General features: G+C 42.1%; 2 protein-coding genes across 5 annotated transcripts; one reads left to right on the top strand and one right to left on the bottom strand.

Moving 5' to 3' along the window:
• Window positions 1-7,301: 7,301 nt before the first annotated feature.
• ppp3cb (protein phosphatase 3, catalytic subunit, beta isozyme) lies at window positions 7,302-50,890 on the bottom strand. Of its 4 annotated transcripts, none has more exons than XM_028009216.1 (14): window positions 50,784-50,890; window positions 38,982-39,182; window positions 36,340-36,464; window positions 32,775-32,886; window positions 29,608-29,753; window positions 27,661-27,800; window positions 25,586-25,663; window positions 24,500-24,594; window positions 23,100-23,225; window positions 22,182-22,259; window positions 22,004-22,088; window positions 19,065-19,162; window positions 15,496-15,543; window positions 7,302-9,901 (listed from the first exon to the last, which is right to left on the bottom strand). In XM_028009216.1, the coding sequence occupies exons 1-14, from the start codon at window positions 50,824-50,826 to the stop codon at window positions 9,723-9,725; spliced, it is 1,554 nt and encodes a 517-aa protein (XP_027865017.1). In that variant the 5' UTR covers window positions 50,827-50,890; the 3' UTR covers window positions 7,302-9,722. The 4 variants fall into 4 exon arrangements, with proteins under 4 accessions (XP_027865017.1, XP_027865018.1, XP_027865015.1 ...); XM_028009217.1 differs by lacking the exon at window positions 50,784-50,890 and adding an exon at window positions 50,142-50,361; XM_028009214.1 differs by lacking the exon at window positions 50,784-50,890 and adding an exon at window positions 49,754-49,857.
• Window positions 50,891-58,403: 7,513 nt separating this feature from the next.
• On the top strand, window positions 58,404-71,718 carry ube2d2 (ubiquitin-conjugating enzyme E2D 2 (UBC4/5 homolog, yeast)). Its single transcript, XM_028009260.1, has 7 exons — window positions 58,404-58,698; window positions 60,343-60,406; window positions 67,772-67,803; window positions 67,935-68,012; window positions 68,182-68,287; window positions 68,886-68,979; window positions 70,258-71,718. The coding sequence occupies exons 1-7, from the start codon at window positions 58,675-58,677 to the stop codon at window positions 70,301-70,303; spliced, it is 444 nt and encodes a 147-aa protein (XP_027865061.1). The 5' UTR covers window positions 58,404-58,674; the 3' UTR covers window positions 70,304-71,718.
• Window positions 71,719-72,089: the final 371 nt, after the last annotated feature.

Here is a 72,089-nt window from a genome sequence, read left to right on the forward strand (position 1 = left end):
CAGGCTGGTTTATGACCAGCTCGTCCTGATCCCTCTGGTGCCACTCTGGCTGGCGTTTGCGGTGGCGCGGCGGTTTGTCTCAGGACGGACTCCTAACTTGGACTGCTATTGCTTGATTTGTGAGGACTGAACTGTATAACCAAGAAATGTACGTAATTTGAATGTCTCTTCTTTTTTGATAGGAACGGCCAGCTCGGGGTGTTGGTGGTGGACTTTCCGTGTGGTATTTTCTTTGGTTTGGTGCACGATTTTCTTTTGTTTGGTTTGCTGTGTTTTCTTTGTAGGTCCCTGCCAGCTTCGAGTTGAGCCGTAAATGTCATTTTAATGTGTGAGTGATTTTAGATTAATATATTTCTGACTAGAAAATTGAAATAAATGAACTGATTGGATTGAGTGGAATTGTCTCGTGCCTCATATGTAGCGGGCCTGTGTGCCTTAAAGGTAACTTTACAGTATTATTAAATTAGTTATCTTAAAATTCAAGTTGCCAATCGGGAAAGCATAGGTACCGTCACACATTCATGGAAAAACCTCACATAACCTTATATTAAAACAGAAAGTACGGCGCCCACCGTAAGAAAGGCTTACAGTATTCAATTAGCTGCATAACTGACCAGTACAGTATTGCGAGGGAACGCAAAAGAAAAAAAATCCCCATGTCCTCTAGGGGGCTCCGTACTACGGGACACAGAAGTAGACTGCGCATTTTTTGGTTTGCTTGGTTCGTTCAGTGCCGGTGGATAATATTTGGATAAGTTTAGATTTTTATCTCCTGAATAAGAGGACAGGTGACTGCATTCTGTTTCTATGTTTCCTTCAGTGCGGGTTGGGTAAGTTTCGATTTTTATTTCTTAAATACAAAGACCCAAATAGACAGAGGGTGTTTTGTTTGAAATTGAGCATCAACAAAGTGTAAAATGCATTTTGTTACATGCAGAAATAAAATTTTGTGTTCTCTGCAGCAGTTCATTGATTTCATAAACGCAACATCGATTTTTGTACATAGCATATAGGTTTTATATATATGACGTCAAAATGGGTTGTGGCTCCAAATGCTTTCTTTTTATTGGGAGGCGGTCCCAAATGGCTCTTTGAATAGAAAAGGTTGCCGACCCCTGACCTACACCAACATCAAAGAAGCATTCAGAGCAGCCCCCCACGCCCCCTTCACCTTGGCTCTTCAGACCACCTATCTGTTATGCTAATTCCTGCTTACAAGCCCCTGCTGATCAGAACAAAACCTACAGTGAAGCAGGTGAGAATGTGGACTGAGGGGGCCATGGAGGCACTTCAGGACTGTTTTGAGTGCTCTGACTGGGAGATGTTCAAGACAGCAGCCACTTACAATGACCAGATCAACATCGATGAGTACGCCATGACTGTGTCAGCCTACATCAACAAGTGCACAGAGGACGTCAGCACCACTAAGAACATTATCACCCGGGCCAACCAAAAACCCTGGATGACTAAGGAGGTACTGGAAATGCTAAAAGCACGGAACTCAGCCTTCAAGTCTGGCGACAAGGAGGCACTGAGGACAGCGAGAGCCAACTTGAACCGTGCTATCAGGTTAGCAAAGCGAACCCACAGTCGGAAAATACAGGAGTTCTTCCACGACACCAGCAACACCAGGAGTATGTGGCAAGGCATAAAGGCGATTTGCTGAAAGTAACCCTCAGAAGAAGAATGCACATATGATCAGAAACAACAACCAAGTTGCTGTGGAGTTTAAATAAAACTTACTTTATCTAAAAGATCCAAAGGATGTCAAGAAAATGCACCTGATTTGGTTTTCTGCTACTGTAGCTCATCTGCTTTTAGGTTCAACATCTTATTCATTCAGAGATGGGATTTCTCAGTTATAAGGTGTTGTGAAAATGGTCATTTCAGCTATTATTGCCTTTGTTACCTCTGACATTAATCAGAGGTATCTTCATCCACTGAACCTCAGCTCGCCAGATATTTTGTCCTTTAACCAGAGAGATCTCACTAGATCAAAACAATCCATCTGGTAACTAAATGTCTGGTTTTTGTCTGGTCTGATATTCAGTTTGTACTTCAGCAGGTTGTATTCTCCACAGATAGAGACCTAAATGAACTGGGTTGCTGCCATGTGGTTGGCCAATTGAACAGGTGTATCCAGTTAGTTGAGTGGGGAAGTTGTGTGGACATATGACTTTGTTTAGTTCATAGCTGCTGTCTGAATGCAGCCAAAATAACTACAGTGACAGTCAGTTTTGGCTAGCTTGTTTAATTTGCTCAAAATGAACAAAGCCAACAACTTTTATCCAGATTCAGACACCAGTAAACATCTTTTCACCTTTTACTGTTCGTCACGTTACACATTATTTAGACAGAAGGAAATGATTTTGTTTTCATGGAGCATTGGAGATTTGGAAGTCATCAGAAGGTGTTACTAATTTATAGATGATATCAGAGCCATTAAGTGTATAAATTGTTTTAATCAAAAAGATTTGTTTATTGATCCTGAAACTTGAAAAAAATATTTCCAATTGACTTAGATCAGCAGATTTTTCTGACACAGCAGCAGAAATATTCATCTTGTCAAAATGTGCAGATATTTACTGATGTGCTAATAAACAAACTCAACAGAGACATCATGACATGACAAACAACCTCAATGATCTTTAAGAAAACATCCTTTAGAGAACATTTTTTAATTTGTATCATTTTTTAATTTGTATCATATCCATCACTGTAAAACAGTGATGGATATGAGATCATCTGTCTGAGCAGACAACCAATGAAACAAGCACAGCAACAGTGCTAGCCAATGCAAACGCACCAAAATGGTGGATAAACCCTATAAAAGGTTGGTGCAAAAGAGGAACCTTTGGTTGGATCCTCCAGGCAGCTTCGAGCCAAGATCGAGACGGACAAAGAACTCTGCAGCTGAAGAAGAGGCGGGGCCACAGGGCCGAAGACTGTCCTGTGCATGGGGACCAACCCGTTAGCCCCGCAACATCTGGCTTCAAATGGCACTTCTCTCATCAGCTGGGTTCAGACCCCAAAGACAAAGATGAAGACAAAGGCAAAGACAAGCACCCAAGTCCTGTGTGACCTCACCATCCATGCGGAGAAGAAGCTCATCAGACCTACAGAGATCCCGGCCTTCATCGATCAACATCTTCCTCCTGCTGCAACACCTTCTTCATCATCAGGCCAGGTCTGGGGTTTGAAAAGCCATGCTCCGTCCGTCTTTCTCAAAGGTTCCCTTTTTTAGTTCTCAGTGTCAGCATTAGGGAAAGATAAACTAGATGATTGATTTTACTTATTTGATTATTTCTGCTACTGAATTAAGCTGCACTGACCCTTGCAAAACTGCCTTACTAATAAAATACTTAGCATAAAGAAAATCTAAAAGATGTTGTGGACATTCAGTTAATGAGTCACCTTAAGGTTCTTTGATGGTTGTAAAATAGCTGTGATGTTTGATTCTGGAGAGGAAAAAGTGGAAAATGTTTTATAGGTTGCTGGTAGCCCATATGTAAAACAACATCCTTGGGACTCGCCAAGTCAATAAAACCAACCTGGTTCTGTACCAAGTGCAAGTTGTCATAAAGAGAAGAGCGACCGTTAACAGGTGAGCTCTGTGAAACTAGTTGGCTGCAGGCTGCTCAGTCTGGCTAATTCACAGGGGGAAGAAGGTTGGGACACCTGGATGTAGTTCGTCAGGAACCAGGCGAATCTTTTCTCGATGCCAGCTTAAACAGAGTTTACGTCAGTTCTGGACAGGATAAAACCCAGCAGATTTAGGAAACTCAATTAACCCGACAGACGGAGAGCTGGTAGCACATCTCCCCTCTCAGAAGAGGAAGTAGAGAGTGAGAGAGGAGAGAGAGACTGAAGAGGGGGGAGATGTTGCGCAACAACAATATATAAAATTTGATCATTATCAGAGAGTTAACAAAGATTAGAGAAAATTTTGTTTTGCAAATGTTTATAAAATCTGAACAATTTCCTCCCAGAACCAAATTAATAATGGATAAAGACAATTCATATGGCAGCAGGTACAGAAAACCAGGGTAGAAATCTATTGTTAATCAATTCATGTTAAATAAATGGGAAAAAAATTACTTATTAAATATTTGGTCATAATTTCAGTTTGAGTCAGGCAGAACTTATCTGTTCGTTCCCATAGCAACGATCAGAAGCAGGACCCTCCCCAGAACCACAGTGACCTCACTGATGAGGTCACAGACGACATCATGAACATCACAACAGATCAAAGAAGTTCTGAGGCTTTAACTGCTTGAATCTCAACACATCAGTTAGAATCCAAACGTTTCAGTGAGATTCAGGTTTTGTGTCTAGAGAGGATTTTTGTGTTTCTAAAATGCCATACCCTTTAATGTTCCCACTTGGTTTTGGACTAGGATATCTGGTGACGACAGGAATGAGGAAAGTATTCGACCATTTCTTTCCTGGAAATGATTCAGATGAAAGTGCCTCCCAGGAGGTTGAGAGTGATTTGTTTTGGGACGGGATTCCATCAGTTCCCAGAGATAAAACTGATCCGGCTGGGGAAGTTTGTTCTGCGGCGAATCTGAATCGATTCTCAAGCTCCCAGGATGTTGAGGGAGACTTGTTTTGGGACGGGCTTCCATCAGTTCCCAGAGATCAAGCTGACCCGGCTGGGGAAGTTTCTTCTGCGGCGAATCTCAAAGCTGAGCCTTCGATTTCAACAATTTTATGTCCGGAGTGTTCAGCGAAGACATCGACAAATGGCACATCCTCCGGGGTCTCTGACCTTAAATGTTCCCCAGACGGCGCGTCAGGTTCAACACGCAGGAGCAGCAGTGGAGCTCCAGGAGGTAAGACAGTCCACAAACAGAAAACTGCCCTGAACGAGGGCACAAGATACCCCTCAAAGTCAAAAGATGAAGAAAGACTGTTGGAACCACAAGTACCTAGTTCCCAAATGAAAAGCTACCCCAGACGGTGCACTTTGACCCCAGAAGAGCATGAAATTTATAACAGGATGTTACTGATTCCCCCAAAGAAAACCTACTACTTTTGGGATAGCTCGACCTCAGAAGAAGAGGAAACCAGTTGGGACCGGGGGCGTGCCGTGGTGGCTTAGGGGTTAGTGCGACCCGTATTTGGAGGCCTCGAGTCCTCGACGCGGTCGTCGCGGGTTCGACTCCCGGACCCGACGACATTTGCCGCATGTCTTCCCCCCCTCTCCTTCCTGTCAGCCTACTGTCATATAAGGGACACTAGGAGGAAGAAACATTGAATTTTGCGAATAAACTATCAAAAGTTAACATCCTGTTTGCAGGTTTCTCTCCGGGCGCTCCGGCTTCCTGCCACAATCTAAAGTCATCACTGTTTGGTTAATTAGTTTCTAAATTCTCCTTTGGTGTGAATAAAACATCAGGGCTGCACAGTAGCTCAGTGGGTAACACTGCTGCCTTGCAGTAAGAAAGTCCTGGGTTTGAATCCCAGCCTGGTTCTGTCTGCATGGGGTTTTCTGGTTCTCCATGTCCATATGTGGGTTCTCTCCGGGCGCTCCGGCTTCCTCCCACAGTCCAAAAAGATTTAGTGTGATTTATAATGGATGGATGTTAATAATAATAATTATTATTAATATTACCATTACTATATATAAATAGATATATCTATCCGTCTTTGCTGGGGGATTTTAACCAGGCCAACATGAAGACTGTTCTCCCTCCCTTCAACCAGTATGTGGATTTTCCAACCAGGGGAGTGAATACTCTAGACTTGCCCTACATAGAGGGTTAAATAAGTAATATTTTTTATTTATTTAACAAAGAGATTAACGATCGATTTTAATCTAATCTGTACCGCTCAAAAATGCACAATACGTCTATAAACAATTTTGGAGAATTATCCACCTTATTCCTGGAAGGTTTTTGGGGGGTAACTGTTGTGCTGCTCCTGGTTGTACTCTAATCAGACCAAGTTTAGTTTGTGGCTGCAGCAAGTTTTCATCGCCTACTGACAGATAAGGAAACAAAAAGAATTTGGCTAAAAATTCTAAACTTGAACAGAGAAACCAAAATGCTTCATATGTGATCATTTCACTGTGTGGACAAAAAGCCAACGGAAGAAAACCCGCATCTGCATCCGAAGCAACTGAGTCAGTGAAGTAGCTAAACATGCTAGTGCGGGTTATTTGCGGCCATTTCTTCAAGTCGCCATCCCTCCCCGCATTAGCTGTAGGTAGCGGTAAAACAATATTGCCACATTTAAGCTGTGATAGCTGGAGTTCCCACATGTTTTACAGCCTAAAAGCTCTGACGAAAGCCGGTTAGCGAGTTGCTAACATGTAAACAAACGGCGGTTCCGGTTTGCGGCGGAAGTCGCGCCCACAAATCACACAAAGCTTCATGGGGGCTCGGAATAAGGTGGATAAAGAAGTACGTAAATATTCCCTTTTCCAACGAAATAACGTCTTCGCCACTTCGACACAAGCACAGTGACAAACGTTCAGAGGATGAAAACACTAGACTGCGAGTAAAAATCATATGACCCAGCTTTTCACCAGCATTTAAACGCACCACTTGTGCACAAATCTGAGGCTGTTTGAAGCGTGAAATGAGTCAAAAGTGCTTTTGTCCTCATAACCGGATCAGTGCGTAAATGCAGTTTTATCTGTGTATCAGGCGACTCGTGCGAACTTCTTTAATATTTGTAGGACTAAGAGAGGGTTTGAATTCCTAATGGTCAGATTTGTGAGGTTGTAGTTAAGAAAATTGTTTGCAGAAATTTAACGTTTGTAGAAATTGTAATTGTGTACTTTTTATTTTTTATTTGTAATTCCTTCATATTTGTGTATGCATTTGACCACATATTTACAAGTACCCAGTGTTATCCACAGGTTTTCTTTATACGGTTTACAAATAATGTTTCACAGATAAGTAGAAAAAAAGACAAATAAAAAAAAGGAGGCAATGACAAAAGAAGAGCTTGTATAGATTCTGAAGAACCCTTTGCAGTGGTCAGTGTGTTTGTGTGAGCTTGTATATGCTACATATAGAGGACATTTTTCACCAACAATCAAAGATCATCTGTGGAGTGACAACATTTTCCCGTCTTCACTTTTTAATTTCCATTCTAGAAGTATGGTGTGGATTATTTTTTATTGATTAGTTTTGATTAAGGTTAGGAACACACTCAGTTGTTAGGATTAAGGAAAAATATATGTATTGACTTCCATTTGGCATAAATGGAAGTCAATACACAGAGAGTCCTCTGAGTGGTACAAGAATGTGTGTGTGCTCAATGAAAAATAAAGACTCATAATCCATCCCAAAGGTTCATGCATATTTTATTCAAGAGTAAAAAAGTGGATCGTCCCATGGGCCATGCTTACAGTGATGGTGACTGGGGAGTCAGCAAAAAAAGAAAAGAAAACAAAAAACACAAATCTTACAGAGAAACAAGATTAACACAAAAATAACAAAAAGAAACAAAGAAATAAGAGACAAATAAATAAAAGAAATATCAAATTAAGAAATGAACCATAGAAATAAAGAAAACAAACAAAAGAACCTCAAAGAAATTAAGAAATAAAAAGAAACATAAAAAAAATATACAAGAAAAACTAAAAAGAGAAAAAACAAAGAAAGACAAAAGAAAATAACAGAAACGGAAAAAAACGAGAAAAAAAAAGAAGAAAAGATAGAAAACGATTCAGAACCGTGGCACAATTTCTATGGCACAGGGTGTCCCAGGAGGTTCACCTCACCCAAAGAAGCACAAGATCAACCAATGAGCAACGCAACATGAAGAGTAACCAGCAGAGAGAGAGATAGAGAGCTTACATATTAAGAATATTGTCCATAATAAATAGAACCATAATAATCATAGAATCATAAATATCAAATAACAAGAGGAATCATCGATGATGAAAGAGAGTACACGTTTTTTTCCGTTAAATTCCAAATCATGGTCCTCAAGGCTCACTGTCCTGCATGTTTTAGGTATTTCCTTGCTTCAGTCCAGCTGATTTCAATTGATGACTGATTAACAGGCGTCTGTTGAACTGCAGTCAGTTGAATCAGGCACATTAAAGCAGGGAAACCTCTAAAACATGTAGGACGGTGAGCCTTGAGGACCTGGGTTGGGAAACTCTGCGTCTAATCGTGACGCACCGGCTCGTCCGTTAAAACGTGTCCGCTGCTGCTTTCTGTTTTTCGAACAGCACAAATCTTAACCATGCAATCATGCTTTCGGCTGCCTGAATGCCTGTGCCTCGGTATATAGAACGGTCATTCGTCGATGCTAGTTTAATATTCGTTATTCATGTTTAATCATTAAAAACGACTCCTGTACAATGGCGAAGAAACAGAGGAGCGAAACGTGGACTCGACACTCTGAGTAAGAATCGTACCGTTGTTCTGTACAAGTGTCCAAACCAACCGAAGAACACACGTTGTGAAAAAGAAAGAAACAAACACAAACAATGATAGAAAAAACAAACCGAATTAACAATATGTACAAAATAAATGATTCGTTATACCTCTGTTTGCTTATATTAGCCAGAAAAAAACAGAAGAAGAAAGAAAAAAACCATAGCGAAAAACACATAGCACAAATATAATCTTCACATTATTATCAAAGAACTTAATTTTTGCATGCACTGATGCGTTAATATAAATGCTTTACAAAGACCTTAATCCTCTTGGCTTCTTCTCGCTGCTTTGGCCGCCTTCCTTCGCCAGAAGAGTCCGTTTCCTCCGAACGACCGCTTCCAGCTTCAAAGGCCGGCGACCAGACAGGAAGAAAGGAGGACGAAGAGCTTCACATTTTAACCCCTCCCTTCCTCACACACACACACACACACACACACACACCCACACACACGCCCCCACAGATATATAAAGCATTCTTCTTCTAATATACTGCGTCTTGCACCCTGTGATAAAACCTCTATGTATTTACATGCAACAGATAAGGGGGGCGGGGGCTGGTCTTCAAGAGTCAACGTGGAACTGGACCAGAGGTCTGGACCAAGCGCTTTGGGTGGGGAATCCTCCACCCGACTCTGTATGGAGAGTGAATACGGTGCAAAGCTACAAAAGCAAACAGAAGAAGAAGAAAAGCGAGGGCTCAGATTAGACTGCGGCTGAGGTCACCTCGCCGGGCCTCGACTCTCTCAAACAAACTCCTACGGAGTTGAAGTGTGTGTGTGTGTGTGTGTAAAAAAAAAACAACAAAAGAAAATTGAACATTTGAAATAATTTTCCAGCCCTGGTCGCTTCCGGTCCCTCCGGACCATCCCTCCATCAGCTGGATCCACACCCACCCTCCCCCAAACGTCACACACACACACACCGACTGACGCAGGCACAACACCGTCACACACCAGCACCCCCGGCGGTTCCCCACAAACACACGGCAAACGGCAGCAGCTCTCCTCAGAGTCCAGGTCTGCTCTCGGAGGCCGTCTCCTGTTGTTGTTGTGCAGGTACAGGGGTCAGGGTCAGGATCAGGGTTAGTTCTGAAGAACCGGGCTCAGAAAAGACCCTCAGCCTCTCTGCGGTAAAGTCCGGCTAAATAACATGTGAGGGCAACAAAGGGAGGGGGAATTTAATCTCCTGTGTGTGTGTGTGGTGTAATGAGTGTGTGTGTGTGTTTCTGCTCTTTATATGCCTATGTACAAGACTGGGTAAATATAGTATCATTGTAAAGACTGCAGGCAGGTGGGAGTGGGGTTGTTTTTCTGTCGATCACTGGATATTGCTGTTGTTGTCGGTGCCGTTGGGCTCGCCCATGTTCATGCGGCCCATCGACAGCCCCACGCTGTTGACGGCGTCGCGTCGAGGCGGCATCCTCTCGTTGATCCGGTCCAGGCCTTTGGCCTCCTCGAAGCTGCTGATCCGGTGCTGCGGAGAGAAGCCTCGGATGGCTGCGGACACACACATGCGGAGGGTTAACATTTAGAAAAAACACAGTGGAGGCGTGTGTGTATCCAAACCCTTTGGGATTCAGAAAAAATTGACAATGAGACGTGAACGCTGATGTGAATTTCTTTTTTCAATTGAATATTCACAAGGAGGGGTGGGCAATGTGGACGTAAAGTTTTGTCACGATATTCTGTGTTGCTGTTGTAACAATAAAAGTAACAATGAGAACTATTTACTTCTTCTTTAGGTAACTATGGATGAGACATGTTGGAAATATTAGTGTAATTATGCTAGTTTTAATGAGGTTTAATTGTAGCTAATGTTGAAATATTAGGTTGATTATGCTTGTTTTTAGTAGGTCTCAATTGGTTTAATCAACGTATAGCTTAATCAGTTGAGTATTTTAAACTAGATGTAATATTCACAATTTTAATTAAAATTTGTCTAGTTAGTAGACTAATTATATTAGATTACATCCTTAAAAGTGTATGTCACATATACTCATCTGAAAAATGTACTAGTTTATTATAACCAAAGAAGCAGAAAACTAATCAGAAAATGTGGAGTGTAATTGATGTTTTAATATTGAAATTGCTCATGTCTGTTTTATAAAAGCTTGAAGATATTTTATGGGACGTGTGGTAATTTTTTATAATCAAAACCTGCTGTTTCATGTAGTAACGCGCCAGGTCAATGGAGAGGTCAGCAGGGCTCTGTGTGGATTCAGAAAACCAGTTTGGAGGGATGGAAGTGCAGATAGCTGACACATTCGGTCCCACGTCCTTTTGACTGGAAAATGTTTCCGCATGAAATGGCACATCCATTGTTCCTAGCTTGGTGTTACATGCAGTGGTGGCTGCATGCTGCCGGAGCTAAGAATTAACGGCTCCATCAGGTCGTGATCTGCAGCTCTCGCTGGAGCGGTTCGCAGCCGAGAGTGGAGCGGCCGGGATGGGGATCAGTGCCTAAAATCCGAGGCCATGGTCTTGAGCCGGAAAAGGGCAGAGTGCCTTCTCTGGGTCAAGGAGGGTGTCCTGCCCCAAGTGGAGGAGTTCAAGTATCTCAGGATCTTGAAGAAGGGAGCGGGAGATCGACAGGCAGATTGGCGCAGCGTCTGCCGTCAAGCGGGCGCTGTACCGGTCCGTCGTGGTGAAGAGAGAGCTGAGCCAAAAAGCGAAGCTCTCGATTTACCGGTCATGAGCTTTGGGTCATGACCGAAAGAACAAGATCGTGGATACAAGCGGCCGAAATGGCTTTTCTCTGTAGGGTGTCTGGGCTCTCCCTTAGAGATAGGGTGAGAAGCTCAGTCATCCGGGAGGGACTCAGTATAGCCGCTGCTCCTTCACATCGAGAGGAGCCAGTTGAGGTGGCTTGGGCATCTGGTCAGGATGCCTCCTGGACGCCTCCCTGGTGAGGTGTTCCGGGCACGTCCCACCGGGAGGAGGCCCTGGGGAAGACCCAGGACATGCTGGAGGGACTATGTCTCTCGGCTGGCCTGGGAACGCCTCCAGATTCCCCCGGAAGAGCTGGAAGAAGTGGCTGGGGAGAGGGAAGTCTGGGCCTCCCTTCTGAAGCTGCTACCCCCGCGACCCGACCTCGGATAAGCGGAAGAAGATGGATGGATGGATGGATGGATGGATGGATGGATGGATGGATGGCATTAACGGAGTCGGGGAGATGAGATCCATTTTGCGAAATACGCTAACTGTTTGATCAATGAAAGTGTCAATGATTATCAGTAAATGTAAAAATATGACTACATACAGTCACGACTTGTGGTTTAACTATATAAATCACTTCTTTATGTGACTGCTGTCCCAAAGAACCAGTCTTTGGGACAGCAGTCCCAATGTCTCCTTTAAGAGGGAATGTTTTTCAAGAACAACATTTGTATTTGTGGGCGTGTGAATGCTGTGACAGTAGGTGCGTTTATCAACTTTAACTTTAAAGTTGAGCAAATCCAATTGATGAAAATCAGTTCGCTTAATGGAAACATGCTAATTTCGAATGTGAAAAAACTCACGTTGTACCCAAAATTTTTCGGGTTATGATGATTTTTTAACAATGCGAACAGTTTTGAGGGATTTTAATTGATTATTAATTGGAATTTATCGTGACAACGATAAATCAATATTTCTCATCACAATAATTGACAACTGATGCGATAAATGCCCACCCCTATTCCTGCTTCTAGCTGAGGGTCAGGGTTTGGATAAACAACGCTTTGCCACTTTTACACCGAACTCGGCTCACACAGTGGGAGTCGACTGATCTGCTGTCTGAATGCTGAGCTGGGATTGTTCTGACCCAGACTAACCCTGGGCGTAAACCAGAAATTGATCCTGGATCAGGAGTCTGAGACATCAAGTGAATTAAACATCCTCACCCAGAGACGCACAGCTGCACAGAAACTGTATCCTTAAAACACTTTGAATTTTAGACAGTCGGACGTTTGTTCAAAAGATTTATTTAGTTTTTGCAAGTGCAAGACAGAATGCAGCAGTGATTCAGCTAATCAATGCTGTTTATATTTGATCGGACACATTGATTTTTATGGCAGTGAAGTTTTTCTCTTTCTTTGAGTTCATTGAACATCTCCGTGGTTTCTCTTAAAGGAGGCTTCCGCTAAAACGATGTGGCTCGTAACCCAGCTGTTGGGTTTCAGCTTCAGCTTTTACAACCACAACCTCAAACGTGTTTAATAGGAATTTTAGGTGAAATACCAACACTCAGAAAAGCAAAGTGAAAGGGGAAAAAAAAAAAAAAGAGACTTGGTTTTTCAACAGTTCTAGAAACGAAAACTAAAATGTGTGGGATGCATTTGCCTCAACTCTCAATAAGAACTCAGTTCAACCGAACGCAACCTGTGCATCTTTCTGTAGTATTTTCCTTCTGCTTCCCATTAACACCACACGTTGTGTTGGCTCATAGCAGAAAATCCTCATAAAATACACTGGGGTTTCTTGTAAGGGGAAAAATAATCATTTAAAAAAATGTTTGCTGGGAGGGATGAATACTTTTCCAGAGCTCAGTCTGTGTTTTACGACTAGATAAAGCTCTGTAACTGGCTCACTGTGTGCTGGCTATAAAGTGTGATGTTTACAGGAAGGATTGTATGTCGCACTGATGAGTCACGGGGCAGCGCTGAGGCACTGAAACAGGAAGTCACTGGTAGTTTTTTCCCCTTCCAACCGAATCATAAAGCGAAAGCTACAAACGCATCTAAAATGTTCTAAGTTAATTCTGTAATGGTGATGTTTTTCCAGATGGTTTCACTGTGGTAATGAGTGAAAAAATCATCTGAGTATATGTTGGGGAAATAAACAAATAAGGCGAAACACTGAGTCAATCAAGAACGAATCAAAATGCATTTTGATTATTATTTTATTAAGAAATTAAGCAAAGGAAATGAGCAATGACTCCCGTGACTACTACAGGGAAGTGAAGATGAAAGTACATCGCTTTTAATATCCACCATCCGTCTACAAAGAGGACAGAGAGAGAGAGAGAGTTTCTCAGCAGTTTCAGATTATTTCACCACTCTTGAATTTGCATCTGCAGACTGTGAGCTTGGACAGTTCAAAACAAGTACAGAGAGGAAAACAACCTCCCAGAAACTCGTAATCATCTTCAGTCTTCCCAGTAATTAAGCCAAAATCTTATTTGTATCAGTACATTATCTGCTTGCTCTCGCACATATAGCTAAACACTCTGAAAGCGTGAAAATCTTGTAAGAATAATAATTTGGAAGAGTGTCTTGCATCTCTTTTGAACAAAGGCGACTGTCAAAATACTCCACAACACGCTCTGCAACATAAGCTACGAATACATAAGTACATAAAAGCAAAAGGGATTTCCATAATTTATTCATACAAACAAATTATGGACTGTACTTCAGGTAAGCTAAAGACAGCACTACGCACAAAGCGGTATGGCTAACTAGGGCATGCAGACGGATCACCAAGTACTTCACTCAGCACAGAAGCCATGGCAACAAGTTGCTCAGTAGCACAAACAAACATCCCGGACCTTTTTCCCCAGCTTCGCTTCGAAACGATTTCCTGTCTAAAACTATAGAGATGTGAGGATTTTAGCCATAGAGGAATATTCACCCCTTTACAGATTTCTTCAATTTCTGCTTTTCAGTCACACTTAGTGTTGGAGATTGGCCAAAACATTTTAATATCCGAAAAAGATGAGCTCAGTGAACTCTGAATGCCGTTTTCAAATAATAATTATATACAGGGAAAAAGCTATCCAAGCCAACCTGGTCTTAGGGCTGTAACTAATTATTATTTCAGTTATCGATTATTCTGGTAATGATGATTAATCAATTGTTCTGACGATTAAATCCATTAATTTGACGAAACAATTTTCACATTTTGCTTATTTTTCTTTCCTCTTTTTGTATAATATTATAAATACATTAAAAGGTGCAAAAAAACCCGACAACAACAAACAATTCAACTCCATTCTAAATAAGAAAATAAAAAGTGTGTTGCCTAAAATGCGATAACTTTATGATCTTGATCATTGGCGGCACAGGAAGCATCTGCAGCTAAAAGGTACTTCCAACATCAACATGCGAAAAGCTCAGCACTTTGTGCTCAACATCAATACATAGTATGGCTGATCTGTTGATTATTAATAGAAGATTTTTTACAGAATTTGAACATTTAGCATTTTAATGTTAAAAGCAAAATGTATATGTATAGTAAATTTCAGACTTAATAACAGCGCTAAGAATGTTTTTCTTTCCACAAATAGCCTTTATTTCGAGTCTGTTTACTTTAGTTAATGATTAATCGATTACCAGATTAGTGGACAATTATTTCAGAAATCAATTAATCACAATCAATACAATTAATCGTTTCAGCCCTTCGTAATCTGAAACGTGTAAGTGTGAGCAGAGAAAGAAGAACTGTGTAAGGGCAGGAAAACATTTTCACAGAACTGCAGTTACAGCAGAAATTTCCAGAAGCAGCTAAAAGCGTTTTTTTTTTTTTTTGTTTGTTTTTTAATTCCCTTCTGCAAATAAAACTCCTATGCAATCACTTGACACATGCGTAGGCGTAGAGGCCAATAACTTGTTCTTTTCTGCACATTGGTCATCATGTGACCAGCTGCTGAAAAGCTGGGATTCAACCTTGTAAAGTTGCCTAACCTTCCTCCTAAAATCCTACTTATCTTTCTATAACGATTATAAGTAACTCATGTTCTGCTTGTAAGAAGACGGATTTATTGCATACAGACCTAAATGATCCCTTACACATCAGGAAAAGACAGACACAGTGAGACATCAGAGTAACCGTGACCACAGCCCCACTCTTCTTCTTTTTATGGAAACGTGTCTTGTGTTGAGAGCTGCATCTGATGTAAAGATGTGTTTGTGTGTTTAGTGGAGGCAACCCGGCGTTCCCAGGAGAAGGAAAAACACGGGTGTGTTTGCATGGCGGCTTCAGCATAAAGCGGTTTCAGACTTTAGTTTTGAGAGGCAATGTGGTTAAAAGAGCTGGGTGCATTGTGGGTAAAGGAGATCTATGACCTCACAGGCAATGGCGGCTGAGCGCGCACAGTGAAATGAGAGTGATTTTACCTTCAGCGTCCTTAACTGTCTCGATAGCTTCAATGGCCTCAATGGTAGCTGAAGGATGGCAAAAGAAGAGAGAGAAGGAATGACAGGAAGAGAAAGAGAGAAGACAGAATCCGGAGGAGAAGATGGCAAACAAAGAAAGAAGGAGGAGAAGGAAAACGAGGTGAAGGCTGAAACATGCTGTTGTGGATTTAAATATTTGCCTCAGGGCACAAAAAGAGTGTAGGAGAGACCACAACTACACTCAAAAAAACAACTAAACTGGGTTTGTTAAGTCACTTACTGTTACTGGTGGTATGCTAATCTGACAAAATAATTTGTTGAATGAATATAAAAAATACATCAATTTTATGATTTTGTAAGAGATCAATGTATGGGTTGAGGTTACAAAAACTATCAGTGTTAGAAACACACCAGCTAGCTACGGAAGAGGATTAGGGCCACCGAAAAAAAAAAAAAAAAAAAGAATTCTGAATTAAAGTCAGAATTCTGACTTTAATCTCAGAATTCTTTTTTTTTCTTTTTCGGTGGCCCTAATCCTCTTCCGTATGTAGCAGACTAACCAGAGGCTAGCTGGCTAAAAATATTAAAATATCCAATCTTATTCAAGTCAGTGAATGCACCAGCATACACTGAACCGACAATAACTGTTCTGTGGATGAATGAAGTCAAATTTAGCTATTTCCATAATCAGTTACGTTTTTTTTTTTAATAAATTTTGATGAAATACTCATGCTGCAAGAGAGCAAGAATTTCAGCAGATAACATTAAGGCTAAACGTATTACAATAAAGTATATTTTTCCTTTTGAACTGTCAGTTTCTGTATGTTAAAGAACATAATTCACTTGGAAATGTCAATTATCCCTTATGCCTGGTTCACACAGCAAGATAAATTATATAAATCTTTCTTCCGAACTCCCCTTCTGAGAATCTTAAAGACGATTTGATTATTATTGAGATTATTGTAATGTATTTAAATATAATCTTAAGAGTTAACACACTGCTGTGTGTGGTGTGTTGAGACTGATTTGGTCTGCTAGGACAGGCATTTTCCCAGGACGAATGAGCCCGTTGACTGTGACGTGTATCCAATCAGAAAGCCAGAAACATGAAGGGGAATCCAAAGTGGCGCAGAACGTCCACCGTGTCTTTGTATTGTGTTTTTATCTGCTAAAAATAGACCCCGGCATTGCTTCTTACACATTTGTTTAGTCTGAACTCATGTTTGGTCTCGAGAAATTTTGCGAGATTTTAAATCTGACATCTCAATGTTCATGAGTAAAATCCGTCTGAGTGTGGTGTGTTGTATTTGACCAAACCTGTCATATCTATGACTCTTTTTAATCGTCATGTGGGCGGGTTCTCAGGTTTAGAAAATTAGCTGAGCATTTTCAAATCTTGCCATGTGAACCAGGCATTAGAAACTTAAAGTTCAGGAAAGGACCTCTTGGAAACACATGTCCTCCTGTGTTTGTCATGCTAGCTATGCTAATCATGCTAACCCCTACTGTACGATGTCTTTTTGTCTTTGTTTTAAAGGATGAGTGCATCTGCTTCTATCTCACTAATTATCTCTGCCAGAGAGCTTGGTATAATTTTACAAAGAGTTAAAGGGTAAAGATGGACACTTTCCAACCTTAAACCCATTGCTGACCTAATAATCTACTACATAGTCTATTTATTGTGAATCAGAATAACATAATTGTTTGGAAATGTCTTTTTATTTTAGAGTCCATCCAACAAATTATTAATTTTTTGAGTGCGGATCTTTTTAATCAACTCTTTTTTAATTTGTTGTTAAAAATGAACATATTTAGAACTGCATAAACACTAAACAGGGAATTCATACATGAGTCAATCTAAAAACAAACAAGCATGTTAAAATGAATTAAAACTGATTACCCAAGTAACGTCCACAGTTCTTAAAGTGACAGAGTCAGAGGCATGTTTCAGGCTTTAAACATGCGAAGCCCTCAGAGCATTATCATAGCAGCTTCAGCTTTAGAGACCAGCTGGTGTTAGCAGCAGCTTGAGTTAGCTCCCTAGCTAGCTTTCTGTCTCTCTCTCTCTCTCTCACACACACACACTCACACACATTTGTGTCGGTTCTGTCACCGTTTACACTTTCTTTTTCAAATTAACACCGTCCATGTTCTGTCCTGTTCTGACTCGTGTCTGCGTCGGGGGTTATCCATGTTCACGCTCACACACACTCAGCAGGCTGTTAGTATCCTCGGCGCTGTGAGGTGAGGTGGAGAGAGTGAGCGAGTCAGTGAGGCAAAAAGATGAGAGCAAAGAAACAGCTGGAAAGGAGGAGGAGAGCTGGAGGATGAAGCTGGTCAATGTGTTGGGAGGGGTTTTTTCCCCTCAACATTTGTTTCTGAAGGTGTGTTTCAGAGTAAAAGCTGTGGAGTGTCTTTGTACAATCAGTGCACTGCAAACATAGTCTTAGCTCTGGAAGTGTCGGCCACAAACGTGTTCAGACCTCTTGAAGATTTTCACATTTTGTCGCAAATTTCAACGCGTCTTATTGGGATTTTGCTTGAGAGACCAACAGAAAACTGTGAATATTTGTGAAGAGGAATGAAAATAACAGTGAGTTTAAAGCTACAGTGTGTAACTTTTACAAGAAACATGATTTTTACATATTTGTTAAAACTGTCTCTGTGACGTGAGAGAACAGTATGAGACATGAGATAATCTATGAAACGATTGAGTTCCTCCGCCTTCTCCCTGAGCTACTATTGCCGTCTACAGAAATGCTCCTGACCAAAATCAACTAAGAGCCAGGAGGAGGGTCTTAGTGCTGAAAATCAACCTTGCGCATGCAATGCTCAATGTACTAAAGGTGGAGAAACAACTTACTGCTACACAAAACCCGTCTACCTGCCGATCTCGGTGGCCATGCTAACCAGCCTTAGCTTTCATGGCAGACTCTGCTGTCAGGAGGAAGCTGTAGCTTAGCAGAGACTAAAGGAGGGAGGGGGACAGAGGGAATGAGCAGCACGTATGCAAGTATAATTGACAGCACCATCACCCGCCTCCTGGCTCTGATTGGTTGTTTCTAGTTAGCAGTGGGAGAAGGCAGATTATCTCTCATATCATAATGACAACACAACATAATGACAGTTTCAACAAATATGTAAAATATATACACATCTTTTATAAAAGTTGTACACTGCAGCTTTAATATTAAATAACATAAAAATGAGTCAACACTTTGTAGAGGCTGTTACAGTGTCTCTACCAGCTCTGGGTCTCTAGCAAGTGATTTTTTGCTAAATAACTCAAAGCTGAGTCAGATCTGTCAGAGGGTGAACCTGCTTAGTATCAGGTCCTTTGCAGCCTCCAACAGGTTTTCTGACAGGAATATTTGGAAACTATGAATACTTCCTTTTCCTCTTCACAAATTTGCACTATTTTCTGTTGGTCTCACAGAATAAATCCCAACAAAACGCATTGACGTTTGTGGCTGTAAAGTGACAAAATATGCAATCCTTCCAGAGGTGTGAACACTTTTGTGAGGTTCTGTATATGTGTGTGTCGGGCTGTTTGTTTGTGAAGCACTCACCACTTTGCAGGGTCTGCTTGCCCCCGGACAGGACCCCGCTGGGCAGCATGCCAGTAGGAGTCAGTCCCTTCAGGGTCAGAACGTTCTCACTCTCCTCCCTGCAAAGGATGGATGAGAGCCGGGATGAAAAAAGGAGAAACGGGTTATTGGGAGAGAAATTCAGAGAACTGCACACTTCCTCACACAGCACACCTGCAGTGGCAGATTTAAAAACCAGAACTCAAAAATGTGATTTACAAATAAAAGGATGCGATGACAGCTGACTTCTGCAAAAGATTAGGAAGGAGAAAGCAACTTATAAACATCTGTACACAGACACACACACACAGACATACAGATAATTGGATTTTGTACAAGCCTGCGCCAATAAATCGCCCAGATCTTCTCAATTTTGGGAAATTGCCGATCGGCCAATACTTGCACAAGAAATCAATCTACCTTGTATACATTCATCCATCCATCCATCCATCCATCTTCTTCCGCTTATCCGAGGTCGGGTCGCGGGGGTAGCAGCTTCAGAAGGGAGGCCCAGACTTCCCTCTCCCCGGCCACTTCTTCCAGCTCTTCGGGGGGAATCCCGAGGCGTTCCTAGGCCAGCCGAGAGACATAGTCTCTCCAGCGTGTCCTGGGTCTTCCCCGGGGCCTCCTCCCGGTGGGACGTGCCCGGAACACCTCACCAGGGAGGCGTCCAGGAGGCATCCTGACCAGATGCCCAAGCCACCTCAACTGGCTCCTCTCGATGTGAAGGAGCAGCGGCTCTACTCTGAGTCCCTCCCGGATGACTGAGTTTCTCACCCTATCTCTAAGGAAGAGCCCAGCCACCCTACGGAGAAAACCCATTTCGGCCGCTTGTATCCGCGATCTCGTTCTTTCGGTCATGACCCAAAGCTCATGACCATAGATGAGGGTGGGAACGTAGATCGACCGGTAAATCGAGAGCTTCGCTTTTTGGCTCAGCTCTCTCTTCACCACGACGGACCGGTACAGCGCCCGCTTGACAGCAGACGCTGCGCCAATCCGCCTGTCGATCTCCCGCTCCCTTCTTCCCCCATTCGTGAACAAGATCCCGAGATACTTAAACTCCTCCACTTGGGGCAGGACACCCCCCCTGACCCGGAGAAGGCACTCTACCCTTTTCCGGCTCAAGACCATGGCCTCGGATTTTAGGCACTGATCCTCATCCTGGCCGCTTCACACTCGGCTGCGAACCGTTCCAGCGAGAGCTGCAGATCACGATCTGATGAAGCCAAAAGGACCACATCGTCTGCGAAAAGCAGAGATGAGATCCTGAGGCCACCAAATCGGATCCCCTCAACACCTTGGCTGCGCCTAGAAATTCTGTCCATGAAAGTGATGAACAGAATCGGTGACAAAGGGCAGCCCTGGCGGAGTCCAACTCTCACCGGAAACGAGCCCGACTTACTGCCGGCAATGCGGACCAGACTCTGACACCGGTCATACAGGGACCTGACAGCCCGTATCAAAGGGCCCGGTACCCCATACTCCCGGAGAACCCCCCACAGGGCTCCCCGAGGGACACGGTCGAACGCCTTCTCCAAGTCCACAAAACACATGTAGACTGGTTGGGCGAACTCCCATGCACCCTCCAGGACCCTGCCGAGGGTGTAGAGCTGGTCCAGTGTTCCACGACCAGGACGAAAACCACACTGCTCTTCCTGAATCCGAGGTTCGACTATCCGACGGACCCTCCTCTCCAGGACCCCTGAATAGACCTTGCCAGGGAGGCTTAAGAGTGTGACCCCTCTATAATTGGAGCACACCCTCCGGTCCCCCTTTTTGAACAGGGGGACCACCACCCCAGTCTGCCAATCCAGGGGAACTGCCCCCGATGTCCATGCGATATTGCAGAGTCGCGTCAACCAACACAACCCTACAACATCCAGAGCCTTAAGGAACTCCGGGCGGATCTCATCCACCCCCGGGGCCTTGCCACAGAGGAGCTTTTTAACCACCTCGGCGACCTCGCCCCCAGAGATTGGAGAGCCCAACCCAGAGTCCCCAGGCTCCGCTTCCTCAGTGGAAGGCATGTTGGTGGGATTGAGGAGGTCTTCGAAGTACTCTGCCCACCGACCCACAACGTCCCGAGTAGAGGTCAGCAGCACACCATCCCCACTATAAACAGTGTTTGTGCTGCACCGCTTCCCCCCCCTGAGACGCCGGATGGTGGACCAGAATCGCCTCGAAGCCGTGCGGAAGTCTTTCTCCATGGCCTCTCCAAACTCCTCCCACGCCCGAGTTTTTGCCTCAGCAACCGCCCGAGCCGCACGCCGCTTCGCCCGCCGGTACCCATCAGCTGCTTCCGGAGTCCCACAGGCCAAAAAGGCTCGATAGGACTCCTTCTTCAGCCTGACGGCATCCCTCACCGAAGGTGTCCACCAACGGGTTCGAGGGTTGCCGCCGCGACAGGCACCGACAACCTTGCGGCCACAGCTCCGATCGGCCGCCTCGACAATGGAGGCACGGAACACGGTCCACTCAGACTCCATGTCCCCCACCTCCCCCGGGACGTGTTCGAAGTTTTGCCGGAGATGGGAGTTAAAGCTCCGTCTCACAGGGGATTCCGCCAGACGTTCCCAGCAGACCCTCTCAACACGTTTGGGCCTGCCAGGTCTGACCGGCTTTCAGTCAGAAAGCCGGTCATTCATAAAAGTCTAAATGTCAGCCACTGTTCTTTTGTTGCTCTGCCTGAGAGAGAGGCCTGACTGACAGACCCTTCCACCAGGTCACGTCTGTGTGTTCTCGGTTCATAATAGTCACTCGAGTGTTGCCAGCTTAGCAACTTTGTCGCTAAATTTTCCAGACAAAAAGAAATTTGCTGCCAGCCAAAATCAGAATCAATAGACTATTGTTTTTTTAAAGGTAGGCGTTCGGCCAGACGGGTGCACACCTACATGTTGTGTGACAGAAACTCGACCCACCGTAACACGGAGAACATTTTAGCCATCTTCCCGATGGCCCGGATCTTGTTTTTGATAACCTCTTTCCTCGCTGCAGCTGCACTGGCTGTAAAACCAACAGAGAAATATAGAGTCTTAATATATCAAAACAATTGTGTTTACAATAAAAAGGTTTATTCTGTCATCTGTGACGTCTCACCGTCATAGATTTCCTCTCCGTCGTTCACGAGTTCATCGTCTGAGCAGATGCTCAAAACGTTGACCAGCATCTCCGTCACTGTCACAAACAGAGAAACGCGTTTTAATTGTTCCGTTTTTGAGATGTCAAATAGATCAAAACACATCAGAAAGAAGGAGCTCCTTTTATACTGTCAATGTATTTTAAGGTAAATTGTTCTGCTCTAATGTGATCCTCATTTTTTATACACAGCATCATTTGACTGCAGAAAGATTTCATCAGGATTTATAAGTTCAGAAAGCCAGAGGAGGCACAAAATCTTTTGAGCTTTTTCCTCCTCTGTTGTCCTTACTGTGGCGCCACCATGTGGTCGGACTCGACTCCTGCGGGGTAATTACAGATGGCGGGCACAAATGGGTTTTTAAGTAGCTAAATTTGTGGCAGTAATGAATTTCTAAAAAAAAAAACAACCCATGTACATTCATAACTGTCTCTCTAACTGGGTCTAACTGGACCCAGAAATTATAAAATAGATTTAAAAATATAAACAATCTTGTGCTTTTTTTATATAATAAGATGCTGTGAATACAGCATGACTTATTGTTTCCCATTCAAACACTGAAATAATTACGTAAATTAGATATTTATGTGTGGTTTCAAGGCAGATTTTTGTCTACTTGACAACATAACGTTTCCTTGTTGTCACACTTTAATAACTCATAGCATAAGTTAAGACTGACACTTCGATCAGTGAATTAAATTCTGATTTGTGCCTTTTCTTCATGGTCTCAGTGGAGATTAGCTGACCGAGGGGCAGTTTGAAAATATTTGGGTGATAAAATGTGAATGTGTCTGCAGGTACCATCAATATTTATTTACTATTGATGGGTCAGAGGTCATGCGGTGTGTCCATCTGGATGGACTGTTTATGCTTGGTACCTTTTTCTCCTACGAAAGGCAGCGACCATGTGAAGACGTCCATGAAGTTGGGCAGCCAGTAGGGGTGTGGAGAGCAGTTGAACTGACGGATGTTCATCACATTGTTCTCATACTTTAACACCGCCGCTACACACACACACACACACACACACACACGCACACACACACACACACACACAATTAGGCTGCTTGTACAGGACGAAAACTTTAGAAGAACGGTTCTAAAGCTGAAACTCTGACTCTGTTTCAAATACGTGTATAAAATAAACCAGTAAAAACTTGCTAAAGTATTCACACTCACATTTGTCTCACATTGCAACGACAAGCCGTTATGTATTTTATTTTTATCCGATAGGCCAGTAGAACAGAAATTCAGTTATTTTTATCAACAGCTGGATTTATGAAAACCAAAAAATAATTTTTGGTTTTTTGAAGATTTCATTTTTTGGAAAATCTGGATATCTTTCTTCACCAATACAGCCTTTTGGCTTTTCATAATTCAGAGTGAAATCAGCACACCAAGAGCCGCCATCTTGTTTGAAAAGTGTGTTTTGCAGATTCTACTCATGTGTGGACTTTGAATTCAGGTCAACTCTACGATGGGAAAGAGCCGACGAAAGCTTGGCTATGATTTGTGCTGAAATTACAATAGAGGTTGTAATATTACAACAATAAAGTCGGAATATTTGGAAAATAAAGCAGCAATTTTATGAGAAACCCAACATGAAAAACTAAAAATTAAAATGAGAAATGTTGAGCATCTTGCGAATATATGCTTTGGCATGGTTTTGGTAAATTGTATTTTATAATTAATAGAAACACTTAATCTTTTAACACATCAGCATCAAATTATAATCAGTAGCCGAACTTTGAAACAATCATGGAAACAGCTGAGTTTATTTAGAAGGAAGAATCACAGACCGAGATGCTCGTGTCAGATCCTAATAACTTTATGGCTTTTCTCATTAAAACTTTTTCCTTGGAATATTAAGACATTTTTTCTGGTAAAATTTCATATTTTCTGCTAATATTATGACTACAATTCTCATAATTAAACAAAAATCCTTACAGCCTGACCCATGACACTCCACCGGACAACTCAGAAGGAGCGATTGAAGTAAAAGTCACTTTATGAAAATATTTTCTGTATCTTGTAATGTCTTTTTAAGTAAAAAAAAAAAAAAAGGGGGAAAAAACAAAAATCAATTAAAATCTAAAATCGGTTCAGTTCTGAAAAAATAAGTAGGTTAAGCCCTTTCGCCCTGAACTACATTTCAAAAACCACAAATAATCATCAATCTTGATCAAATACCTCGAGGTTTGAGATTGTCACAGGACAAAAATGTGAGTAATTTTAAGGAGTACAAAAACATTTCCACCGCCCTGCGTCTGCGCCACACCTTTGTTGTTGTAGACGTCCAGGTAGTTGGGAGCAGAGAAGATGGTGATGAGGGAGGGGAAGCCCGTCGTCTGGCTCTTCCTGTACATGCGATATCTGCGCGGAGAGAGGCAAACAAGTCGCCCACGTTAGCGCTAGTCAAATGAGACGCTGAGCTGCAGATGGAGACGGAGGGGTTGCTTCAGAGGTCTCTGCAACCAGACAGGGACTGGCTCAAAGACAGGTAGGCAGTAACAAAAATTGAAAAAAAAAGATAGGTGTCAATGCAAAGACTTCAGTGTTTGCAAAAATAATAGCTTAGTCTCAATAAAAAGCATAGACTTTGAATAAAATCACTGTCTATACTTATAGTTCTGTATGTCTGGAGTTTGTTGGAGCTTGTTTTGTATGTAAAATAAGTTCTTTGTCACTAACAAATATATGGATGTCAATAAAATAAATCTAAATATTTAAATGACGTCACTTTTTCATAGATATTAATGTTTTCAAAAACAGTTTGAAAAACATGTCATCGTTTTGGTGTCATACTAGCTGTTTAGCGGTTAACAGGCAAAATGAAGGATTACGTTTATGTTAAATCTGTCTTTGTGTTCTGTTTGTGGTGCAGTTTGAACAAAATGACTCGTTGATGTGAGGATTTTGTCACAGCGCCTCCACGTTACTACGGAAACTGCATCCCCAGAACCAGAACCAGACATGGAGAAGCAGCATTCAGTTCTGATGCATCACTAACCTGGAACAGACTTCCAGAAAACTGCAAAACAGTCGAAACACCGAGTTTTGAATCAAGTTTTCAATAAAGCTAAAAACCCATTTGTGTAGAGTTCTCTTTGATTAATAGAATATTATTCTACATATCCGTGTATTTGCTTGACGATTTCGATGATAGCGTTTGACAAAATGTAATGTTCATTGCTTGTTTTATAATTGGCTACTGTATTATGTTTGTGTGATGTAAAGCACTTTGAGCTGCCTCGTTGCTGAAATGTGCTACCCAAATAAACTCGACTTGACAAAAAGGCTCCTGAATGCTGAATGTCAAACTAACAGGTTAAGTCATTTTGTAATTTGATGGTAACCGACTCACCCGGCATCCTGAGCTTCATGCGCTCTGATGATGGACAGCAGGTTGTTGGTCTGTAGGAACTCACACACTGCAGGATAACTGGCACAGAGAAAAAGACGACCGAGTTAGGAAGGAACAGAAGAGAAAAATGTCCTTAAAGCAGCATTGTTATGGTCGCTCTGTGGCCAGCAGGGGGCGTCAGTGACAGCTCGGCTCCTGGCTGTTTTACTGCTGCTGCGGCTCCTAAACCTGGAAAACGAGCAGGAAGCGCGTCACAACGCCGCCTCGGCCTCGCCGGGGGTCGGGCTCCGTCTCTCCTCCTCCCCGTCCTGCCGCCACCATCGGCCGCTCTCCCTTATCCTAACATTCCTCCATACCTCGCAAGGAGTAGCCGGTCGTCATAGCAACAGGACCGCGCAGTCTCCCCGGGGGATTGTGGGAAATCTTTTCATGCTGAAGCTGGCGAACGTCTTGGTGCGTTTGCTCGCATGCTCTTCGTATTGGCCGTATTTTTATTTATTTTTTCTTTCCTTCTGAAATCCCTGAAATGACTAAGTGAGCCTCGGATGTGATTGAAATCTTCTTCCTGTGTCACATCCCAAAAACAACAGCCCCCAAACTCTACCTGAAACTTATTAGCTTCCTGATTTATAGTTGAGCAACTCGTCACACCTGCGCCGCGCGCCCACGAGGCGCCCGGATAATTGAACCGCGCCGAGTGAGGCCAGAGAAAGTCATCCATCTCTGTTTCGACTGCTCGCCTTAATGACATTGCTCCTGAAGAGTGGCTTTGTATGTCTGTATATTGCATTTCCCCAGGCTTTTCTGAACATCAGGTTAGTTTATATCTGTGAGCTTCATAAGCGCCGGGACTCGAAGGCTAACGGACTGCTCTCTCTTGTTCAAATGGACTGAAACTGCCAGAGCTCCTAAGGAATATTCAGTTTTATTGAAGGGAGTTTGTGAGCAGCAGCAAAGGCCTGGCGACTACAATGAGAGTATTAAAGAGCCAGTGTCATGTATTTTACAGGTATATTCTGCCAATCAAGTAACTCTGTTACAGTCGGTTGTTATGAAAATGCTGTATTAAATATGACTTAAAAGAAAAGCTGCTTCTTAATTTAACGCTTTGAAATTGAGTCTCTGTTTCTTTAAGAAGCTTCTGCTCTTTCTGAAACTCCGCCTTCAGGAAGTCATCCTAACATGGCTCCTCTGTCAGCACTTTAATGCTTTGACCAGCATTTCTCTCAGAAGTAGCTCCTATAATGAGCTCAAATGATGTTCAGTTCCACCAGGGGGTTGCTAATTGCTGCTGGCTAGTCTGAAGGAGCAGAGTGAGGGAGTCGTGTAGGCGTCATGTTCGAGGCCGATCCAATCCGACTGATCAAGTTGAATTATAGGTCCGAGCCTGAAGTAAACCTCACATATTCTAATTAATATATACTTATTTTGTTTTTAGATCATAATTTGAGTAAGCAGCGTAACTTCGTCAATTTTTAGCTTTGATTTAACGTCGTCTAGCTCCATTTTGTCACTTGTAACCACAGGGTGGGTCAAGTGCGAATCATCTGGGATGTGTATCGGACTCGGGTCATAAATCTAAACTCTAACAAGCTATTATGGATACATTCCACTGATTATTTTAAAATGCTGCTGAAAGCCTTTTCATACAGACAGGCTTTAAATCTTGATTTGATGAAGCACATTGTGATTTTATCTTTGGAAGGTGCTAGACAAGTACAATTCTACTTACTTTTACTAGTTAGTATGTTACCAAGTCTGCAGTAGACTGTTTGTTATACCGTCAGACATGCTAACGCATAATTTGCTTTCTAAAATGTCCAATATTTCTTAGAAAAACCTTATGAGGATCCCACCAACGGTAGCTGACACATGGCATTCACAGCTGACTGACAGCATACAGCAACGTGTAGGGGAGGGGGCTCACTACGCCATGCTAGACGTATAGAAGAAAAGCCCACTTTTCTTTGTTCACTTTTAAAAGAAGGTCAAGTTTTGACAGAAAACATTTTCTGAACCCTTTATTTTTGAATGTTGCTTGTGTTGATGTGAGATCTGACTCTGTGTGTTTGTACCTGTAGAAGTAGGAGCATCCTCTGACTGTGTTGTGGCCGAAATACTCCTGGGTCTTCTCGTTGCCAAAGTCTTCCAGGGGGTCCGACCACAGCAGATCGCACATGGGCCCAAACGCTGGGGGCTCCTTGAATCGGTCCAACTGGGGCACGGACACACACACACACACACACACACACACACACACACACACACACACACACACATAAAGAAGCATAAAGAAGCACAAATTCTCACCGTGAATGTTGAAATAAAAACCTCAGAAACATGAGATGAAAAATGCTGTTTACGCGCTACAAACCCGTCTTACAGTGATATAACCGCAACCGAGCACATATAGTATAAATCAGAGCGGAACGAGGGCACAAAACACGGGGAAAAAAAATAAAATAAACACACAAACACACACTGTCAAGAGCGGAGCATCTCCATGGCAACCCTCACCGCACCGGAGGGAGAAGATGTCACACCAGCAGATTCACCATGGAAACACTGCCATTAGAGGAGGAAGTGTGTGTTTCTTTGTATGCCATGGCTTCTGGGAACTGTACATATTCCTGCTACGGTTTCTCTCCTCGCTCCGGCGTTATCCAATGATTCTTTTGTATTATTTTTATTGTTTATTTTTTAAGGCATTCATAAAAAGTTGCTGCAGCTTTGTGGCTGCCTGCAGGTGTGTTTTCATTGAGCTCATCATGTCCCATTAACCCTGATAGTAGCATCTGTGTGGGCTTTGCACTGAGAGCGATCAGAGCGCGCTGAGCCATGAAGGGCAGGAAACCTGAGAGCTCTTGGCATGTTGACTCCTCATGGCCAGGTTTCTGACTCCACACTGTCGGCCAGCTGCAGCGCCGGTCATCCACATGAACTCATATTAACGCACGTTGGTCAGCCAGTTTCATAATCTGCTTGAGAATTTAGCTGGAAGATGAATTTTGACTAATTTTAAATTAGGAATTCATCCGTTTCTTATTCTGTGTAAGATTTCGGCATCAATATTTAACAATGAAGGATTGTAATTATTGTTAATCAAACCAATCTTCATCCTGAAACATCCAATAATTAAAAATGAACACATTACTACTAGCTACACTGGGAAAAAATGTTTCTTAGAACCAACTTTTAAAAATTTACTCCAATTTGTTACAGCTGATCTTATTTTATTTTTTTAAACAAAGATATTGTTGGAAATATTAGTTTACGTATGCTGGTTTTAATGCCATTTAACTTTAGCGCATGTTGAAATATTAGACGAATCATGATTGTTTTGAGTAGGCCTCAATTTAGGTTAGATTTAGACTCATAGTTTAATCAATACATGACTTAATCAGTAGAATATTTTTCTTAGATATAATGATCATGATTTAATTGCTATTAGTCTAATCAGTAGTTTTCTATATTAGAACACAGTTTTAATAGTGTCTAAATCATAAATTCATCTGAAAAATCTCTTAGTTCATTATAACCAAAGAAGTAGAAAACTGATGAGAACATATTAAGTGTAACAGATGTTTTGGTACTGAAATTGATCATGTCTGTTTTATAAGACATTATATGAAACGTGTACTAATTTTTGTAATCAAAATCTGCTGTTTGATGCACTTGGTCAGAGGAGAAGTCAGCAGAGCTCTGTGTGGTTCAGGAACCAGTTTGAGGTTTTTGTCTTCGTATTTTACATTTTTTTCCCAGGTAGTTAATGTTTCCTTTCTGACTTTGGCATCTGATGACCATGTTGAGTTGCTGGTGTGATTTTATGCATTTGATTGTGTGAATAAATCCTGATTGATTGTGAATTTGAACAGTGACTGTTTTTGTGGTTTCACTTTTACACATGACATTAACGGACCTGGGGAGACAAGATAACAACGAGCAATAGGTAGAAAATATCTTATTTCTCAACAATAGCCACGCAAACATGTGTGTGTGTGTGTGTTTGGTTTCTGTCGAACCTTCTTGATGTCGTCCAGTGTGTGGATTTCGGGCGAAAGCCCCCCATGGACACAGAGAAACTGCTGATTCATCAGCGCCGCCAGGGGAAGGCAGTCAAACGCCTCCATGCAGGAATCGTACACCTGTTCTGAGTACTTGATCTTACCTGGAGGTCAGAGGAGTAGAGGGACGTTTCAGCGTTCGGGACAAACACATACTTGTTCGCATGTTGACAGACAGCGCTTCGAACAGCCAACATGCTAACAAACCTACACCACTTTTACTCTTTGATTAAATGGTTATTTCTGGCAGAAGTCTGCGGCTGTTCTCAGTGTTGAAGTACATTTGTATTCATATAGCTAGCATAACAGTTAGCTAATGACATAATGTGTCACAAAATTATTTGCGATTTTCACTTCTTTCAATGGCCCAGTCAAAGTCCAGAGCAACATTTTATTAAGAATATGCCACTTTTTTTTTTTGATTTTGTTTTTACAAACCCTTTAATTTTGTCCTTCCACTAAACATTCACGCTGTACTTTGTGTTTGTTCCTCAAATAAAATCCCAAGTGAAAACACATGGAGGTCTGGGGTTGTAATGTTAACATTTTTGGACTATGACTACTTTTACAAGGCTGTGTATATATTCAAACTCGCTACAGAAAAAAAAACATTTCTGGCACAAATAAGAGCTTGAAGCAGCAAATAAAAAATAAAAAACCACCACTCCACACAGCATCTTTCTAAGAATATCTTACAAGAGGCTGTAACAATCTATTTGACGCAAAAAGGGATTAAAACACAGCCGAAAATAGATCAGAGAAAGCAGATAAGTAAAGACAAAGACGGTGGAGTTTTAAAGAAGGGAGGCGACAAAGCGAGGAAACTAACGGTGATGGAGAAGGGAAGGAAAACGTTAATGTTTCAGGACACCAATAGCCGGCATTTCAGCGAGGAGTGTGTTTGTCGTCCTCTCCATCTGCCTGGTGTAGCGCAAGAGCTGGTTATTGCCAGTCCACCAGTTGTCAGCTCCTTCCACGCACTCAAACATTTATGAAGACGTATGTAGCCACAGCGCTTGCGCACACACTCAAACGCGCGCTCACACACATAGCAGATGGTAATTGAGGGCAACCACTATTCGCCACGAGCACCAGGGGAAATTAGCTTCCTCGTCCCTTGCCCAATCAGACACAGAGGAGCAAGTCCCTGAGCCAATCATTAAGGGCCAAATTAATTCGCCTCTAATCACCCACACTCGGACAGGATGCCGAAACACGGTGGCGGAGGCGGACACATACGCGGAGGGAGGAAAAGATTGAGGAGGGATGCATGGACAGAGACGGCGTAGTGTGGGAAAGGAGGGACACAAATTCCCAACAGCAGGAGGAGAAAGAGAGGAAAAGTTGAGATGAGGAGGAGAGGAGATTCAACTGGAAATAGAAAATATCTGGATGATCATGTGATCAGCTAATCCAGCTAATCCAGAGCAAAATGTTGTTGTTTTCATTTGTAATATTTTAAAGGCCAAAACAGAGAGTCAACCAAATATGAAGCAGCATGGCTGTCATTATCCAACACCATACAGCACCACATTTTGTCATGACGACCAGAAATGACAAAAGAATCTGTTGGAGGGCATTATGCTGCATTCAAGTTACCTGGGAAGTGGGAACTCTGAGTTGGGTTTGACGTCAGACTCGAGGTATTTAGTTTAGAAGTTGGGATTTCAACATGGCAACGCTCATAAACAGTTTTAAACTTTCTGTAAACAAACACCACTTTGATTGGCTCTTTTTAGAATTTCAGGCGTTACATGTAACGTTGATATTAGACGCACTCATACCTATGTGTCTTGTAAAATAAAGATTTTTCCACCACAGTTTATTACTGTTAATGCGAGGAGCGGCCATATTGAAACATAAAGTCCCGCCTTACAACTCGTAACTGGAGGCAATCAAAGTTGCTCCCAGTTTTTCGGGGGGAAATCTGACTTTGGAGGATATTCCAGTTTATTTTTCCAACTGGGAAGTTGAAAATTTCCATTTCTGACTACAACTGGAACACAGCATTATATTAAACCACCCTCAATTCAACCCCCAACTCTTTTTGGGTTCTGACTGCCAGTTTTGCACATATATACTGAAATGTCTGCTCTTTCTTATTTGTAGAATAGCTCAATCTCAGTTAGATTAGACAGAAAGCAACTTTGAGTATAAGTATTTAAGCCTTTCCACAGATATTTAATTGGATGTAAGTCTGGACTTTGACTGGGCCATTCTAACACGAGATGCTGTTTGTTCTAAACCATTCCAGTGGAGCTGAAGATATGGGTTTAGAGTTGTCGTGCTGAAATGTGAACATCTGCTTTGTTCTCAAGACTTTGTAGACTCTAACAGTTTTTCTTCCATTGCTGTCCTATATTTAGCTCCATCCATCCTCATTCCCGTTAACTCTGAGCAGCGTCCCCACACTTTGATTTTGTCATGTTTGCTGTGAACCTTTCATGGCCTGTGGCTTCAGCCTTACCTCCTCCAAACCTCATCAAACCTTCTTCAACCCCAACTCTACCAACACTACCTTCTCCTACCCTTATCTCTAACTACTTCATCCCTCATTCCTACTTTCTTTGATCCACATCCCTACCTTCCTCATCCTTACCACTACCTCGTATTCCTTTCACCTTCATCCCTCCTTTGTGCAGCCATAATTTTTCATCCCTTTTCCTTTCTCCCTCAAATCTACTTCTTTCATCCATCATTTCTGCCACTTTCTTCATCCCTGCTTCTTTTAGTCCTCATCCCTACTCCCGTTATCCATCATCCATAGCTACTTCTCCCTCGGTAATGTCTGATTGGTCCTCTTTAGCCCTCACTTCATCTAAAATTCATCTGTCGTCTTCTCTTAAAACACCAACAATTCTCTGAAACCGTCGCTGTTGTGGCGTCATCCTCACTAGTGAAGAACATGCTGACTTCTTTTCTCCTAGGCTCCAGCTGGCGTCTTGTATTGTCTACATATATATTAATAAAACATAGTTCCCAGCATTCTTGTTGGAAAAAGAAAGGGGGAGAAAAGAAGCAAACATCTAAAATAACTTAAGTCTTGCCTTGCATGCCAGAGAGACAATGTCACACAGGAGGAAAGAGCATGTCATATTAGGAGGGCAAAGAGTGACAAAACTCACATTCTTGTTTGAAGGTAAAATATTCTGTCAGATGTCTACATTCATGGTTTCCTCGTAGAAGAAAGAGCGTCTTTGGGTAGAGGATTTTCAGTGACCACAGGTAGAGCACACACTGCAAGGTTCAGGAGAGAAAAGGCAGACATTAGAAGTACAACGGCTCTGCAGCTACAACCACCTTTACCTTTAACAAAAGACACAACAGTGATGGGTAAGTCATATTAAAAATGTTTCCATCCCCACTCCACATGGAGTCAAAGTACATATAAGCCTAAAGATGGACACCCTCACTAATCTTTGGTTAAACGTTTCTTAACAAGTTGAAGTTTGTAGCCATTAACAAAGTTCTTCTTTTAGTTCTGGATGAATAGTTTACCACTCCTTTCATCAGAAAGAGTTGGGTTTTTTTTTTTATTGGTTGGTTTTTTGACTTTCTAGAAGTCATTAGGGTTTTGGTCAAGGCCTTTTCAGAAGGTTCAGCTCCTGGTTGGGACATTTAGCTGTGTTTAGGTTAGAGGGCTCCATGTCCAGTCCTATGCAACCAAAATGTAGACAAACAAATGATAATAAACACGTTTTAAATCTATTCTGAATTTACTTATTCAATGTGGACAACACAAACACATTGGGGCAAACCAAAGACCTTGTTTTTAAGCATTATAGCACATAAGCTAATTTCCAATTCCCGTCCGCCCTACCTGAACTCAACCGAAGCTCCCAAACAACTTGGTGGCAGACTGAGTAAGAGCTTAGATATTTGGTTCACTCCAACGTCTTTCAGTTTATGATGGATTTAAGCTCAAAACAGAATGACTTAATTGTATAATTACAATTAATGTGGCATTAATGTAGATAACCATGCTAACAGGCGTATCGGCCTCCCGTGTCTATTCATGCTGAGCTAAGCAATTTCTTGCTCCTTATCTTTAAGGAAATGCTCAGTAAAAACAAGTCTTGCTACAAAGGCTAATTGCATGAGGCAGAGTCTGAGCCTTTCTCTTCCCATCATTAAACCCGGACTAGAAACTCGGAGCTCAGCGCAGAATCACGACTGAGCTGTTGCAAGGATTTCCTCCCCTGAATGAGCAAGCCATACTGCCGCAATTAACGGAGCCGGAGGCGAGCCGATCCTTCCCTGGGCCCAAAGATAGACGCAAACAGCCCTCTTTGACAAGAATCGACCCGAATCAGACCGCGCTCATTAGGTTAACGGGAGAAATTAATATGAAAACGGCCGCAGCTACGCGTGACATCTTTGCCAACCCGGTGTCTTTCTTTCTTTCTTTCTTTCTTTCTTTAGTTCGTTTTTTTATTATTATTTATTCTCTTTCTTTATTTCTTCTTGCTGTATTTCGTTATTTATTTCTTTCTATTTCTGTGACTTCTTTCTTTCTTTCTTTCTTTATTCTTTCTTCTTTCCTCCTCCTTAATTCTTCCTTCCTTCCTTCCTTCCTTCCTGTTCCTTCCTTCCTCTGGTCCGGCCCCACAAATGACTCAGAAGATCTTCTCTCACCTTCACACAGTGTCGTCCCTGCTCTACATTAAGTTCCTCGCCTCGGTGCCCTTGGGAAGTGTTAACAAGGTGGCCTAAATATCGCTCCCTCGGCTCGAAATACTCTCCATGTCATACTCCATTGTTGCTCAACAGGCTTGCAGATTGTGGGTTTTGAGTCACACTGGAGATCTGGTGCTCATTTCTACCAAAGTGGTGGAAAGATACACAGTTTTTGATGAACTGGATGTCCTAAAACCAGCCTACAGTCGAAGCTGATAGGTTGCATTTCTTTTGCGTGTGCTTCTGCCACTCGCATTTATGGTGTGTTCACATCTGATGGGCCTGAAAACTTGGTTAGACTGGGGACCAAATTTGCAACATTTGTTCCATATTCAGCAGGTGCGGTTGTCTTTCACACTGCTCCAAGTCAAATGAATGAAACCCTTCAAAAAACCTGTTCCCCCCTCACCTTTGGTGGCGCTGCACCAAGAACCACTGATGGAAATGACACACAAACCTCTGAAGAAGACACTGAGCGCAACTTCCCTCTTCATGAAATGTAAACAAAAATAGAGCGGGATTTCTCTTTTGTCTTTGGTAAAAGACCTCTGGCCATTTTCCCTCCTAATGCAAGGCTCTCACATTTGTTTTGGTTGTTTTTACCCAGAATGCCCTCCACTACAGTTCGCTTCCTGCTTTTGGAGAGGTCTACAGTACAATCTGCTTTAGTCCACATATGCATTTGAAGCACACCAGAGTTCACTTCAACCGAACCAAGACTGAGGTTTTTAGGTGGACCAGAGTTTGCTTTTTTGGTCCACTCCACAATATGCGCATTCACACCTCGTTGAATTTTCTAGGCAAAAGAGAAATCCTACTCTATTTTTGTTTCCATTTTGTGAAGAAGGAAGTTGCACTCAATGTCTTCAGAGGTTTGTGTGTCATTTCCTTCAGTGGTTCTTGGTGCAGCGTCTCCACAAGGGCGGGGGACAGGTTTTGTCGAAGGGTTTCATTCGTTTGCCGTGGTACACTCCAGTGAAAGAGAACCGCACCTGCTGAAAATCTAACAAATGTTGCAAATTTGGTCCCCAGTCTAACCGAGTCTACCAGACTATCAGATGTGAACGCACCATGAATTTGAGCGCGACCACGGAAGATGCAAACAGACTAGAGTTTGGTTAAGGTGGGCTAAACAGGGCTGGTGTTGTCAGGACTTATATCATGTATTATGTTACGTACATAGGCGTAAATCCCAGAGGAGTGAGGAAGGGGGGGGGGGTGCGGACCCCCCCAATCTTGGAAAAGTCTAGAAATTTTTTTGTCAAAGGTAACAAACATCTCATTCATATTTAACTCTTTAACTTTTAGTTAATTAGAAGAGTTAGTGTCTGGTATTTTTAAAAAACTTAACAAGTTATAACAAATTATAATTTAAACAGCCCATACCTTGCATTGGGAGCCATTTCAATAAATCAAATGTTAATGAGGAATTTTATTAAGAGCAGTTACTCATTTAGGCTTTTTTATTTAGAACCTTAAATTTTTGTAAAGGTGTGGCAGAGATTAGATCAGTGAGACTGAACAAAACTCGCATAGAAGCAAAATTTGAAGTATAGTTTTATTTCTCAATCATTTGCTCAGTGAGAAAAACACGTTTGATGTGCATTACTGGTCATTTTTGGTCTTGGAGCTTGAATGTGGTCCACATTCAAGCTCCAAGAGCTACGTTACGTTTACGTTACATTTCACTGTCACTTTGCCGATCCCCTTGCCCCCCCAAAAAAGTGGTCTTAAGAAATGTTCTGGTTTGCGTTCCCTGCCAATAATGAGATGGAATTTACGCTCTTGGTTACATAACACACAGTACAGTGTTGAAACTGTGCCAATGAGGGGGGCTCAGGTTCCCCCTGGATACCACACAGTAAACCTCAGGGACTGCACACCACTAGCACTGTTTCTCCTGCACGGTCACTGCGTTTGCAGCACAGCGATGCAAAGAACGTTTCTGACTGAACGCACACCCGAAAAAGAGCAGATTCAACCGGGTGTTTTCTACGCTGCACCGTTCCTCACCTCAATACTGAAGTAGCCCCTGTCCACATAGTCCCCAAGGAAGAGGTAGCGTGTGTTGGCAGGAGAACCTCCCACTTCGAATAGCTTCATCAGGTCGAAGAACTGGCCGTGGATATCACCACACACTGTGGAAACAGCAATGGGCACATGTGAACAATCCAGCTAACAGACGTGGGAGTGTTTTTGCTCCACCGGCTCCATATGGCCCGGCTCGCATCCGCAGCAGTAAAACCGTATCTGTCCCGACTGTCGATCTGAAAACGTCACTCATCGGACTCACAAACAGGAGAAATCGAGCATGAGGGTGTGTTTATTGCCTTCATTTATGGATGTTAAAAACCTTTAAACTAAATTGCAAATAAACGGTGGACCATATTTCCCATTTGTTGTCGAAATTTGTCGTGAAAGTACTGGTCTGTATTAAGCTTCTATTTCACAAAACAATAATGAGTCAGTGGACAAGTACCTGGACTAAGTACGTACCTACTTGAACCAGATTTTGTGGTATTACTGCACACTTCGTTGTATTCCAGTGGGGTTTTATGCCACAGACCGACACAGAGTAGCAGATAATTGTGAACTAAGAGGGAAAGGACACATGGCTTTCATCTATTCACAAGTACAATTCTGAAAAGTGCATCCTAATTTGAAGATCTATATTTTGGTGCAATTATATTCAGCTTCGCACATGTAACTACTAATATTTTGGGCCATCCTTTGGCGCAAATTAGCTCAAGTTTTAATAAATACTACTGTAACGAAGTTTTGTGATTCAATTTATTTTGGAACACACAAGTTTGTTCTTCAGCATTTTTAAAGAGCCGTTTTGGAAGGTCGCAGACTTCTGACTTAGAGGATAAATAAATATTAGCACCCATAGTAGAACTTGCAAAACAATTTCACAGTAAATTTCATTTTAGAGAAAAAAAAGGTTTTAAGATGAAAACATAGAACTTGTTCACATAGATACTTCTAAGATGTTTTCCAGACAGAGGAATGCGCACACAGATCGAGTTACACGTTCAAGACCTCAGGACTGTCTGTCTGCAGAATCTCACCATCGCCATCCGTCTGGTCTCTTCCTTCACTTTTCGTTGATGTCACAGTTCAACCTCCTCAGCGTTTTATGATGCCCGCTTTCTTCGTTCTGTCTGTCTGTCTCCCACTTCCTGCACTTCCTGCTCCAAAAGGCTTTACTTTCATTTGACCTGGCAATCGGCAGTGACCTGTGTGTGGTCTCCTAAGACTTTACCCCAGTTTCCTCTCACAAGCTTTTCAAAAGCCTGTCAGTTCAAGTTTCAGCCCTCGGCTTACTTGACAATCCTAACCATTCTGAATATCTAACCGGAGCCAATCTCTGCACCTAAAGTCAGGCAGGAAAACTTTCTTTCTGGATCAGAGTCTATGTGGGAGAGGAGGAACCTGACAGTAGGAATCAATATGCCGCTCGTCGGGAGCGAAAAGGTTGGCGGACCTCTGCACTAAGCTGCTTATGATCGGCTGTCTCGCCGTCTGCCCGTCTGTCTGTCCTCGTCCCCGGGGATCTGTACCTGTGAAAGCTGAGCGATGTTCCCACACTGCGTGGGCAACAGCAGCCCACGCAAAATTATCTCACTGCTCCCATTTGCATACACACACACACACACAAGCTGAAGCAGACGCAAAGGTGCATTAACCAAACAGAGTCAATAGGTTGTGAGTGTCTCAGTCTGACTGGCCGGTTTGTTTCTGAAAGACGTTTCTTTGTTTTTTTTAATTTCGCTCTCACTGTATCGTCCTTCCCACGACATTATCCTCCACTCAAAACATTAGCAAGGCCGGGAAATACATGCACAGATGACCAAATCCACTGCTTCACTCAGCGAAGTGGGACTGAACCGCACTCCATTTAATAAAGGCCATAAAGTGTCTAAATGACAGATAAACGTCACAGAGAACAGATTGTGAATAATTTGGGGCTCAACGGCGAACACAAGAGGAAGCAACCCTGTCATCGGCATATAACAAATCCTTCTAACAATCACAATTTAATCACTAATCAAGCCCCTACACAAGTACATTGGTTGAAATTGGGCCTCTGAAGCTCCTGCTCTTTCTGAAACTCTGCCTTCAGGAAGTCATCACGTCATGGCTCCGCTATTAAACACATTAACATTTTTACCAACGTTTCACTGAGAAGTAGCTCCTGTAATGAGCTCAGCTGTTCCAACTGGTGTGCCAATTGCTGCTGGCTAGTCTGAAGGAGCTGAGTGGGGGAGGCCTGCCCTGTCAGGTGGAGGCTTGGAAACTGCAGCTCCGAGGAGGAGCGTGGTCCTCGAAGGCAGAGCTAGGTCCACCAAGGCGTTTTGTACAGCTGAATGGTTGCCATGGAGATTAAAGGATTTCTTAAACACGCATGAAATAATCAAAGCGACACTCCAGGTCTGTTTTTGACAAGGGCATAAGATAACATGACATAAAGCTTAAAGAAGTACATTTTTAGATTATACTACACCAGTCGGTCCCTTTTATGAAGCTAGCTACATCTTATGCTAACTACTAACGTCAGATAAAGTTCATAAACTGCCCCCTCGTTGACACCAACCATCTCATTGCTGCTGCACAGATCTGTTTTACTCTTCCTCCTGACCGGAGCTCCTTACCCGTGACTGGCGCCTCAATATCCAACATGGTGCGCTCCTGGCGCAGGATGGCGGCGCCCTCATCGATGATGCGCAGGGCCACGGCCTCCTCCAGCCGGCCCTCCTTTGTGAGGTGAGCTTTGAGCAGGTCCACCCGCGGGCGGCCCTCCGAGTCAAACACCTCCTTCATGGTCAGCCGGTGGGCCAGGGGGAAGGGGACCGCTGGATTCACAGACGGAACAAGGAGGAAGACATAAGAGAGCGTTATTCAAGATGGCCGCGAGGACTGTTAGAGTAGGTACATGGACGTAAAGGATGGCAGGTGTCTGAGGATTTTGTGAGTCTTTTTTCTTTCTTTTTTTTACGGGGTTTCTTCTCAAAAAGGTCTGAATTTTTCAGCATGATTTCGTTAACTTGTCTGCCTCTTTTTATGCGTGCCAGTGTGTGAGCGAGCGATCTGGAGGTCTGCGCTCGCTGCAATAAGCAGGGGCCTGCCGGAGTCATCTACCCGCCTCTGTTCTGCAGTAACGTCTTTCTTACATAATGAAGGCCCCCAGGGCCCTGCTGGAGAGGGGGGGGGGGGCTGGACCCACGACGAGTGTGATACAGCAAGAGTGCGCAGCTGCACACACACGGAAAGAAACACTCCACTAAACACTCTTACGCATAATTACAGACCAGGTTTGGAGCAAGAAAAAGAAAACACCTATAAAATTTAGAGAGAAACAGAAGGGGTAGAGCGCCGGGGCACATGCGTGCATTATGTATGACACAATGGTATTAATACGGAGGGTAACGCATGTTTCACCTAACACACACACATACACACAAGCAAGTAAAAGCTCATAAAAGGTATTGTTATGGAGGATCCACGGAGCCTGTTGGAGCCCCATCAGTGGTAACACAGATAATGGCCTAGATCAGACACTAAAACTAGGCCTGGCTCTCTCTCTCTCTCTCTCACACACACACACACACACACACACACACACACACACACACACACACACACACACACACACACACACCCCTCACCCCCCCACACACAGTATGTCTTTCTATCTTCACAAAGTCTTTACATTGACTTCCATTAATTGTTCATTAATTTCTTTGACCTAACTATGACCTTAACCCTAAACCTAACCATTACCAGTACATGCCCAACTGTAGCCTGGTACAAACCAGCATCTTGTTCGACGCTTCGCTTCGTCCAGAGGACCTGGACTCTCAGCTATTGAGAAACCATTGCTTCCTGGAGGCATGGACTCTGTTGAAGTTTGTCCGTGACGTATGTAATGCGCCAGTGCGACGTTATGACGCTTACTGGAAATCGCCTGTGCTGAAAACAACCATTCTCCATTGCAAAGAGAGAAGTGACTCGCTGAACGAGGCGGCCGTTTAGATGAATTCAATATTTGGAGGTGTGATCAGCACGGACTGAACGGCTTAGTTCACTTCCTTTGCTGCCATTGCTAAAACTACCCAGAAAATCGAAATCATCGTTCACAACCTCTCCTTCTGTTTGCTGTTTGGCCTGGTGGATATGGGAATCCAAGTCTGTGGGAGAAAACCCAGACTGAGCACTAATGGGAAATGAAAATTAAGCAACAATTAAGGCAATGGCCAGACTTGTCTAATCCTAACATGGACTCAATTCATACCTTAGTCCTAAACCCAGAGCCTTACACAATAACACCACTTATTTTGGTGTTGGGTTCGCTCCTTATGGAAGCCATGAAGAACAAACCCAACAACAGAGTATGTGTTAGGAAAATGGTCTTCACAATATACCAAATACAAGGCCACTCACACATTTCAACTCTGTCCCTTTGCTCCTTCTTTACCTCCATTTCACCTCCTTTTTCTCTTACAGCGTAAATCCTTCTTATTGCTGCTTAACTCTCTTAACTCTTGAAATCAGAAGTCTTAATTCAGTGGCTTCATTTCCTTTGCTGAATGAGCCCTAACTCAAACCGAGACAGAAACACGCCGCAGCCCACAAACAGCACGTTCGCTCCTGCTCTGTTTTTTTTCCCCTCGTACGCCGTTCTCTCATTTAAGCCATCACAAAACACTTTTCTCCAGAACCTATTTCGGGGAACGTCGAACCTGTCTGTGACGCATACAGACTCGCTCCAGCGCATATTTGGGTATCCCTACAGTATCCGAAGGTTCCTCGGGGGCCGTTTGAGATTGCAGTTGTACTTCCTCCACACTCCAAACCGTGACACTTTTACGTGCCTCGAGGTTGAACGCGACACACAAGAGACCCTGAGACGTCCCAGGACCCTCGGGGGGCCGAGCGCCGGGGGCGTCTGTTTTCCTTCACCCCAGAACGGCGGCACTCCAACGCTGAAACCAGTTTTGCATAAGAAACCATGGACTGGATTAATATTTCAAAAGGTTTTGTGCACTGCAGGCTGTCAGATAACACAAGCCAGAAAAAAACACAAAAAAACCTAAGAATTACTCATGCATGTAAGAATATGTGTGACTTCTTATTGAAAAATAAGGCAGCCAGTAAAAAAGCATCCAGCCTGGCTTCTTGTACAACTGATGGTATATACCATTGGAATAAAAAAGACACATATCTGTGTTGCAGTAAATTTCCAGTCAGGGGGTAAAGCTTCAGTTTGGGTGCATGTCGAGGCAACGGAGGCAGAGGGAAAGAAGTAGAGAGTGAAACTCTTAAATTGTGCGAGGAGTGTGAAAGTAGGGCAGGTATGAGAGAGTGGAGAGCAGCTTGGGGAAGGAAAGGAAATAGAGATGGGAAACTTTAAACTAAAACAAGAGCAGATGATGATAATGATATTCATCAATGTTTGATGGCTATAACCGTTTTCAATCACATTTTGCCAAAATGTTGAATTAAAAAAAAAAAAAAGCTCCAGATTGAGAAGAAAAACCCACGCCGGAGGTTAGCATGCTAATTCTTTCTGAATCACGTCTCACAAACATGCATGTTGTGTTAATAATCGACGCTTGGTTTCCTCCCCTTCGTGTGTTAGCCCTGACGTAGCCGGCGCCACACCTCCGGACCAACATCGACCGCAACCCTCTGAGCGATCAAGCTGGGAAAACTGATGGATTGATGCTCTACCTCTAAAGCTTTTTCTTCTTCAAAAGCGATTTATGTTTTCTTTCCCGGGCGCAGTAACAGATTGATCCGACGTTAAGGAATATTTAATTGCGCACTGAGATTAATAAGCCTGGAGCTGAGCGCTAAAGCACGAAAAGTGTATTATAAACAGTAAACTCCGTGTTTTGCTGTAGCTGTAGAAGAAAATTTGGGACATTTGAAGTTTTGACTCAAGTTTTACAAGAGTGGTTTTAAAAATAAACTATACTGCAGTGCCTTTGTGTGGCTGGAGTAATTATTAGCGTGACACTTTAAAGCTGGAGGAAAACGACATAGATTATCGCAAATCAAATCAATGTATTGGATTATCAGTGGATCACGAGAAAACGGGACACGAGTGAAAAAACGCCTGTAGTTTCACTCAGAAACGGCTTTTGTGTGGCGTTGTCTTTGTGCCACCAATCTGAGTGAGCCGTGAAACTGGCACGAGCGCACATGTCTTTGTAAGCAAATGATCTCATGCGCGATCGCTAACTTTGCGTCTTCGCACGTGAAGTGTGGCTCGTTTTCATCCAATCAACATACTCCTTGGATGTAAAACAACAAATCGAAGGCGACTAGTCGAAATGCTCCAGGAAGTGACAGAAGTTACGAAACAGAACTGAGGGAAAAACAAAAGAAAACGTGAATTTCTTGAAGGTCTAACAATAGCTAAGAAAGCAAATATGCTTATTTTGTGCATTTCCGGTAACATTTCTACATTTCTTGAGCTGCTATATGATGTGCCACAGTCAACTCACATCCCCTGGATTTTAGAAAACCTTTCATCAATCTGGAACCTAAGCAGTAGCCGCCCCATTTTCCCACGAGGACAGGCTCCTGCGAACCAAAAGAGTGCTGTCAAGCAACAACAACCAGACAGGCCTTAATTTGAACTCTGTCACAGCAGACCTTTCTGGTTAATATCTAAGGCAGCAGTTTGCTTTCAGGCAGCGATGCTGCTTCTCCCAAGTTTGAAGCAACAAAAAGGGAAGTTAAAAAATGTCCAGAGTGGGTTATATCCATCAGCTGAAAACACAACGTACACAGACAGGTACTGTAGTCACATCAGCAGCTTAAAGGTTTTCTTTGACCAGATATTGCCGACCACGCTGGCTTGTGCAAAGTGGATTTCGCCCCTGTGAAAATAAACACACAAGGCTGGTACCAAGTATTTTAAACCTCATCTGAGGACTTAGGCGCTTTAGCTGATTCTGTCGCTCCATGTTGTCGCTCACTAACTCATGTATGCCGGACCATCTGTTGTGTTCCCCCCTGTTCTTCTGAAACTTGTTTGTTGTTCAGGTCTTTTGTTTTGCTGCCTTCGATTCGCTGTAGTACATGTTTCACATGAGCGGCAGCCATATTGAATACTGAATGGGCTGCTCGGCGACCTCTGGCTCGGTTTGAATCCCAAATCCAACGGAAGTTTTGGTTTTCCAACTGGGAATTTCCATACAATCAGAAAGCACCATTGACAGTCTACACTTTTAAAACAAACTATTTCATAATTTTACTGCTGATTTCTTAACAATGACTGTTAAAATGTACATTTATGTTTGCTAACAACCCATGTTTGATGCATCAACCCTCCTCTTTAGCTGCGGCTGAAGGTCGCAGGATAAGTACATTTAAGAACAGACGTTTCAGGAACTTTTGTTCTTCCTGTCTTTATGTACTAGATGCCTAAAAACAATACAGTAAACAACAATAAAGAGTAATACATTCATAGCTAACTATATGAAGCCAAGAAATACTACTGTGTCCACACAGTTTAAAAACAAACAAAGGAACATATATTTGACATGAGTCAGCCACCCTGACACAAATATAAGATTATTTCAATGCCTCAACCAAAATATGTCACCATGAAATAATGAAATCAAGAAAGTGCCTTATCCAGCTGTACATTTATGTTTATTGTTACTGGCTAAGCTTCAGTCACCCTGGCAGGTTCCCCTCTCTTTTCAGCCAAGATCCTGATTTATTTTTTAATTTATCAAGGGGAAAGCCACTTTTCTTGGTTCTTCTGGTCGTCTAATGTGCCAGTAAGCTGAAAAGGAGAAGACCCAACAACTCTTTTTTTTTTTTCAAACATTTTCCAACAACACGTTCTAGTAACCACCAAAGTCTCACTTCACATGCTTTGTGAATGTTCAAAACATCTGGGACTCATCTGAGGAGCAGACCGCTACCAGACCCGAAGAAGACCTTTCACAATTTTTGACTTTATGGCTAATGCATCGTCATTGTCTTTCAGTTGATTATCAAGAAACTTTTTATATCTTTGTGCTGACTTTGAGAACGCTACATGGACAGACACTGGTCTACATTTCTCTACTCTATACGTAATTACTGCTGATCTTCCTAAATACAAGACTTACAACTAAAAGAGACAAACCTTTTTATTCTGTGACTCCTCTAAAGGCTGACTAAAACCCTATTTTTTTTAAAAAAAATCTTCCCTGTTTGTTGAACTTTATCTCAAAAAGTGATATCTGGATAAAGTTTTACTTGCTTATTTTGTGGTTGATTTTGTCTGTGGTAAAGTGGGGTTTTAAGGAAAACCATTAGCTAATGCTAACGCATTGTTAATAATAATGTAATGTGTGTGGTTAATGAATGAAGGTATTGGTCGCTTTAATGTCTTAATCTGGGAACAGACTCCCAGAAAACCGCAGCACAGCTGAAACACTGAGTTTGTTTAAATCAAGACTAAAAACACACCTGTTTAGAGTTGCCTTTGATTGACAATAACTGGAACATTGATCAATATATTTGATGTGTGTTGATGATTTTAACAAATGCACTTAGCAGAACGTAATGTCTGATTTCACAATTGGTGACTATTTGATGTGATTATCTTGTTTTTTTAAAAATGTGTGTCCACTTTAATCTGCCTCGTTGATGAAATGTGTTACACAAAAACACTTGACCGATTGATAATATCATGCACCTCATTCAACGTCACAGGTTAATTCACGCACATCCATCATTTTATCTTGGCTCAACGTGAGAACATACTGACTGAAAAGCGCAAAATAAGCTAACGGCTGAAGACTTTTACAGCATCTTCCTGCTGCAGTTCGCGGCGGTTTTCGATTCTCGGCCGATCCTCCACAGATGAACTCCTCCGTGAGGAATTTCTGAAACAGCACAGCTGCCAGCTCAGCCAAAAATCTCCACATTGCAGAGCAGAGACAAAGAGAGAGAGGAAGAGAAGAAAAAAAAAATCTATGACATAGCTTTCAACCAAATCTCCTAAATTTGTTCGTCCGGGCCCAATAGCCTAACTGGAGCAGAATCTGATCTGAATCAGATTGCTATTGTGCGCATCATCTCTAATGGCTAAAGTTAATTATGGGGGGGATATTTCATCAGTTTAAATGACAGAGGGAGGCGGTTCGCCATCAGGAGGTTCTGGTGCGGGAGGCAGGAAGTGACAGCGAAGCGAGAACAGACTGATCGGAGGAATGACGACAGAAGTCAGCCATGATGCGTCTGCCCTTCGTTTGAGCCTTTTACTGCAGAGGCTGCAGGAAAGGACTGACTTGTGCCGTGAAATTATCTGAAAGTTGCACCATTTGGGTAGAAACACAGCTGCTGTTGCTTTTCTGCAGCTATGATGCATAAACAGTTGAATCCAGATGTGACACAAACTGTCAAGCGTTTCCTTTTTAAGGTCAGTTTACCAGTATTATTTCTAGTTAGATGTCTGAGTAATGAGAGTTTTGTATTATTCCTACACGTCAGAAGGTTACATACTTTATATGTATTTAATTTTTAGTAGAACTTCCTGATAAATTCTAAGACTCGGGTCAAATGTTTCGGTTTTCTCCTACTCTCGTCCCTCCACACAGAACCTATGTAACGTAGCCAAGTTTGACTAACCCTTACAAAACTTGATAAAGCTCATTTATAGTCGGATTGTTACGTGTGGCCACTCTAAAACATTTACTTTGTTGCACTTAAGTCATTCTAAGTAATCGGTGGCATGACTGGGGGTCATTGTCCATTTGGACGACCCATTTGCATCCAAGCTTCAACTTCCTGATATATTGCTTTAATGTTTCCACGTGATGCCATTTCTTTTGTGAAGTACAACAGAAATGTTTCCTCTATACATCCACTCTTTCCACCATGATGTAAGAATGCTCCTTATGTAAATTTCAGTTCCTCAGACCACAGGACACGATCCCGAGAACCAAAGTAGTCTTTGTCACAGTGTGTTCAGAAAATGTAATCCAGATTTGTATTTGCCTTTAGTCTGACGCCCTGAACAGTATGACGATGACATTCTCATCGTGTTCACGCCTCCTCATAATTGTTTGAACTGGACGATGGTGGCGTCTTCAAACACCTGGAAAGCTATTCTCAAAAACCGAGCCCGTTTGTGTAACAGTTGATTCCCAACCCCAATCCTAATCCTCCACTGACTCTTCATGGGCCTATGAAAGCTTTACAACGCCATGACAATGCAAACACAAGTAACAGACCTAATAATCACTCTTTCACAGTAAACTTTAAGATGGGATTAGGACAAATAGACTTCATTTGTGAAATGTGCTCAAAGCTCTTTACACTAGAGCCACATTTAAACCGGTCGCACTCACAAATATGCTCACGTCTCAACAACAATACAGATCAGCAGCTGGGGGTTAAGTGCCTTGCCCAGTGGGACGTTAACATGTGGCAGTAGGAAGCCAGAGTCCAACCCACAACTTCCAGTTTGCGAGAACAGGAGTCTCCTCACTGAGCTGCAGTGCCTTTCGTTGGTACCGCATCTTTTGTGGTCCTGCGCTGCCGAATTAATATCTGAAAGCTCACAGCTGGGCAGGATATCAGCACATCAGTTTGTGATTTATGAATGGCCAGAGGGCGCTGAGAGAGAGAGTGAGAGCTCAGGTTTCGCCGCTTTACGGAGGAAATGTTTTGTGTAGGTGGCTACTGTCTGGTCAAAGTCGCCCAGAACCCGTTGCCATGTTTACTCTCTCCAGGAGCTCGTGAAATGTTCGGGATTGGCTCTTCTCAACGCTTGCCTCTGCGTGAATAAACGACGGTGGGAGGAATTCACGGATGAATTAATGAGAGCAAGAAATGAGGATGCGTGTGACGGAGGGAAGACCCAACCGTCCGCGTGTCTTTGTCCGTGTTCATCCGCCGTTTTCTTGACCCATATCCGGTCAGCAGATTTGTGGTTCTTTGAAGGGGATTTTACGGGGATGCGAGACAGCCGATGAGTGAGGACCGTCAGTTTCCACAGCGGCTCACACTAACACAGAAACAACAGCCCATCCCTGAACAGCCTGTCCTCATTAGACAATCCCTTTCTCTCTCTCTGGAGTACCTTCTCTATAAATAGTCCCTGCCCTGCCACCCTCCCCACAGGGCAGAGAGAGGCCTGTCAAGGTGGGACCCCCGACCCTCAAGGATAACACCAACACACACACATACACAACCACAATTAACACGGAAAGCTGGGAGAGAACGGGATACGAAAGGAAGTACGCCAAAAGAGCCCCCAGGCTTACCGGAGGGGACTTTTCTGTGTGCGTGTGTGTGTGGGGGGTCGGGGGGGGGGGGGGGGTGACAAACTTCCCACTCGTGTGCTTAGGCCGAAGACTACAACTCACAAAAGAAAAGAGATGCGTGGCAAGCCTTAATATGTGTCCGTACCCTTTGATTTCACCTATTTGTGAAATCTTAACATGTTTCCACCTGTTTGATTGGAATATTGTGTAAGATTGACTGCAGCTTTAGCTAGACCCTGCTTTAAATACACTTTGAAACCACGACAATGCATGTATATCTATGTAGTTATAATTGAAAACAGTTTATTGACTTAAAATCCCCCCCTCCGGCCTCCAGGTTCTGCGTTACGGCCCTGCGTTTGGTGCCAGAGAGCAGAGCTCCTAGTGCGGCTCCACAATTCAGATGGCTGCTGCACAGATTTGTGTCACTTATCTTAATATTAATAATCATAATGCCGTTTAGTTGCACAACTTTACGGACTCGTTCATTCGTGGCTGTTTTCACGTTTACTGCGCTGTTCAGACTAGTCTCGATGTTTCTAATGTTCTGGATAGCTCGACGTAATTGACAGGTAATATATGAACTTGACAGTAACAAAGACACAGCGGGACGGATCATCCGGGAAATGACGGACAGGGGGAGCCTGATTAAAACTATCTGGAGGTCAGACACATTCTGGGGTTTCTGTCTGCTTATTTCCAAGCCCAAACGAGCAACTTCACGGTCAAAAACGAGCCCAAAGAGCGCAACCCGCGACTCATTAAATTTGCTAGCGACTTTAAAAAAATCAAAACAAAAAAAAACACACACACACACACACACACACAAAAAAAACACAGCCGCTTATAATAAAAGGACTTGGTTTTTCTACCAACAAAATGAGCATCTCCCTCTTCCCTCCATCGTTTACGTTTCTGTCGCATAGAAACGGCGATCACTCGACAAGACGCGTAGAGGAAATGAAATGGAATTCCAAAAGAAAATAGTAACGCACAATGATTTTTGATAAGTAACTGTAGTCTGACTACTGGATATGAAACAGCAACGCGTTAGATTACTCGTTACTGACAAAAGTGGTCCGACGTCACTGTTTATATGTGTAGATGCGGACCAGGGTGGACGGCTGGTGGATGCTGTGCTGCACAAATCTTTTTAAGCAAACATTGGGCAAAAGGCAGCATAATTGCAAGAGCTCCCACCCCCTCCGCCCCTCTCCTCCACTCCACGCATCTTCCCCACCGCTCCCATTCCACGCACGACGCACGCACGGAATACCGGGGCATGCCCAAGCGACGTAACGTATGCAGCACCTGCTCCACTTCTCCGAGCAGAGGCATAGAGAGACGAACTTTGAGTGTGTGTGAGTGAGTGTGTGAGTTTGTTTGTTTTTTTAGGTGGAGGATGGCTGGGTGTGGGGGAGGGTTTGTGCGTGGAAGCCGCCGTTTTGACCCGATGAGCACGGCAATCTGTGCAAGCTCGACGGATCATGACCCGAGTGGATCCCCCCCACCCCACCACCACCATCACCCCTCCTCTCTTCCTCTCCCCGCCGTGGCCGCCCACGCTTAAAAGCAAAAATAAATAAATAATTTTTTTTTTTTTCAAAAAGCGACACTTTAAACACATTAAATATTCCGTAATCCAGCGGCGCTTCCACACCATTAGAGCGGCAACACAGACTCGGGTCTACGTAGCGCAGCATCCCTAAGCTCCATTTTGTCTCTCGTTTGAAAGTCGGGAAAAACAAGAGAGTGAGGAGGGGAGGAGGAGAATGATGGTGATGGTGGTGGATGAGAGGCGGAGGCTGGAGGGGGGGCAGGGAGACCTTTAAGGAGACGCGGAGGAGGACAGGCTGAATCACCACTTTGGGGCCATTGTGAAAAAAAAACAACAACCCCACAACAAAATAAGAAAACAATCGACTTCAACCCCAATGGCGCCTTTTTGGATGCCATACTGACTGACTCTCTCAGTCGGTATGGTGATTTCTCCATCAGGTTTCGCCACATTACACACGCGAAACTCGGGCACGAGGCCTGGCAAAGTTACCATCCTACACACATAACCCCCCCCCCCCCCCCCCCCCCCCCCCCACACACACACACACACCCACACACACACCCACACACAAACACACACACACCTGCGGTCCAAACGCATCGATCATCGGACTTTGGCTCCGACTGGATCAGAAAACGCGAATGTAGGTCAACACACTGGTCCATCCAGAAAAACAGGTAGATCACCATAAGAGTCTTTTTTTAATTATTATTTTTTAAAGGAGGACCCCCCACGCCCCCCTCCCAATCCCCAGCCCTCTCCGACCCCCCCTGGCTGACACAGTGACACCTCTTTCCAGCCCCCCCTAACCCCCGTTCTCCTCAGCATCCCCGGGCATCGTTGCAGCATCATCCCGTGACACTGCCCGCATCCGCAGCATCAGCACCACATCGACGATCTTCTCACCAGCCGCCGCCATACCAACCCCCCTTCCCCCCTCCCTCCCTCCCAAACCCCCTCGTTCAGTTTACCTTTATGTCTGCCTTTGGCCGTCATCGTCACGCTGTTTGGGGTTTCATTGGAACGAGATGCTCGTCGTGTCCCCTCTCTCAGTCAGTCAGTGCTTTCCTCCCCCCAACCCCCCATCTCCGCCTCTCTCTCTCTCTCTCTCTCTCTCTCTCTCTCTTTCGGTTCGGGTATTATTATTATTCAGTAACACGAAACCACCGCTAGGAGAGGAGCGCGTGCAGCTCGTGCGGCAGCAGCGTGCCGTGTCGCACAGTTTTGCCTCGGCTATATGCAGAGAGGAGGAGACAAGATTCCCTCCCCCACCGCCCTCACCTCCGCTAGAAAATGGGATAATGCCTCGGTGAGGGGGTGAATTCTAATAGAATAACGAGGGAAGACCTTGATTATGGCGTATCATGCCGGATACCCCCACCACCACCACCACCACCAACAACCCCTCCCTGCCTCCTTCAAAGGCTCACAGGCGCATGCATGTTGACTCGTCAGCCAAATGTCCACCCTTTTTTATTATTATTATTATTATTATTATAATGAAAACGCTCCGCTCAGAGTAATAAAAAAAACAGGACACACACACACACACACACACGCACGCAGATGAAGCGCGTTAAGAGCAGAAACGGGCGCGGAGGAGCGCTGCCTACATTTGATCACCCGGTCCGTCGGACTTGCGTTGCTGTCGGACATCCTGGAGTCGCGACTGGAGCAGAGCCGATGGAGTGGGGGGAGGGAGGGAGAGGGTGAACGGGGGGTGGATGGGGGGAGGGGGGAGTGGGAAGAGGGAGTGGGGGGCTGCTCTGTCTTCTTCTGTCAAAGGCGGAGATGGTGGTGCTGTCGGGTCCTCCGACAAGCGTCGACAGTGAACGCGGTGGCAGCTGGGCGCTCCTCCCGCTGCAGCAGTGGCATCACTCGGTGGAGGAGACTCGGAGCTGCCGCGGACCGGGGAAGCCTTCTGCTGCTGCTGCGCCTGCGGTGACTTTGGGGGAGGAAAGGCGGATACCTAGCCGCCGCTGTTGTGGCATGCTTGGATCCCGAGTGTTTTTTTGTTGTTTTTGTTTGTCTGTCTGTTTGTTTGTTTGTTTGTTTGTTTGTTTGTTTGTTTGTTTTCCAGAAGGGGCGGGTGTGTGTGTCGGGTTGCTGGTATAGCTGTCGGGGGTGAGGGTGGGTTGGTGTGTGGGGGAGGGGGTGGAGTTGTGGGGGACTCTGGAGGTTAGGAGCCGAAGAAGAGAGAGAGAGAGAGAGAGAGAGACGTTTCCAGAGTGAGGTTTTTCTCTTCAAACCGCCTCTGGAAGCGGCGCTGCGCAGCTGGCAACACCCCGGAATGGCGAAACAAGGAACTCCCACGCAGATTTCACGCACACGTGGATTGCACACACGCCCCCACCCCACACGTACACAATGAAACAGCCAACACACACGCGTGTGCATGCACACACTTGTAGGCTCATACTGCCATCCCGTGGAGACATTGATTACAGGGCTTCCCCTCCGCCCCTTTGAGTAACTGCGGAGTGGGCAGTTGTGCGTGGCTGCGTGCGTGTGCACGTGAAGCAAAGCAGCGGTTCAGTTTGATGATCACTTGAACTGAATGCTTTTTCATTTTGCTCAAATGGTGAGAAATGCACTCTGATCATTAATTGGTCAAAACAATCTGATTAATTTAACTCAGTCCATGGACTGGTGGTGGTGGTGGTTGGGTTATGGGTTGGACCCCGCTGATGGGTACCGGACAGAACCCACGCATAGAGAGAATATGCAAAATCCACGCTGAAGTCCCAAGGGTTTTGAACCCAGGACCTTCTGGTATCAACAGGGCTCCCAATTTCCACCGTGAAAACCTGGTACATCACCACTGATTTACTAATTTAAGTAGTAAACAAATTTGGTCACTTGTTGATTATTGGTTAAAGAAAAAAAAATTAAACATTTTGTCACCTTTCTAAAACAATGGCCCAAGTTTTTTATTTATTCTTTATGTTTTTCTTTACCTCTCTTTTTATTCCTGCCAAAAACATGTTTGGAAAGAAGGAGGGGTTAATAAAATTATTATTATTATTATTATTATTATTGGCAATATCCCTTTTATATAAAAAATGGAGCTTCTGCCATTATTTCAGGAAGGTGACCAAATATTTTGTCGACCTTGAATAAGAGGCTCCTCTTGCTGTCACTAATGCCAACTTTAGCAGTAGTGTAGCATTAGCTGCACTGTAAAAAAAAAAAAAAGAAAAGAAAAAAGGCTCTAATTTATGGTAAAATACTGGCAGCTGTGGTTGCCAGAACTTTCCTGTCTTTATATGGTAAAATTATGGCAACCAAAATTGCCAGTATTTTAGTGGATTTCCCAATATACGGTAAAATAACGTATTTCCTACAATATGGTAAAATAAAAAAATGAAAATGTGGTTTTGCCATAGTAAATACGCTCATACTGCCTCAGGCATAATGTCTTGGCAACCGTGACTTTAGCAGTTCAGAACTGCAAACTTTTCTATGCAACGTACTATAAAAACAACACATGTACCGTAAAGATTAGTCTACGTAAGTGAAAAACACGACAGGACTGTATAACATATTGACATTTTATTGTAAAAAAATAAATAAATAAAAATAAAAACTTTATGGTAAGTTACCGGTAGCCATTTTTACCAGAATTTTACCATAAAAATTACAGTACAACACACAAGGAAGTGTAATTTGTCCACATTTCAATATGGAAAGTCCATGGGTCCTGGGTCCATTAAAGGGTTTTAAGATAAGAAAATTTAAGTATTAAATATTTTTGCAGTTTTTCTCAGTTTGGGTGCATTTCTCAGAACAGAATTTAAACTCTTAAAACTACTTGTTCAATCTTCAAATTATTGTGTCACTTCTGCACGTCAAAGAAGGAGTTTCTCATTCCTTTGAGCAAGTTGCAAATGCTTTTGTAGATCATGCAACTGATTAGGTGCACTTAGGTTCAACTGTTAAACCAAGAGGTTTTTCCATCCATCCATCCATTTTCTGTTCACCCTTGTCCCTAATGGGGTCGGGAGGGTTGCTGGTGCCCATCCCCAGCTACGTTCCGGGCGAGAGGCGGGGTACACCCTGGACAGGTCGCCAGTCTGTCGCAGGGCAACACAGAGACATACAGGACAAACAACCATGCACACACAACACTCACCCCTAGGGAGAATTTAGAGAAACCAATTGACCTAACAGTCATGTTTTTGGACTGTGGGAGGAAGCCGGAGTACCCGGAGAGAACCCACGCATGCACAGGGAGAACATGCAAACTCCATGCAGAAAGACCCCGGCCGGGAATCGAACCCAGGACCTTCTTGCTGCAAGGCAACAGTGCTACCAACTGCGCCACTGTGCAGCCCCAAGAGGTTTTTGATATTTTCAAATTATTGTGGAGGAAATTTGACCCATTTTTTTCCCCACAACATTGCATTAGCCACAGGGATTCATTTCTGCACTCCTTTCTTGAGATCTCAGTCTGGACTTTGACTGATCCAGTACAACACCTTGATTCTTTACTTTTTCTGCCAGTCTGTTAAAGATTTCCTGCTGCTTTTGGATTGACCTTCAATAGCTGAGGTCAAGCTTCAGCTATTGGATGGCCTAACCCTTAACTTTGATTCCAGAAAACATTGAATCAAAGTTAAGCCCCAGAAAACATTGACGTTCAGAGGACAACTTGATGATTGTAAGGACAAAGGTCCATAAGGCTGCAAAACAAGCCCAAATCATCATCCATCCACCGCCATGCTTAGCAGTTTCAAGTTTGCTTCAGAAAAACGAAACGGAAAAACAGTACACTGTTTTCTGTTGTCATAATTGTCTTTATGACAGTTGCTATTTGTTTTTTCTCCAAATGTGGCACTTGTGCATTGACCAATCATCTCAACATGATCTACTCTAAAGGACAGTGTTCCAGACGTTTTTGTGTTTATTGAAACACAACTTTGCAAAGTCATGCTACCATACACTTCTGAACATCTGAGAGAGAAGAGGCATTGTCTAGGTAGGCCTTCCAATAAAGAAAACCACATACTCGTTCAGTATTTTTCTAACTGTGCTGTCATAAAATTCATTATTTAACATTCCAGCCAAGTTTCTTGTCCGGGTTGTAACTCTTAGCTTGTTTCTTTTGTTTTGTTTTTTTTTACAAGTTTTCTGATTTTGAGTTAAATTTGCTGGGGCATCTTGCCACTTGGAAGACTAGCAGCTGAGTTCAATGTCATCCATTTGTAAATAAACGTCCTCACCGTAAAATTGTTCAAATATTTTGGAAAATTAAAATGAATTCTTTGCCAGACTGGTGGGGATTATTAGTTCATTCACTCTTCTCCTTGGTATTGTGTTCACACACACCAGCACACTCTCAAAATGTCTCCTTTGAGCGGTGTCTCATTTGCTATTCTGTAAGACATTAAGCTAGTACATCACAACACAATATGGACAGATAGCGGCTGCTGTACGTTATCAACTGAAGTCTAGAGTGAGTAACCACGTTCTCACAGTATTGAACCTTTTCCTAATCCAGGTGCTTACTTTTGCTTTCTGTGTGCAGCTCACATATTGGGCCGGACTTTAGAAAGGGCTTACAGTGGCAGTAGCCCAGGGCGCCAGTTTTTTGGAGCGCACCACAGATGTTTGTTGTTTTTTTTTATTTTATTTGCAAACATTGTACTTTGTACAGGGGTCATAGGCCCATATCTGTTGAGTGATAGAAATGTTTTGGGATTGCCATGAACACAAACAATACTCAAGTATTTGAACATTTCATATTTTACATGAAATACATGGAGCTACTGGCCAAGGGACGTATTAAACCTACTGTCATTAGTTGGTGTCATCAGGTCATACACAGTCATATGTATAACTACCTATTAATGTATTGTAATTTACATTATCAACATATTTTTTTATTTAGTCAATGGGGCACCAGAAACGGTTTCCAGCCCACGATTGTTAATCCGGACCCGCTGACACCAAGCTAACGGACGGCTTATGGAGAATTTGGCCGTCCTGGACCAGTGAAGCGAGGTGAAGGTGGAGGGCAGCAAAAATAGCAACGTGTTTTAAATGGCAAGCATCAGACACCGGCTGGTTCTCCAAACCTGCACGCTCACAGGGCCGTATTGACGGCCGAGTTTGACAATAAGACAAGAAGTGACAGCTTGGGAAAGCATGGGTGGACAAAGAGCAGGGAGAACAGCCAACACTCACAGGAATTAGACCAGCGGCAGGAGAGGACTTTACGGCCTCATCCAGCTCCGCGGGGACGAGCCTGGAGCTGGTTTCCGATTTCAAGGATGTTCCGCTGTTCGAAAGAGTCACGATTTCAAATCTGCAAAAAAGTTTCTCTCCTTCCAGTTGAGAAGTTGGAGGTGTTTTTTTTTTTTTCATGACTTGTTAGAGACAGAAAGACCAGGGGTTTCTGCAGCCGTAATGAAAGCACACTGTCCTCATTGTTTAGACATTTTGCTGCTACGAAACACCTGATTCAAGGAAATGAAGCTCGTCTGAGTTCCCGTTTTCATCCAGGTGCAGTGCGTCTGGAAAGGATTCACACCGCTTCACTTTTTCCGTAATTTGTTGTGTTACAGGCCTTACTCCAAACTGCTTCAACATAATCTTGTTCCCCCCAAAATTATCCACACAATTATGACTGTATGGGAAGAAAGAAAAAAAAAAAGGTTTGGTGTGTTTTACAAATTTATGAAAAATAGAGAACCAAACAGTCTCAGTGATGTATGTATTCACAGCCTTTCGCTCATTTCCACAATGACAAACTGAAGAGTTTCAGTGAGGTTTCAAAACTCATCATAGATCTGAAATAGCTCTGGTGAAAGTTACTAATGATATTCTCATTAAAAAGGATTTGTGTCTGTACTGGTAGAGGTGATCACATTATTTTCTTAGAAGAGCCTGAACAGGCTATCGTGATCAGGGAAACGGCACTCGATTGGTTTACATTATATTTATCCGATAGATTCTAGTTTGTTCATGCCAACTGTACATATTCATACTTTAAGATAATTTGTCGAGTACCACAGGACTGAGTGCTTGTTGCTATATATATATATATATATATATATATATATATATGTGTGTGTGTGTGTGTGTCTGTGCTGTGTGTGTGCATTTCCACTGTTATGTTGATGATATTCAGGTGTATTTTTCCATTAATTCAATCAATTAAATCCAATCAGTTAGCTAGACTACATACATGTCTTGAAGACATAAAAGCGTAGATAATATTTAATTTCCTACTTGTAAATAAATATGTAAATAAATTTTAAAAAACAGTGAGTGGCGGAAACGGGCTTCCATACTCAACAAAACCCTTTGACAGACAAATGTATTTTTCAAGGATCATTTTGATCCTCGGTACTAAAGGTAAGGAACCTTGACATGAGATTGTATTAAACTCCTAATTATGTCCAAGGTGTTTCCTGGAGGTCCTTCTTTTGCCCGTACAGCATTCCCAAAAGTGAATAAAAGTATTCTGTTCAGGAGTGACATAATAATAAAAAAAGCCCTTGTATTTATTACTTCTAGGTTGGACGTCTGTAAATATATTTATTATGAACCTTGGAAATTCAGCAGAAACTGCAGCCGGAAATCTGAATTAAGAAGAGACATCCTATTTCTCCCATTTTAGCTTCTCTTCAAATCTCGAAAACAAGTTTGTTCTTCATACACATATACAATTTTTGATTCTGTGGTTGAACTGTAGTCATGCCGTGTCTTATATATAAGATTAGATTATTCTGGATGTTCTCAACAGAACACTTTGCTTTGCCGTCAGACTACGCATCGGAGTTTCCAAAAGTGCTTACAAGTAAACTGTTCGCTTGGCTATTCGGTTCACTTTATCGCTTTCTCGTCCACTGACGGGGGTTTACAAAGAGGACCGTACTGTTCTTTTAAAAATATTACAATCACTAAGATTTTATCCGAGGTCCAATCGCAGCCAGTGGTCCATTTTTGAACCCAGCGTTCAGCTAAGGATCCTCTGCTGACACCGAACCTGTTCGGGATTACTCCTTCCGTCTGGTGACGTAGCAGTTACAACTGTAAACACAAAGCTCCCCGCTGAGCGAGCGAAGCCAGACGACACCGCAGCTCCGGAGTTTAGTAAAAAAAAAAAAAATGCTGTTTGGATCATTTTGGCTCCGCGTCCAAAGAACAGCAGCAGCAGCAGCAGCTCTCTGCTCAGGCGCACTGGATGCAGCAAAGCGTGCAAATCTGCGGAGCGGCGGGCTACCGAGCGGCAGCGCAATGACAGATGCGCAAAAACAAAAAAAAAAACCCCAAAACAAAACAAATAAAGCACTGCTTCACTATCTGCTGGGGGACTTTCAAAATAAAACACAGAGATCTTCATGACCACTCAGCTAACGTTACAAAATTTTGTATGAAAATTAACCAAGCAGATGAATGGGGGGGGCGGGGGGGTGGAGACGACTTCATTATAAACGCTGTTTTTATGTATTGATTTGCTTACTTTTGCGATTAACACGATGCATTTATGTATTAACCAATAAATGCATAAATAAATGTACCCATCTCATTTATGCACTTTTTTCCCCAGCCCAAGCAATAAATCTAACCCCGGTTAACTACATATTGTTGATGTATGCTTAAATTTATTTGTAAGCGCTCGTGAACACGCAGAGTTCAATTAAATGTTTGACTGGCAGCAAAACACAAGTTTTATTTATTTATTTACTTACTTATTTATTTGTTTATTTACTTGAGCAATTGAATACAAATGCAGTATTAAACATCCCATTCAATGTCACTCAATGAGGAACCAGACTACCGAGCTTCAAACTGCCGGTTTTGCTTTCGAAGTTTTGAAATTGGTGTTTGCAAATTATACCGTTGGGTTTGACCGTACTTTATTGGGCTACATAGGCTCGAAATCGTTCTTACTGAATTGGAATCAAATTTAATTGAATCCCACTTCAATGTTTCGTGTCACTTTTTCTGTAGGTCTTCTAGTGTCAAAGAAAACCCCAACAATCATTTGAGATTTATTCCAATTGTATCTGGTGATTGTTGTAAACGTTAGACTACTAAAATGGATAATCAACTTTAAGTTTTCATATTAGCTCATTTTAATTCGTGGTGTTAAAAAAAATTAAATAGTGTACATTTTGTAAAAATAAATAAATAAGTTGATTTTTTTTTTTTTTTTTTTAAAGCACCATAACAACAAACAAACAAACAAACGCGTTTACTGTGAAGAGAGCTGTCCGGAAGTGCTCTTCTTGTTGCAGCTCACAGGAGCGCAGGCAGGCCGCAGTGATTTGGTAGCCGCTGCAGTAGGAGGAAGGACCGCGGTTCTACCCCTTCTATCTTTCAGTTTCGCCTCAAATTTTTCTCGGCGGCTCCCTTTGGCAACACACGGTGACCGGTGTATGTAGAGACGGTGTTTTATGATTCCCTGAGCTGCAGTTTCCACCAACGGACGAAGTGGTTCACCAAACGCCATTTTAATCGCACGTTTTCCCTGACAGAAGCGCTAGCACAACAATGGCTCTGAAAAGAATTCACAAGGTAAGGAAGTGAACGGCGAGGCCCTGGATTTTGCAGTTTTGTTGCGGATTGTGAACCGCGGCTGCTATTCAGACGCTTGTCCGACGTGTTTATTGTGCCGAGAGCCGTTTTAAACATTACGAAAAGCCCTTAAAGTTAGTTTCGTGTGCCGACGAGGGATCGGCGAAAGGCTAGTGACGGTAGTGATGGCAGCGGTCCGTCGTCTCTTAACTGGAGCCGCTTTAAATGGGCCAACTTGGCTGTTGACGGAGTAGCTCCTCCCGGTCCTTTTTTCCGTGGGGTCACGTTGTGTTTACATTTAATCTCCTTATGTCGGATATTAACGTTAACCTGAAGTTTAACACATCTCCGGGTGTCACGCTATTAAACACAGTGGCGTGCTAGCTGTTGGTGGTGGTCATCCCGGTGGTTGGCTAATTCGGGGAAGCTAAAACGTTCGCTTTATGCTAGCTAGCCGTATTTAACAATATTTTTTTGTAGTTATCCACACAAGAATGGCTTCTTCGGTTGAGACTGAACGTATATCCCGAGGAGCACTTATATACAGCAGCCTAGCTGTCTGACAAATTTTTTTGAAAGGAAAAAAAAAAATGCAGTAACTTGGTTTGACAGATACCTCTTATGTTAAGCAGCTAACGGCAAGGCTAACCATAGCTCAACAAAGACGCTGGTGCCTAGTAAATAACACAGCTGACCGTTTATTGGCGTCAAAATGTTTACGTCTTGTAATTATTTTTTTCTTTACCGGTATATATTACTGTATCATCTCATAGGCAACGATTGGTGTAGCGCCAGCTAGCCTTGTGTACCCTTGTAGCTGCTCTCTTTATACAGACGGCACATTTTCAATTCTAATGAAGGCTAGTCGTGTTGTGTGCGTCTTTCACTTCGTTGTTCCTTGTACACTAAGGATGAGGTAGTCATAGAGAAGTATTTGATAGCTGGTTGTATAATGCTAATATTTTTTGACGTTGTGGAAACGGGCCCGTTTGCTTGTTGGTTTGCCTTTGATCGCATGTTGCTATGAAATAAAGAGCAGGACGTCGTTAGTTTTAATTGTTCAGCTCTTTTTTTTTACTACTTCTCTAAGCTACACGTTTTATTGTGTTATTTTCTGTTGTAATTCAGTACTGCTAACACATGTTTAATGTAGCCGAGCAGCAAGCGGAGTCTGTCTTAACATGACATCCTTGTGCTACTGTTGAACCTCAACAGATAGCTCGTATGCTAAAGTAGCATTTTCCACTGTAATGTTGCACCGTGCCACACATCGTTTATTACGACTGTACATAATCGTAAAAAAATATGCTGCCATACTATTATGTTTTTTTTTTTTAGGTTATTCAGTGCAGCCTCGATATCCGGAGAAATGACGTTACGTAATAGCTGTTACTGCGCTAATAAAGCTTACTGCGCTATAGTAGACTCATGTTAAAGGGGATGAACAAGTTCTCGTTGCACTATTTATCGCAATCTGCAGTTTCAGAGTGGATACTTGAACTGGGGTGTTCTTAAACAATTAAGTTCAAATTGATTATATTTCTATTTCAGTTTTATTTTACTATTCCTTAACCGAAACTCTGAAGCAGAATGTGACCAAAAAATGGTTTTGTTTGTTGGTTGTTGTTGTTTTTTTTGTCATAGGAGTTGAATGACTTGGCTCGGGACCCTCCAGCCCAGTGTTCTGCAGGACCAGTAGGAGATGACAGTAAGTTAAGACGTCAAAATCTGTACTGATTAAAAAAAAAATTATAATAATAATCTTAACAATCATCATCGTCATCATAAAAAGGAATGACTGTGCATTCAGAATTATGCACATCCTAAATTTTGTTGCGTAAGAACAGATGGGACTTGTTGGTGTACTAACAGGTTTGCATGCATATTATGCTGTTGTACACAGTGTAGTATCTGTTCAAAGGAATCAAGCCTTAGAAAATAATGGACCTGATCAAAATGAGTTGGGTTTGGATTGAGATTCACGCTGTAAGATTGTGATTTTGTCCCGCAATATCAGTTATATTTTCTATAACGTTTATGCATAGTTCTTCTGAGACATAAATAAGGAACAGAACCTGTTTTGACAGTCTGTTTAAAATGTTGAGCAAGCTTTTTATGTACTTATACTGTGCAATAGATTTCTTTACCTAATAAAGTATTTTAATTCTACACCAGTAGTGAGTTGCATTGAGGTTAAAGCAATCTTAGTAATGTAAATGGAGGGAAGTTTTCCTTTAAGATTTATCACCATGATTTTCCAAACTGACTTTCTGTCTTGCAAACACAAAGTCTCAAAGCGACTGACAACACACAAAAACGATTAGGTGAATTGGAGGATCAAATATTACCAATAAAAATAAAAAAAAGTAACACATTTGGTCAGGTTTACTTTTTTCTTTGCTTAAAGTTGAGAGTTTATAAATTGCTTGATTTTTAATTATGGATACCATTCTTTTACACGGTCCCCTTAATTGTTCAAGTTTATTTCTAAAAGTGCAACAGTACCTATTAATGAACATTTACATGTAAATTCACGGGACTCTAGCCTTGGCTCATCACAGTAACAAATTTTGCTGGGCAATTAATTGTGCCGGAAATTATTGCAATAAACGATAATATTGTTGTTTTGAGACAATTTTCAACTAATATAATCAAAAAGTCATAATAATGCAAGTACGTCCTCTCAATGATTGATAGACTTTGATTTCCAAATAACATTTGACACTGGGACAGGAAGACATTTTAGGTATCCAAAATAAATAAAAACAAAACAATAAATTAAATGGATTATGAAGAAAAAGCATGTTAATAATAACGAGGCTCAGACAGGGAAAAAGGCAAATCTGCCAGTTAACACACGTGACAAAAAAACAAAGTGCAAATTAGCTTCTTTGTACTGTGTGCCAAATGTTTGCAGCATTCTTCAAAATGGCGCCTTTTCAGTAATATTAAAGGGCAGCATCCCTTTATAGATTACACAAACAAGCACACAAGTGGAAATTATCGCACTCATTTGAATTTATCATGCGAATAACTGATTTAATGTTTATTGTGACTGTATAGATGCTAAAACACATTATAAAAACAAGGATGAAAACCACTTTCCCCTAAAGGTGTTGTCAACCCACTTTAGCTTCAAACATACAATTACTGTTTTGGTAACTATGGAAGGTACAACTTGTCCTGTAAGACGATGTAGACGCAGAAAATTCTACAAGCTTCTTAAAGCTGCAGGTAAAGCGGGTAACTTTTATAAAAAACAAATGTTCCTCTAAGTGGAGACATCTCTGGTCGAGACCCGAAGCTTTTAAGGAAGTCTGCAGACAGAAATGTCAACATTTACGATGACAAAAGGTGTTAAAACCCAGAATAACGACATAAGCTTTGTGTTCTCCTGGATTTTTTCTTGGCTTAATTTTTTTTCGCCAACATGTCCACATCCCCTTATTTATATTCTATTCCTATGACTCTCAAAGCAGGTTTTTATGTTTCCTTGCCACTCACTGATTAACAGAACATGGCAATAAAAATCTGTCCTAACACTCAGCTTAAACCTTCATAAACATAGCTAACCATACAATAATATAATATGCCATCATTTAGCACTTGCTTATTTTCATCATAATTTTGATTTGATTTAATTTGGCCAGTCATGCAAAAGTCATGATAGACCATTTTAAAGTAATCTTTTATAATTACTAATGATCTGCTGTAAAGAAATATTCCTACACAACTCCAGTAAATGGGTCACTCATATTTATTTTGTTTGGAACCTGGGACTCAATGTGTCATACTTCATCAGTCGACTGCCCCAAATGGTGTCCAGAACTTTATTTGATTGGAATATGAATCTGTGAGTTACGAACCAGACCTGGAGCTAGTTTATCTAGCGCCCAACTCTGTAATCTGGTGATTCCAAGTCAACCTAAAAATAGAAACTAGCTGCAGGAATTTGTCCTACTCCCCTTTGAAGTCCATCTTAATGCGTTGTTACTTAATGTAAAGACTCACAACGAGGCCAAAATTAACTTCATTAACTTTGTTGACCACAACTTTGAAAGTAGGAACGCAGACTGAACATAAAGCTCAGGCCGTGTCCGTTGGAAAGGAAAATGAAAGTATCAGCACTGAGTCCCGTGCATTGACCTAAATTCAGGAAGCATTTCTCTTTTTGTTGTGTAAACACATCCAGGAAATACCCAGACTGGTTTCTCAAAACAGCGACGTATTGTTCTCTTTTCTTTTCGCGCTATGGGACATTCATTTTAACCTTTCCGTCAATACAGCTGGGAATTTGCTAATCTTGCTTCAAGTAATTTGTAGTAACTGCTTTCTTGAAGTTATATCTGTCCACCATTTTTTGGTTTTTGCTTTCCTTCAATTTAAAAGTCTGGGTGAGGTTCCAATAAACGAGAGAGCTCATCATACCACATGAGTGACATAACTGTGAATTATTCAGACTTTCGTTTACATTTGGCTCTGATTGGTTGTTTCTGATCAGGAGCGGTGCGTTTCTGCAGATGACAGCAAAATCACTGGAAAAAGCCAGAGGAACTTGGCTTTGTTATCATTTTCATAGATTATCTGTCTCTTATTATAGTGGCATGACATATATGCCGCAGTCTTAACAAATGTATATTAAATTTTCTTTTATAAAAGCTACCTACTGCAGCTTTAATACTGAAAACGATTGGTATGGGTTCAAACATTCAGTGCACAATGCAAAGCAGGAGGGAAGATAAGGTCATCTTGTGATAAAGTAATGTAACTCGCAGAATTAGAAATCAAAAAAACTATTTGGACAATTGATTCTTAACCTGTTGATCAGTCACCATGGAGATTTATTTAGTTTAGATGTATACATACTTTATTGTCACTCCACTGTACGTTTAAAAGGTACATATTGAAATCAATTTTGTTACAAGGCTCCAATAATAATAATAATAAAAGTAAATAATAATATTAATAAAAGAAAATATCACTATATATTTCCAAGATGTTTGGTTCAGAGTGTGTAATGTCGCATAAAATGGTGGCTTACACAGACTTAAAGAAGCGTTTTGCTGTTTTAAACAATGTACTTTAAGCACCGTAAATACCAATAATGTCTATGAGCGCCAGCGATTTGATACAGCTGACTGTGACATGAATGCGAGAGCACTTGGTTAGCTTTAGCTTCAGCAGTTACCTTAGTTTCGCTCACGGTTAGCTTTTAGCAAAACAGACATTTAGCATGTTTTATGGACTATTTATAGGCCATTGAAAAGAAAGGGAAGGTTAACTCTGGTAAACGAAGTAAGCTCACGCATAATTATAATGACTCATCATAAAACACTAATAATACCACAGGCCTAATGAAGTGTTAAATCAATCAAAACTTTAACACTTCAACCGATACTTGAATATCAAAACCGATGTTCAAGTAGTTTTCTTAAGCTAGTTTATCTCTGCCCAGACACAACCTTTTACTTTTGTTTTATGAAAAGTTTTTAAGCACATTGACGTCGAACAGGATTCACCACATAAGTGACGCAATTGTAAATTATTCAGAATTATCCACAAAGCCGAAGCTTTTGTGGAAAACTTCGGCTGGGGAAACAAAAGTGAGCAGTTAGCGGCTCGGCTAGTCGCTAACTGTTCGCTAACGGCTAACTGGGTGTCTAGCCTTTAAGTCCAATAAATATGTCTCCTTCAAATCAGGAGCTGTCATGTAAGAGGTTGACTTCTGTCAGAGAGCTTCTGTTAACATGACGTCAAATATTAGCAAAGTGGGTGATTGCAGTGCATTCTGGGATTTGCAGTTTTTTTTTAATACCAGACTCTCCTCCCTGTAGTTCAATCCGTCATTGCTGGAGTCACAATTTTAGATATTTTCCTACACTTTTGACACCAGGAGCTGAGATTACAGTAATGTTACTGAATTAAGGTTTTTCCTCTAAAGATGTTTTTAGTTAAAAATCAAACTACTAGTATATTATCAGGGTCTTACAATCCCATGTTTTTTTCTTGTATTGTTTTTTAGAATTTTATTTAAAACAACCAATGTATTGACGCAAAGAGAAACCAATTTGTCTGATACGAGCAGGGTTTCGGGTAGTTGCCTTTATGCCCCCAAACCATTCCACCTAAACACACAACACCTCAAAGTTAGTCATTGTCTTAAGAGCTGCCTGTCTCGACACAATTGGCTTAAACAAAATAAAAAATCTCCATCTTACTTCCGTTGACAGTCTTTGCATATCGGAGCAGTGATTGACTCTTTAAGTATTTGGTTGGTGTTATTTCTGGCAGGTTCAGGTATTCGTATTACCAAAGCTGCTTTTGTAAAAGTCCCCTGATTTGCTGATAATCGGTTAATTAAGAGCTCAAAATAGCATTGTCTGGTTCTCAGCTGGCCTTTTAATTTTTAAAAGCGTGATACCGAACAATTTTTATCATCTAATGGAATTTATTTTTGACCTACCTCTGACTTTGGACTTGCCGTGTCTTTCACTGTAAACGTAACCGAATCAGGCCTCTCGGACCCGTACTGCAATACCTCATTTAAGCACGTATGGATTTGTGGATACTGTCCACTAAGCAACACAGACTTGAGCGGATTAAACAAACGCGTCAAAGAAGATATTTGATCTGGAGGATTTTCTTTTGTCGTGTAAAGTAAATGAGTCGAATCACTTTTAGTCCTCACTGAAAACCAGACCCGTTCATTTACATCCAAACTGAACCGTGAAAGGGCAGAGAGGCCGTATGCAAAGTGGCACACCGAGTCAAATGGCAGCATTTTCTCTAACGCCACACTACATCCTGCTCAAACATTTATTTATTTATTTATTAGGACTTTGTGAGAATAGTAGATTCTTGAATGGATGTGTTAATATACTAGTCAACTGACGACCCATCATATTTGACTCTTATCTGCAATGTTTAGGTCAAATACTGAAGACTTTCACAAAATGGCGCTGTTTTTTTATCTATAATTTATTTTGGTATGGTAACAGCCAGAAAAAGTGGTTTAATTCATAAACGGGGAATTATCTTTTTGTTCTCTGTTGGATTAGAAACTACTACCTTAATTCAGGAATATTTCTATTTTGGTATATTTGTTTGATGGTCAACGTTTGCTCTAATGAGCTTACATGAGGTATATTCCATAGTAATAATAATAATTTATTTTTTTTTAATTAAAAAATGGAAATGTCAGTTCAGACAAAACGGAAACCTCCAGAAACGCCAGTAATTTAAAGCAATAACACAATAAGGGATCAATAATTCCAGCGTTTTAGCTTTACAGGACACATAATGTAAAGTTTTTGTGTTGTTGACTGAATTATAATCATAAGAACAAGCTAGATCAGCCCACTGATTTATGCAAATCCACAGAGTTTGACATACACACACACTGTGCTGTACCTGTAAAGCTGCAGCAGACGCTACCTGGGTGAGCTGATGGTTATCATGACTAAAACACCTGGGACCGACTCCCACGCCGTTATTTCATGTTTGAGAGTTGAGACTTGTTCAGGTATTACGCCTCACCAATTCCTAGAGCTTGAAAGCTTCTTGTTTTCAACTCGGTCCTTTGTGCTAAATATTTACCATATTATTATTATTATTATTATTAAAAACACTGTACTCGTGTAGAAGTGCATATATGGTCTTTCCTTGCTGTAAAGATAGTTTACCTGTTAAAAGAAAAAGTGCACAATGTGTTTATCTGGCAACACCAGCTGTGTTTCTATTGACCTTATAGCGAAAATTGGAATTACGAGAACACATATGCTTTATAAAAACACGGCAATTTTTATAAAATCGCTGCTTTTGTGGTTTTTCCGCTGTATTGATATTGGTGTGTCTCAAAAGAATGTTACTACTGTTGGAAATGACGAAGAAGACGACAGGAAGTGGTGGTTGGAACATGGCGCGCAATGTTTTTTTTGATGACTTACTGTGTGAGCAAACTTATTTACAAGTTACTTTAACTCGTCTTATTTAGAAAAGTTGTGAAATTATACTTTTTATTTCTGACATTAGCAGAATAGCCGCAGTTTTGTGCACATTTTTAATGGAAACACAGCGATAGTTGCTTAAGTTGTTTATTTTCTAAAGACTAAAACAAGGGGGGGAAAAAAATGCTGATATAGCTAATAATTTTGAATCTATCTAATTTTCTAATATTGTTTGTCAAAGTTTATATACCTAACCTTTATCTGACTTGTACTGTCCTCAACTTTGAGACGTAGCAAAATCTGTGGGCATTTAGAGACTGAAAACGGAGAGAGTTTGTAGTTTCGATTTGAAAAAAAATATGATTTTTCAGCATTGTATCCGCTGATCAGCGATCAAGATGAGATTAACCGTCTCTGATGTCTATTTGGTTTGTTTTAGCACCGCTACTTCTACTGCTTACTTTTGCCCAATTCAGTGTTTCAAAGAAAGTGTTTTGTGAGCGTTTCATTCCAGTGGAATAACAAGTCACTATGTCGCAAGCATGATTTGTCAATCACTTCATGCTAGTAAATAACAACTAAATCATGAACCCAACAACTCAAAACTTAAAAAATATAACTCTCTTGGGGAATGTTTTAGTTTGTTTTATTGATTGTGTGTGGATTTGAAGCGAGTTTTGGGTTTCTTTAAGACGCTAACGCCTCACCACGAGAAACATCAGCCTTAACACTGTTGCCATCTGTGTGTCATTTCCTGCCATCCGACATCAAATAAACCACCGTACAACCTACAAAAGACTGTTTTTTTTTGTTTTGTTTTTTTTTTTCTCGCGATGCAAAATTTTTGTGGGTTTTTGTTGTTTTTCGGATTGACACATCTTCGCAGGCAGAACGGTGCTTGGACACTTTTTTTTTTTTTTTTTTTTTTACATATTTGTCACTCTATTGCACATCATAACGCCTTTAGCAGGAGTACTTTTTAAAATCTACTTGTCTTGTATATATAAAAAAAAACCAAAGCAGTATTTGGAGTGAGTTCCAGGCTTCCTATTGAACAAACATGTGACCTTATTCATTCTAACATTATATTCTTTGCGTTTCATAACCAACTTCTGTTTTTGTTGCAGTGTTTCACTGGCAAGCCACAATAATGGGACCTGTAAGTATTCACTTGCTCGCCTCTGACCGTGTTGCTTGAATGTTCCTTATTAAGTTTTGCATGAGCTCTACGTAGAACATTGGCAGACATTTTTCGCTACTCGTCAACCAGAATGTGTCTTTCTGCTTTAGAATGACAGTCCTTACCAGAGCGGGGTTTTCTTCTTGACCATCCACTTCCCCACAGACTACCCCTTCAAACCGCCAAAGGTAACTAGGACGTAGACGCAGAGACGTGTGCGTAAAGAAGCCGCGTGACTGAAGTGACCTTACGTTGTGCAGACTTCCTCAAAAACAAACACAACAAAAAATACGATGGCATAGTTTCCCGCGCTGCTTGTTGCATACCCTCCTCACGGCGCCGTTTCTCTGCTTTCAGGTTGCGTTTACCACAAGAATCTACCACCCAAATATCAACAGCAACGGCAGCATCTGTCTTGACATTCTGCGATCACAGTGGTCTCCAGCTCTCACCATCTCCAAAGGTGAGCTGCTCTCTGCAAGCTGACGACGCAAGGCAGCCGTTTCCTTTTTTCAATTTTTGTATTTTTTCCATTGAAATTACTTCCTATGTGCTGTACTGCCCTCTTGCTGAGGTCCTACTTTAAATTGGCAGATTTTTGCATGATTTGTTTGATTTTATATCCTGTCACAGTAAGCAACACATCAGCTAATCACATGATAAATTAAAACAAGCTCAGTAATCTCCATTTGCATGATTTGTTGTTTTTCCCTTTTCGCTCTCTTTCTACCAAAAACTGGATAACAAAAGTCTTCAGTCTGAATGAGCTCCCCGCCGCCCTTTCTTTTCTTTTTTTTATTTTGTAGGGCACTTTTGTTGACTTTTGGGATTTCATAATTCATTTTATTGTTTCTGTTTGTTTTGGATATCTAAAATGTCTTCCAGTTCCAGTATTAAATGTTCATTGGAATTTAAAGTTCATTAATCTTTTGCATTATACCATTGTCATTATATTACTAGAAAATGGTGTCAAAACAACAATATTATCGTTTATGACAGTAACTTCTGCTAATGGCGTCAAAAGTGAAACGATCATATTGTTTTCCTGCGTTTCTTTTCAGTTCTCCTGTCTATCTGCTCCCTGCTGTGCGACCCGAACCCGGACGACCCCTTAGTACCTGAGATCGCCCGCATCTACAAGACTGACAGGGAAAAGTACGCTGTCGTCTCTCTTTTTTTCTCTTTTGTCTTTTCTTCGTTTTCCTGGGATCCATTTTGTTTCAGTTTTCATGCATCTGTGACGATCAGCAGTGCAGATGGATAGATGACAGGCCTGTGTAGCTGTGCTAGGAGCGTTTCACACTGAGGACACCATTGGCTCACAGTTGGCTTTGGGCTAAAAGTGTTTGTCTATTTAGCTTTAGTGTTAATTCTCAAGAGCATAGCCAGTTCTAGAAAATACCAACGACCCCCCCCAAAAAATCAAGGAAGCTGTTGAACAAATGAAACCATCCCTGACCGAAAAAAGCATATATACATTTAGCATGAAGATAGTTTTTCATGCTCGTTTACTAGATCTAGTCAACCATCCGTGCGTTTATTACGGAGATGCCCGGATCAGAATTTTTCTAGCAAAATGTCCATTTCTGGTTTTGTAAATCTTTGACCTGCCACAACCAGTTTCAATCAAATTTAATTTATCTTTAAGAAGGTCAAAGAACAGGACTCAAAATATTTAACCTAGGTTACGTTCACACAGGCAAATGTTTTTTTTTTCTATCTTTCCTCATATCGGACTTCTTCCCTTCAGTCTCAACGACCCAATTCTGATCCTTTCACTCCCCCAGAAAAAATCCACTCTGTGCCACTTACAAATTCGAATGCGTTTGCGATTCTTTTCAAAGTCTGAACGGTCACGTTGCGTTTCGTCCGACTTTTACGTCTTTGACGTGAGACTTGCGTCATAATTCTGCACTAGAAGAAGCCAGACGCTCTAAATCAGGACGCAAGCAATGGCTGCAAATGATGATTATGAACTTATGAAGAAGTCTGTCACTGAAGCTCATCATGTCACAATCCCACCACTCTCAGCTCTGACTGCACATCCAAACAGAAGCTCCTGTCGACGCTCCACATTTTGCTTTTTTTATTAGCTCCCTTCGTGTTATGATTTTGTGATGCAACATTATGACTTTATTCTCGTACGACTTAATTCTTGTGATTTTATTATTCTCCTTTTGTCAGCGTGGCCCTAACACTCCGGCGTACAATCAAACCTAAATGTGTTCAGATTATTTAGATGCTTCATCTTCCCTATTATTTAACGTGTGAACCACTTAGCAGCTGCTACCAAGTTGTAGCTATTTTCTGCTTTATTTTTTTTTTTTTTTTTTTTTTTTAGAATGCAGGAAAGTTTAAACATGAAAAATACAAAACTAACCTTGTTTTGTTTGTTTTTCTTTCTTTCTTTCTTTCTTTCTTTTCTGTCCACAGGTACAACAAAATAGCCCGGGAATGGACACAAAAGTATGCAATGTAGTGCTGGGGGGTAGAAACATGGCCAACCACCTCTACGACGTAAGGTTAGGGGGAGATTCAGATGTAAAGAGAGAGAAAAGAAAAAAACGACAAAAAAAACAAACAAATACTAAAAAAACCCATACAAAACAAATGAGAAGTTTAAAAACAAGATCTTGTTGGTTTCCATTGGAGTGCTTTCTTTGAGCCATGCCCCTCCTTCACCACAGCACCTGTAAAACTCCCTCTGTACCCCCCCATCCCACTCCCTCTCTGTTTGACTTTCCCCCCTCCATCCTGCCCCCCAGCTCATCTGCCCATCCTCCAGTGTACAGACGTGTCAACTTTGAAATAGAAAATGTCTCCTCTTGACCGTACTCTTTCCATCCCCATGTTTTTTGTTGTTTTTTTTTTTTGGATCCCATCGCTCCACTTTCTCGTTTGATTCCATTTCGACATCCAAGCAGGCTGGGCTGTCGCCCCCCCCCCAAAAAAAAAACTCTGCCCCCTCCACCATATATAGCCCTTATTCCTGCATGCCTGCACCCTCCTTTTCCCCCATTTTTACTAAAGCATTCCTCTTTAGAAACTGCAAAACTTTGAGGGGATCTTTGTGTTTTTGTTTTTCCCCCCCCCCCTTTTTTGTTTTTTTTTAAGGGGGTGGGGTGAGAAGGGTTTGGAAAAAAAATAAAAGGGGGACTTTCTGATTTTGTTGAAATTTCCATCTGCGAAGGCGTTGATTCAAGACAGCAATTTTCACACGCGAGTCGAAGGGCACTCTGTATTTTATAAAATAAAAAAAATATGAAAAACTGCGTAAGTCATTGCAGGCTGTGTGTAACGGAGAGAGAGAGAAAACAAAGAAAAAGGAAAAAAAAACTCATGGCCTACTTTGCTCTTCTGTTGGATTCTATGAAAGGACTTGAATTTATTCACACACCTCATTCTCCTCATTATCCCCTGACCTCCTCTCCCCCTTCCACGCTCTCCACCCAGGTGAAAACCCCATCATACACACGGGCACACACACATTGCACGCACAGCTTGTAACCCTACCCCCACCCCACCCCTCTGTCTTCACCTTTTTTTTTTTTTCCCCTTTACTCTCAAATTGGAGATTCTGGACCAGCTATTTAAGCATTTTCTATGTTTTATTTTTATTATTATTATTTTTTCTTTCTCTGCCCCATGTTTCTTTTAGGTTGCTTCTTTCCCTCTTATTATTATTATTTTATTTTTTTTGTTCTATTTACCCTCCTGCCCTCTTTTACCTTTTTGCTATTGTCAAATTTAGCGGCTAACATCTGAAATGGCTACGGGACTGGCTTGGGCTCTGGGTGCGAGGAGAACCCACTCTTCTTGCACAAAACCTCTGTATATTGAATTACCTGAGAGGCTCGTTGAGCTTTGTGTGTTGATTAAACTGTGTAATAAAAACCTCCGACTCCTGTGTTGACTCGTCGTCAGGCTCGTTTGAAAAGATGTCCAGGCGGCGCTCGGCGTTTCGTCACGTTCGTGGTGAAGTTCTTTGGAATTTTCTTTTTTTCTTGAGTCGTCTGTTAGGAAACATCTGAGAGGAAACTCAAACGACAATTTATTTTTTATTTTTTTCAAGGGAATACAAAAAGCCGAGACACTCTGGTTTTAAGTTTTTTGTCTCGCATAAAGATGGAATGTTTTCATGGATGTAAATGGACACCAAAAGAACCAATTAACTGGATTTATTAATGGTTTAAATACAATCTTAATGGATGGGATGGGCTTTTCTGTTTTTGTTTTTTCTAATTTTTCTTCTTTTTTTTTAATCG

Source organism: Xiphophorus couchianus, chromosome 23 (genome assembly GCF_001444195.1).
Source record: "Xiphophorus couchianus chromosome 23, X_couchianus-1.0, whole genome shotgun sequence".
NCBI lineage: Eukaryota > Metazoa > Chordata > Actinopteri > Cyprinodontiformes > Poeciliidae > Xiphophorus > Xiphophorus couchianus.

Bases quoted from the DNA above. Each gene is read 5' to 3' on its own strand.
- ube2d2 (XM_028009260.1), top strand. From the start codon at position 58,675: ATGGCTCTGAAAAGAATTCACAAG. The intron at 58,699-60,342 runs GTAAGGAAGTGA...TTTTTGTCATAG, and splicing joins CTCTGAAAAGAATTCACAAG to GAGTTGAATGACTTGGCTCG. The intron at 60,407-67,771 runs GTAAGTTAAGAC...TTTTTGTTGCAG, and splicing joins AGGACCAGTAGGAGATGACA to TGTTTCACTGGCAAGCCACA.
- ppp3cb (XM_028009214.1), bottom strand. From the start codon at position 49,835: ATGGACCAGTGTGTTGACCTACATTCGCGTTTTCTGATCCAGTCGGAG. The intron at 32,887-36,339 runs GTGAGGAACGGT...TGAACCTTGCAG, and splicing joins GGGGCTACTTCAGTATTGAG to TGTGTGCTCTACCTGTGGTC. The intron at 22,260-23,099 runs GTACCAAGCATA...TGTTTGTGACAG, and splicing joins GCCTTTCGTAGGAGAAAAAG to TGACGGAGATGCTGGTCAAC.